The sequence below is a fragment of the Sphaerodactylus townsendi genome, linkage group LG06 (assembly GCF_021028975.2).
Source record: "Sphaerodactylus townsendi isolate TG3544 linkage group LG06, MPM_Stown_v2.3, whole genome shotgun sequence".
Taxonomy (NCBI): Eukaryota; Metazoa; Chordata; class Lepidosauria; order Squamata; family Sphaerodactylidae; genus Sphaerodactylus; species Sphaerodactylus townsendi.
In genome coordinates this window covers 56,243,766-56,315,854 of record NC_059430.1, presented here as the reverse complement: position 1 = coordinate 56,315,854, position 72,089 = coordinate 56,243,766, and the positions used below count along the sequence as shown (strand labels likewise).

General features: G+C 43.2%; 2 protein-coding genes across 7 annotated transcripts; both read right to left on the bottom strand.

Annotated features, from left to right (window-relative positions):
* Positions 1-22,900: 22,900 nt before the first annotated feature.
* On the bottom strand, positions 22,901-28,015 carry PHLDA1 (pleckstrin homology like domain family A member 1). Its single transcript, XM_048502178.1, has 2 exons — positions 27,083-28,015; positions 22,901-25,767 (listed from the first exon to the last, which is right to left on the bottom strand). Exon 1 carries the CDS (start codon positions 27,589-27,591, stop codon positions 27,118-27,120), a length of 474 nt encoding a protein of 157 aa, XP_048358135.1. The 5' UTR covers positions 27,592-28,015; the 3' UTR covers positions 22,901-25,767; positions 27,083-27,117.
* A 5,021-nt stretch (positions 28,016-33,036) lies between these two features.
* On the bottom strand, positions 33,037-71,825 carry NAP1L1 (nucleosome assembly protein 1 like 1). Of its 6 annotated transcripts, XM_048499745.1 has the most exons (15): positions 71,683-71,825; positions 64,238-64,276; positions 61,562-61,650; positions 58,541-58,643; positions 46,203-46,344; positions 45,913-45,993; positions 45,372-45,500; positions 44,807-44,878; positions 43,221-43,360; positions 42,782-42,927; positions 42,679-42,698; positions 41,519-41,641; positions 37,411-37,443; positions 36,290-36,340; positions 33,037-34,719 (listed from the first exon to the last, which is right to left on the bottom strand). In XM_048499745.1, the coding sequence occupies exons 2-15, from the start codon at positions 64,252-64,254 to the stop codon at positions 34,684-34,686; spliced, it is 1,182 nt and encodes a 393-aa protein (XP_048355702.1). In that variant the 5' UTR covers positions 64,255-64,276; positions 71,683-71,825; the 3' UTR covers positions 33,037-34,683. The 6 variants fall into 6 exon arrangements, with proteins under 6 accessions (XP_048355702.1, XP_048355697.1, XP_048355700.1 ...); XM_048499740.1 differs by lacking the exons at positions 58,541-58,643; positions 61,562-61,650; positions 64,238-64,276; positions 71,683-71,825 and adding an exon at positions 53,037-53,136 and having other exon boundaries at positions 33,037-34,807; positions 36,265-36,340; XM_048499743.1 differs by lacking the exons at positions 58,541-58,643; positions 61,562-61,650; positions 64,238-64,276; positions 71,683-71,825 and adding an exon at positions 53,037-53,135.
* Between the last annotated feature and the right edge of the window lie 264 nt (positions 71,826-72,089).

The following is a 72,089-nucleotide window of genomic DNA, read 5'->3' as shown; positions in this document are numbered from 1 at the left end:
AAGGACTTTCAGAGAGATAAATTGATATCAGAAATGCTAATACCATGCCACATTCTAAAACTTACACACTATCAATGGGTATACATTCACCAACCTATTTAAATATACTGAGGAAAAAAAGATATATTAACAGATGTCCAAAATAGATTCACGTAGTGTAAATGGGTGTGTTTTAATAAGAAAAAAATTGTGCAATGATTTCTAGAAACTAGTAATTACCATGTTGATAGTTTGCCATCAGCACTGTAGAATGATGCGCTGGAAAAAGAATGTGATACTGTTTTCAAAATAGCCCATGACAGTTTTTCAAATCAGTGTGTTAACACAATGAGTAGCGTCTGTTCTAATGGTTTTGGTATATGATTCATGTCCCAGTCGCCATTTGAAAAAGAGGAAAGAATGCCAATTCTCCAAGAAATGGGCAGGGACTTTGTACAGAAGAAACTGCTGCCCTTAATGGTGACTGAACTAGATTTGTCATACAGAACAGAACAGTTACACTCTAGGTTGCTCAGCAAGCCCAGTTCTTTCTGCTTATGCCAACCAGGATTACTCTGAGATGAGTTATCCAGGCAGAAGCCCAGTCTTGTGATGGTTTAGGGATGCAAAGGCTCTGTGCATGCAATGGATTTTCCCATTCACTTTGCCTCCTCTTTCATTTCAATGGAGAAAGTTAAGATCAAGTTCTGCCCATGAATATCATTACTTAATTGGAGAAAAAATATTTCTTAGAAATAATGGAGATCATTGCTGTGTTATTTTGTAAAAATAAAAATTACTTCTTAAAGAACAACATATGTAATATGTGGTTTCATTTGGAAACTGAACAGTGTCATTTTGAATTCACACAGTAGTGAAAGGAAACAATGGGCTCATCACAGCCCCAAACACAGACCATGCCTTTGCTAGAAGCGGAGACTTTGCCAGAGAGATTGTCTCCAGGCTATCCAGGCATGTTTTAAGTTCTTTTTTTCCATTCTCTGTGGTTTTGTATATCTGTCTGATAATAGCAAGATGAGGTCATGAATCCATAGAAGGTAATGATTGTGTTCAAATTCAATGTCTTTTAAAAAATATAACAATCTTGGACTCTGATCACTGGGGTGCAGTCTATTCTACTGGGCAAAGAAAGGATAATGTTTCAGGCACTGTGGGTCTGATCAAGCAGCTCCATCAAGGCTTCAGCTGAAGAGGAACTTCAGCTGAAGAGATATGTGTGTGGTGCTGTGTGTGTGTTTTCCATGGATGTTTCAGATGGAAAGCAAAGAAGGAAAGCAGACAAACTCTGTTTTGAGCTGAGGGAAAGAATCTGGGGGTTGGCAGACCTCTTTCTGGGGATCTGATATAGGAATAAAATTCTGCAGCTCTGAGGCAGTGCTTCTGTATCTCTTCTTGTGTTCTACCCACATAATTTGTAAATGGCATAAAAACATCAAAGGTCTCCAACAGGAACCAAATTAGGCAAGTGCTAGCCTCTGGAATTCTCACTTATTGGAGAAATCTGTTGTGCTTACTAATCCTTTATAAATACTGTGAAATGGTTCCAGAATAATAATAATTTGGATGGTAACAGGTCAGCTTGCTCATTTGTCCCTGATCTGGGAGGCTTGGCAGGGCATAAATCAGTGCAATCCACTTATTGCTGCAGTTTAATTTATGTTCAGGGCAGGGCATGGAAGGTTCCACTATTCTCTTGAATTCAATAATTATTTGGAAATGGATGTCTGGATACCTGCTTGAACATTCCCTTGATGGATTAAAACAAAATAGGGTACATGTGCTCTATCTGTTGGCCTGTGACATTTTGTAATTACAACTGGTATCTAGTCCAGACCAGAGAGACTGCAGAGATCAGTTTACTGGAGAAAATAGCTGCTCTGGAGGGTGGACTCTATGGCATTATACCCTGCTGAGGTCCCTTCCCTCCCCAAATCCTGCTGTCTGCATCCCCAAATCTTCAGGAATTTCCCAAACCAGGGTTGTAACCCTACTTGAAGCTCATCTGCATATACTTGCACACAATTTTGCACACCCTGTCTGATGATCCTTCATGCCCATTTATTTATTAGATTAATTTATACTTACTCTTCTACTCAGAGAATGCTGCTAGAACAGGGCCATATAGCCCAGAAACTACACAGCACCCCAGCAGTCAATATTCCTTTTCAACCTAACCTTCTGGATGGAAGCTAACCATGTCAGTTACAATATTTGTTGAGACATCCTTTCCCTTATTGTCCTTCCAGCTCTCCCCTCCCCTCTTCATGCAACAGTGAAAAATAACCAATAAAATACCAAAATAATAGTAATTTCAAATATTTCTGGAGATTACTGATTATCATTATTTTTAGTAATTGGTTCAATTATATTTAAAAAATAGAAGGTATTGAATGCACATTCTCTAGTTCAGTAGTAGCTCTGTCACCATCTTTTTTTGTCCTGATCTTACAGAGGAAATGTAATCAATGGGGGAGTGATTGAAAGAAATAATGTATATATAAAACTGTTAATAATTATTATATAAACTGTACATATTCTTAACAGTTGGGACCTTATCCTGAATGCTGGTTTGCCTAGTTAATGGTCCTGCTGAAACCAGAAGCACTCTGGTGCAGCAGGTGGGAAGGATTTGGCAATGCACAAGGAAATCCTTGTCCATTCTGCCAAAATTCCTTAGCAATTTCTATGGTCACAGCTCATTAAATATTCTCAAGTTGTAACATAATGGATAGGTTAATTAGCATGTCCTGGAATGAACAGGCCAGCTGTCCACTTTCAGAAATGTAAGATCCCTTGGGAAACCTTATAGAATGGCCTGATTTTTTTTCCAGGAACAAATACATATTCTCATTCTAGCCACTGGATTGCAATTCATTTCAGCAAATGAATCTTTGCAAGAAATTTCAGTTGTTAGCTCCTGAATTATCAATTTAGATTTGTCATCTTACACTCTGAAATGTAGATCCAAGAAATTATGATTGAAGGTTGCCATCCTCCAGGTGGATCCCAAACTTCCCCTGGAATTACAACTGATCTTCAGAGATTGGTTCACATCGAAGAAATGACAGTTTCAGAGAGCAGAATCTATGGAATCACATTTCCACTAGCTCCCTCCCTTCCTCAAATTCTGTCCTGTCTAAGCTCTACCCCCAAATCTCCATCATTTCCCAAGCCAGAACTGGCAACCCTATTTAACAGGACATTCTTAAATGTTTATAAACAGCTGTGCAAAGATTTTGTGCTTTGCACAGAAATCCTAATTCACTAACATGCTGTAAATCTGCTCGTACAGTAAGAAACTCACCTGTTCCCTTTTCTATTTCCTATTTGCTGCATTCATATCTTCTGCAACAGCTTGTCCTGTCCTAACTTTGGAAATAAAAACTAACATCGTCATTTTTTTCTTACTGTTAAGCAAATCTAATTGAATACACAGATCTGGATTTGAAATGGCTGAAACTCAAAATATATTTGGCATTTACTACCTGGACAAATAGTTATGGAGATTGGAAGGAAGGCAGTGGTCCCTGTATATGCACCTGTATATCATGCATCTATTTACCTTTCAAACATCAGCTTCTAGGAATCTGGGGCCGTTTCCGCACGGCCACCTCGCGCCCCCACGCCGGCAAGAGTTCTAGCGGCGTGGGGGTGGAAGCCCGCTCGCACGCAAGCGTGCGAGCAGGCCAAGCAGAGGCCGCTGAGAATGTAATGCCTTAATATACCCTCCAAAGCTACCCTTATATTTAGAGGAAGTGATCTCTATTGTCTGGTGATCAGTAGTAATTCTGAGAGATCTCCAGGTTCTGCCTGGAGGTTGACAATGAAATATCTAGTATGTGTGTAACTAGTGCAGATTCACAGCATTTAAAAAAACGTTCCCCAACATCATTCTGTAAAATAGGGACAGTGCTTTATTAGGGTCAGACAACAAAAAAATTGTCCCCGATGAATAGGGACATTTGGAATATATGATACATATGACAAATTTTGACTCCTGTACTGTCATTGTCTTTTCCTTCATTTCACCTCTTAAACCTTAAATGCTCCACACAGCTGTCTGAGCTAGCAGGGTTTCATATGTTTTTTTAAAATAGCTGTCTACCCAACAGATGTTCTCTCCCTGCCTAGAGTACTACCATTTTCTCAGTTCAAGGAAACCATACATTACAAAAGGAGTCCTAGAAAATGAAAATAGAATGAAATGGCTCGGAAGTCATAATAATTTCTCTCAACAGACACTTATTTACTGCAACTGGTTGCATTCCTGGAGAATATTTCTGGGAAAGTCTTTGTTTACAATTTTTTAAAAAACAAAAACAAAAAATGTACGGTATGTTTGTACCATAGTAGAATATTTAATAACAGACTTAACATTTGTTCAGGGCATGTGAGATGCAAAGCAGTGTTTTGTAAACACTGATGTTGTTGATTAGAAATTAAGGTTTATGCTGTCAGAAGCAGGATATATATTTTTAGAAATAAGAAATGAAATGTCTGTCATTCAAAGCAGCTCTGCAAGGTAGAACGTTAAGAGGGTAGGTCTACTCAGAACCCTACCCAGGACTACTCAGTGGGGCTTACTCCCAAGACAGCATCCTTAGGATTGTCCTGTAAGATTTTTAGTTTACTTACAAGAACTGAGGCAGACATTTGATCAAAGTACACTATCTCTCTTCCTATTGTTGACCTACCCCCACTAGCCCTGTTCACATATATATCCTGCATGTACATAAGTACATCAGTTAGCAAGAAAGAGCCAATGCACATTCACTTTGCAACTGAAGCTGGAGACCAATCCATGGCTAAATGTGAGATGTCAATGAAATGTCCAGGTATACCTGTTTTGAATGTAACATGGGAATGCCTCAACTCAGTTGTACATGCATTCATTTTAACATGTCTGTCCCATCCTGCTGTTTGTTTATAACTGTGATCTAGATATTCTTTTAACATACAAAAAGGTATGACCATGATGGTATATCAAGGTTTTGCTACATATGGGTTTTCTGAAGGGCGGGGAGGGTGGGACACATTGTCACAACACAACAACATCTCTTCATACTTCATCAAAAACACCCTTGATGTTTTGTTTTCCCAGTTGTTGCAGGTGGCTTGTTGGGTTGTGAGTCTCTCCTAGAAATCCTTCCAATCCCAGATTTCTGTTTTATCCTGAACCATAAACTTATATCATAGGTAAGGCTCCTTCTTAAAGACAAGAAGAGAAAGAAGGGAAAGAAAGACCCAGACACTACCATATGCACAGCCCTTTGTTTTGGGTTTATGCCTGAAAGAGTGTCCTCCCCACTGTTAAGTCACCTTCCTCTACTTCTCCAGGTTCCTAACCTACATCTTTAGTAAGATCTTTCTGATCTGTTCTGCACCATATTTATCCCTGGCCAACTCTCCCTTTGTCTATCTGTGTTGTTCCTCATCAATCCTTGCATGTTTCAATATGTACATTTGTTACATGCATACGTTAAAACACCTTTATTGCAATAACTATAGCCACAATGATAGCAAGTTGTATCTTGAAAGTTGCCTGTGCAAAGCAATGCCCATCATCATGCTAATAGTTTGTGCACAGAAAGAAATATTACACAGTGGTGAGTTTTAACCACCATGCAGATCTTTACTTCTACCATCCTTACCTGTTTGAGAAACAGGTATATAATAGTTCCTTTACTGTACAATTTCCCAAATGTAGCCTGTCCAAATCAACAGAATTTATTTCATTGCCTCTTGAAGGAGGATACTTTCGATTTCAGAAGGTTAAGGGCATCCTTTTTTATACTGTCTAGGTTTTGGGCCTTGGGGCTTGCCCTTGCAGAAGATCACCTTATGAACCACTGCTTAATGATTCACTTTGTAAACCATCCTCTGGAGATGCAAAAGGAAATGATTTATCATCACTGACCTTCACTCACCCTTGAAAAGCAAGATGAGAAGGAGACGGAAAGAAATGGCTCCATTTGGACTGGGTCTGGTGAAGGTGATTCATTTCATTTTCATGGATAGGGAATACAATTAAAAGAGCAGATTCTTTTCATAATATAGTTCACCAGCATAAGAACCAAATTTTCAAATGACACAAAAATATTCAGGATGATAAAAACCAAGACTGTGAAGAGCTCTAACAGAATTTCCACCTATTTGGATGAGTGAGCAACAATTGGCAGATGAAGTTCAGTGTAGGTAAGAGTATGGAACAAAATAAAACTCCAAACTTTAAGTATGTGCTAAGGGGGACTGAACTTGTTGAGACCAAAACAGAAAGAGACTTTGGAGTCATAGTGGATAGCTTAATGAAAATGTCAACTCACTGGGATTGTGAGAACGGGGGGAAATGCAAACTCTACGCTGAGGATTATTAGAAAAGGGGCTGAAAATGTAACAGCCAATATTATAATTCCCCTATATAAAACTATGATGCTGTCTCTTTAGGAAAGCTGTGTGTAGTTCTAGTTACCATATCTCAAAAAGGATACTACAAAGCTGGAAAAAGTGCAGAAGTGAGTAACCAAAATGGGGTGATGGCAGTGCCAGATTTACCTATAAGCTTGGCAGGCTGAAGCCTAGAGTCTCAAAATCTACGGGGTCTTATTGACACTAATTGACATTGTATTATTGACACTGTCAAAGACCTTTCTTACAAATGCTGTTATAATGGACTGTAGTTTCTAAACAACCTTAAAGTAATTTCCATGCACTTCATTTTTTTCCTTCAATTTTCTTTTGTTGTTTTCCCAGGCACTATTGCCACAATGTGTTTTTCAATCCATTTCCATGAGTATGCAATCATCACATCTCAATCTTTTGACTAAGATCAAGTGTGCAATCATGTTGAAATGGTCTTCATTTCTCTGCCCCATCAAACTCCTGGCCCTTATCTATACCCCTGTGTGTAGTCACCCAACATCCCCTTCAGCCATTTTCTCCTCCTGCTTTGTCCTTTGTTTTTGAAAGGATTTTTTTCTCTTTGACATTTTGCATTAGCAATGCAACATTAACAGATCGAGAACTGATGGAAAGGGGATGCTTCCACTCTGGCGCCACCCCGACCTCTCCAGAGGGCTTTCCTGCAGCTGAGGAAGCCCAGGAAAAAACCAACCTATGCTGACAAGCCTCCATAGGGGAATATGGAGATATGCTACAATAAAACGGCATATCTCCAAGGGCAAAACAACCAAGAAGAGGTGTAGTGGAACAGTAAGCAAAAAATGTCATAAGAAGTTTTCTGCACATGCTTAGCCTTAAATAAATAGGATTCTTTTTACAAGCCATTTTGAATATAGGCTTGATGTGTTTAATCCCAACGTGGGCAAGCATGTGTTAAATGAAAATGGTGTTAAATGAAAATGGTGCTGATAAAGCAGCTTGTTGCCTGAAATGGGCATGAATCCTGAAACCCTGTGCCATCTTGAACAACTCTCATTTAATTGAGTCCATATTGCACTGTTTTGAAGAATTTCTGCTCACCTGGTTCCTCACTGTGTAAGAATCGTTGAGTTTTACCTGATCTTATTCAGTGCAGAAAGAATTAAGGACTTATCTCTAGCATTATTTTTTCTATCAGGGTCTACCTGTTCTTCCATGGTCTTTCTGAGACTTGATTGTACATTTTGTGTATGTATGTCTCATATGTCATTTTATATTTCACTTGACACACTGAATTTATATTTTCACTTATTAAATTTAAGCACTGTATTATTGGTTGGTTTTGTATTGTTTGGAGCCATAGTGCAGTAGGTTTTCATTAATTTTTTTGCGAATCTCTGCTCAGTTGTGAAGAGCAGTAGAAACTGACTAAGAAAAGCTCCGCCCCCTGGCCCACCCCTGAACACCCCCAGGCCCACCAGCACAGCTTTGTGTGCCAGCGAGCCTGGATGAGGACAGCAGCTTCTCAGTCAGGCTCTGCAGAGCAATGTAGCACCCTCCTGGCTATGTTAGTAGCCCCTCTGCTGGCACATTTGCCCATTATGCCAGTGGAATGGACACCCACATTAGCACAGAGCTGTGCCACTTCCAGAGAGGGATTTGCCCCCCCCCCTCCGCACTGAATTGGACTGCTAGGCACAAAAGCCAGGTCAATTGGGTCATCTTTTTCAAATTCACATAGAACTTGCAATCTTAATTTCAGACAGTGATACAAAATAGCATTGTTGATTGAACCAGCTTTGGCAGTTTTACATCAAATTATCAATGTACTGTTATGAAAGAGAGTGATTTTGAGGATGGGGAGATTGAGAAAAGTACTAGGAATAATCATTGCCTGTAATTGGAGTCTATGTGGCAACAATTGTACATCACAGCAGATCAAAATTGGGCTGGAAAATGTGGTAATGATGCCTGCTCCCGGAGTTGTTTTAGCTTCTGTTTTGGGTTGATAGTTCTAGCTACAAATGAAGGCTAAGACATTTTTAATTGCTGCTTCAAAATGGATCTGCACAGTAACACTAGAGCACCAGCTCAAAAGAAAAAAAGGGAGAGGGGGTTGTTCTTCTGGGTCATGGATTACAATACAGCAATAATGTGTAGAATAAATGCAACTGAAGAGATGTGTGGGGGAACCCCAAATGATGGCTGTTTCCGCACAGCACAATAACAGTGCTCTAGGGTCAGTAAAAACACCATCCCTGGGGCGCTGTTCACACATGCTCATGCCACCCAAGTGGCACAAAAACACCACTTTTGAACCTCACCTGGGGAGTGAGGTTTTTCAAAAGCGGCGTCTTCCACCCGCTGCTGTGCAAACAGCAGCAGATGGAAGGCAGTGTTTTCCCTGCACTGGCCCCAAAAGGCTCCTTACCTCCTCCTGGCTTCCGTTGCTCTGTGGAGGCCAGGGGACACGGCTCCTGGCCTCCGTCCCTGCAGCCGTTACTCTAGGGGTATGTCCCCTGACCTCCACAGAGCGACAGAAGCCAGGAGGAGATAAGGAGCCATTTGTGGGGCTGCGTGGCTGTGAGGAGCCTGCTCCACCAGCTGCGCAGCCAGCGGGGCCATTCATGCTAACGGCCCCAGGGCTTGCATCGGCATGAACTATATGAAACTGTATTATGAACTGTATGAAACTGTATTATGAACTGTGTTATGAAAAAGGTGAATAACGTATTGCTGTATCTTCATGGGTGACCTGAATTTTTATTCACCAGTTTTATCATGTATGAAGACTACAAGCCTTTTTTATTACTCAGACTGGGCAATTACATCGATGCTTTTGACGCTTCAAGGCTATAGGCCTATTATGTACCTTTGTATGGAAGAGCCTTTAAAAGCTTTGGAGGATGCTGCTAATGTAGTATGAAGCCAAAAACCTGTAAGTGATAAGTAGTATGTTCTTTTTCAAACATTAAAATGCTAGATGTTATGAACTGTAAGGACTGTACTTTAGATCAGGATAAATGTGGCTTGAAACAGGATTCCCTAGCAGAATTTTATTTTCCTTGTTAATTATATTCATGTTAAAAGACTGATTCTAATCAGCAAAGAAGTTTTGTCAGTCTAACATTTTCATGAGGTGTTTTCATTCGAAGATGGATACTTTCTCTTCACAGTTCTAATTTGGGCTTTGCACTATCAACTATAATCAAGTCTCAGTCCTTCCTTTATCTGTCATTCAAATTGACCCCTAACACAGTGGAGATGAATTTTCAGGATGGCCAATAAAACCATAATTGGAATCACCTCATTAAACAGGCAGAAATGTCACAGATAGTTAACAAACTCAGCTATTCAATTTTATTTCCTATAAACTTCTCTGACCTACTACTGTAGGGAGGAATGGTAAAGTGAAATTACTAGCTCCACTGGAAGTTTTTGCAAAATTGTAACTGGCAAGTGGACAATGTAACGTTTAAAAAAAACAAAAGCAATTAGACTTTGAGAATAAGAGATATTAAAGATGGTGCATTTTTATTGGACTAATTCTAAAAGTGTATGTTGTTCTACAAGCTTTCAAACTGTGCAGTAGTATTAATGCTTTATCAGTCATTTATGTTCAATTGAAAGAAAAGTAGCGTATCTGTAGTTATTATGGTTATCAACTTACAATAATTCATATCCAGGACAAAAATAATAACTGAGCATATGGACAAACTTAAAGTTCATGGACGGATCAAGACATTTCTCATTCCAAAGTAGATAAATGCCTATCTGTTCAGCGGGTATCAACTACTCTCCCTCACCCCTGCTTTCAATGAACACAACTGGAAGTAGATGCTATTCCATGTCTGGGCCTAAAGAGAACTGGAAATTATAATCGAACTTGGTGTTTTCCTGAATCTCCCAGGCCATTTCATTTGATAATGACAAATGCCTCCTCTGAATAATAATAGTTGGCAGTCTAACTGTGACCATGTCATCAGATTCCAGTGAGACAACTCCAAAGTTTTTAGGACTGCAGCCTAAATAATGTGTTTTTAGGACTGCAGCCAAGTTTTCTATTTACATTAATTGCCATTGTACAACAGAAGATCAAAGGTCCTGCATGCTTCAGTCCTGTGAGGCTTTTCCTGCATTAGGATTTTATGGTAAGTAAATGGTGATTTGAGACATGATAAAATACACCTGGCCTATATCATCTGCCCAGGGAATCCTTGAAGGCAATGGCTGCTTGAAGAAAATCCTGTTGTGCTGATTCGTCTGCTTCCATTTCACAAATATGTAAAGGCAACAATGGCTATCTTCACTAACAGAGCATTGCTTTTGTGAAGATGTGATGTGCATATTGGATTGCCGTATGCAGCACAGAGCAATCTACATTCCAGAAATAAATAGAATGCACATTATATATCCATTACAGAAAAAAAGAAATAGTGCATGTGTTATATATCCATTAAAATATATATACAATGCTTAAAACTTCACTACTTTATTATCCAATTGCCATGTTGATTAGGTCTACATTGGGATTGCAAGTGGAAGATGACATTTTAATGCCTCAAACTGTAAGATCTACGTCAAATATTATTTAAAAATCAAATACATCAGAAAGAGAAAGAGATTAACCAGGTCTCTGCTGTGCTGGTTTTCTATTTGGAGGCAGGGTGATGCTGGTTGTTTTGCCTAGAGGAGTATTAAAACATTGCTCCACTTTTAGTCTTAAGTGGTACAATCCATTATACCACCTCAGCCATTTCACCGCTGCATGAAAGCTTATTAAATGAAGACTGAATACTGTGGTCATCCTCTTAGGCAAGATTATTGATTATGGTTATGTGAATGTGAGGGCAATCTGGCTGCTTTTAAGAGCTATGCAATGTAACCCCATTGATTGCCAGGGTTGATTTGGCTTACCTGGCTGGCTAGGTCCCATACCTCTCTCATCACTCCATGTGCATTGTCCTGAAGCAGCACACTCGGTGGAAGAGGATGACCATCCCAGATTATGGCTATGCAGATAAACATTAAATTCATCCTGTACTGAAATACATAAAATGTATTGCTACATACCTCATTTCCTAGAGTGGAGAGGATTTTCAGGGGCAACATTTACCTCTCTTTGGAGGTGAGAGCACTGAAGACTTATGACATTTGGGAGCAGTAATTGCTTAATTTACAAATGTTCAAGTATGGCACAGGTGGAGATACTTCCATAGTCCTATCTACTACCACTGTCAGATCTTCAAAGAGACTAGAAAAAGATCTTGCATCTTGAAGGTGCTTCTTTCACTTCAGGCAGAGTCTATTTGCCTCTTTTTTTAAAACAGTATCAAAACTGTGCTTCCTTCTCACACTCCCACATATAACTTCTGTCTTCCTCCAGCTAGCCATGAAATTCTTCTCTCCCAGCCAGGACTAGTGCTCAAACAAACTCATTTCCTGATACTTAAGCCAGATAAAGAAGGAGGCATTGGTGGCATCAGAATGTGCAGTTGTTGTCACATTACCATTCCTTTTGTTGTGGGCTCTAATTTCCCCTAAAGTGTGCTACTTTTGGCCAAGTCAATAGAACAGACTCATGACAAATTCCAACCTTGTTACACTAGGGAACTATTTGAGCTATTGTAGCTCACATGAATGATAGAACTCTCAGTCATTGTTTCCTATCAAGCTATCTTGCCATGATTCTTCTATCATTCACCTTTTGTTCCAGTTGCTCAAGGCCATTGCGACTTTAAAAAACAGAGAACTCAAGAATATGACAGCTGCAAATTCAAGCCAGATTACACCTTGATTAATACTATTCAGGAAGCAATGTTTGCAGCTGCGAAAGGAACTGACTAATCCAGACTGTCTTCATTCCTCTAATTGCTTTTAAGAGCTATGCAAAGGATGACACTTCTCAAGAACATGAACCATATTTGTCATTCAAGGACCTTTCTCCAATGTCATCTGCTGCACAATTTTTTCATTATTCTTTTTGAAACAGTAACAACAACAAAAAACCCCAAATCTATATATAAGATTGTTTTTTTCCAGAAGAGCTACAAACAAGCAGTTCAAAATTTACTTCTTCCCACACACAAACAAAATGATGCTAAACACATTTGGTTTGTAATACCAGAGTTTATTTATTTTTATTTTATTTTATTCAATTTGGTATACCGCCCCATCCCCGAAGGGCTCTGGGCAGTGTACAACATCAACATAAATACAATAACAAGAGGGCGAGTAAATAGCAACTAATAAATAATACCTAACATTAAGAACTCAGCTCCATAAACTCTAAAATTATTAATTTAATTTAAAACAGCAATTGCTACATTAAATTGGCGTCCTGCAAACACTTACTTAAAAATCTTCCTAACAAGGGAAGAGGGGGGCATGGTGGGTCCCAAAGATGTAAAGGGACCCTCACAGGAGAACAGAGGGGGCACTATTCAGCGACTGGTCTCTCCAAAGGCCCAGTGGAACAACTCAGTCTTACAGGCCAGGCGGAAATCGCCGATTAGAATAGAAAAAATCTCCAACAGTACTGCCAGTTCATGTTCAAGGTCAAACCTATCACTGTTTTGTGTTTGTTTGTTCTAAACTCTAGTTTTACCTTATAACTTTACTATATTCTCTTACACATCTAGCACCAGAGCGGTGCAGAGTCAGTACATGCTGTGGAGGTACATGCTGATGCTCCAAAGGGATGAGGACATGTCTGATATTTTCTAAGCCAATGCACAGAGAAACAGAACAGTTGTCCTTGTGCTCCCTTCTCCCAGACAATGCAGAGAAGGCATGAAAGGCACAATAATTGCAGGCTAGAATCTATTACATTCACTGCAAAGGTATTATTGAAAGGACATGTCCCTGGAGACTGATCCTCCATTGCACATCCTAACAGGGTTGCTAGCATTGCCCCAGCAAATGCTGAAAGATTTAGAGGATAGTGTCTGGAAAGGATGTGATGTCATTGCTAGACAACACTTTAGGAATTTCCCCTAATCTTTATGGAAAAGAGTACAGAGACGTGGGGAAATTCCTACACTATCAATATGGAGAGCATTTTCTCAAGGGTGGGGAACTGGGGCCAAGGGCAAGCATTTACCCTCAGCAGGGAGGCAAATAGTAAGTCCACACCCCAGTCATAATGTATAGACACACATACAGTGTTGTGCTCAGCCACAGACTACTAAGATACTCCACAGAAGAATATTTTCTCATGATCCCCTGTCATGATCCAAATCTAAGCTGCATATAATGTGAAAGAAAATCACATGACTTGCTGCAGAGTGACAATAGCCTATGGTTGCCATTTTGCAGTACACCAGGTAGAGATGCCAGTCTTCAAGTGGGACCTGGGGATCCTCCAGAATTACAGTTCATCTCCAGACTAGAGAGATCAGTTCCCAAGGAGAAAATGGCAGCTTTAGATGGTAGACTGTATGGCATTGTACCCACCGAGCTCCTGCCACTCCACAGGCTCTGTCCCAAAATGTCCAAGAGTTTCCAAATCTGGATCTAGCAACCGTATCCCCTATCCCCCACAGGTTTCCAAGGACACCTGGCAATCCTAGAACCAGGTTTAACTCTGGCGTTTTCCAGATGGACCTAATATCCTGGGATAGATCTGGGATCATACATCTTGGGTTGTTTGTATCTCAGTTTCTCCCTTTGCACGACTGCCCGTTATTGTGTTAAGACCGGGAGGAAGAACTCCAGTTAATTATGCAAGAGTCCCCAGTTTATTTTCATTTTCCACACAAACATTTCTGCGCATATGCAAACATTCCTGTTTTTCCGATGTTCTGATTGGCTGTAGCTGTGGGGTGGGGAGAGCAGGCGATGAGGTGGAAAAAATAAACCAGTCCATCTACCGTGGTGTTTTCTTGGGAGCAGGAGCAGTGCAGGGGTTTTTCAAAAGAACCACCAATTTAGCGAGTTTTGAAAACCCCAGGAGAAGGGAAATCTCACGGGGTGGGCCTGATTTAGGGCCCGAAGCCATGCGGAAGACAGCTCTGAGTCCCATTTTCTCAAAGGGAGAAAGAAGGGGGCAGTCACAGTTACCCTCACAAGAAAGTTTCAAAGCATAGCCATGTTGGTCTGCACTACAAGAGCTAGATTCAAGTCCAATTGTGCCTAAAAACTGTCAAGATTTTCAGGATATGAGCTTTAAACAAGTCAAACTTCCCTTTTGTCATATATAAGGAGGAACCGAGATCTCCAAGTCCTCATACCCTAGTCAAAAAGTGGAAGCAGAGGTACTAAGATTAACATTTTGCTTTCTACATCTTGATTCCATTCTTTGCAACACCCCTTCCACATTCTGACTGGGATATAGGAACTTGGGGATCTTCATTCTTTTGTGGCTAACAGTTTATGCCCCCCAAATCCTGTTGGTTTTTAAGGAATCTAATCTAGCTTCATAAGAAAGATATGCTGCCTCTACGTTTGTTTCTGTTCTAGTTTACTGGACACTAAGAGAAACTAGTTGAGAAATTTGCAGGAAAATGAAATATTGCTACTGTGAAAAGCTTCTGAGTCAATTTTTTTATCTTTTGCATTTTTTCACAATGAAAAGAGACAGATATGCTTTTATTCCAAATGAAAGCATGTGTCCTACCCCTTCTGTCATATTTTAAAGGTCATCATGTCCACAAGGGATCATTTTACATTGTTGAACTTCCACTGAAAAATGGCTTCTGGCTGCTTTCACTTCCTGTAACAGTCCTGTGAAGAATATTGCACCAAATGTTCTACAGGATAATTTTAAGGTGGTAAATATGACTTTGTATTAATAAGAGAAGAGTAATTGGTTCATGATTGTAATGAGGCATTTGCACAATACCACCACAGAAAGCCTGAAGCAACACCAGATAAAAAACTGATATCAGCCTTTCCCTTTGCACTGTGTGAATTGGTCTATATATATCACATGATTCCCTTAGGAAGTGAAAGTTCAAGTCCTGATTTTGTCATGAACCTATTATGTGACTTATGCAAGCTACTATCTCTTCATTGCTATTACTGTTCTATAAAATAGGACAGTTAGACATGAGTGCAGAAGCACCTCAGAGGCCAATGAGGTTTTCAGGGTATAAGCTTTCCAGAGCCAAAGCTCCCTTCACTTTCACTCTTGAAAGTTAATACCCTGAAAATTGTGTTGGTATCTAAGGTGCTTCTGGACACAAATAACAAAATTGCATTTACCTGTATCTGTTATTCATTGGGTGTCTTCTGTGCAGTCACAGACGGAGGACTGCACAGGTGAAGTCTGTCTGTGGAGAACTGACCAGAAGGCTTCTAGAAAATTTTGAGCCCTTGGAGTGGATTATTGATGAAAGAAACATGTCTCCTCAGCCTCAACAATGAGATGTGGAAAAACACAGAACAGTAGGGAGTCAGATACAAGACTGCCTAAGGCCTATGAAAACCTTAATGTGGCCCTGATGTGCCCTCCTAGATTTTTGTAGCCTTGAAACTTCTGGACCACTGTGACTGGCACCTGGGTTACTTACCATCTCCCTTATCTGTCTTTGAAACTACAAGCAGCTTGACCTTTCAGAAAAAGAACACTTTTCTAGGCCTCAGCCTCTAAATCATTATTCGGATTGAACAAGAAACTGCCTAAAGGAACCAGTTTCTTGAGACCAGGTGTGCCTTTGTATCTGTAAGGACAGTGCCACACACATGGAGTTACAGTACAAGGTTTCACTATGAAAATTGCTGGTGTGGCTCTCTTCTTGTTCCAAGTCTTTAAAAACTACTAGGTATTAAAGGTTAGATAGCACATGAGAAAGCAAGCTCATCCTTTTCGTGGCAGAGACAATGAAGGAGAAGGATTCTGAATGTTCTGGCCAGGGTGAGTTCTGTGATCACATCTGAAATGCAATATAAACAACAACAAAAACTCTTTTAACACACTTGTGTGAAAAATGCCTGAAGAAACAAATAATGACATCAGAGTAAACAACCAGCAATTAGTTGAAACAAAATAAGTATGGAGTAAATGATGTAAACATTAATCAGTTCTCTGAAGATCTGTGCTGGACGCATGTTTATCTGTGATTTACAAGTACTGCACAATTGATGAGCTTTAAAATGGCTGTGATTAGTTTTCATTGAAAGGGCTGCTTCTGCTAATGCTTGACTCCCCCCCCCCCCCAACTAAAATTATTACAAGTGGTGCATTATCTTTCTGGCTATTGTTACAGAGGCATATAATGATAATGGGGAAATGTGGCAATCAAATAGCTCTGTGAGTGCTTCATGAGTTACATTTGGCAGAATGACTTCATTGCCTCGAAGTTTGTTATGCGACTACTGTTGATCTGATTCACAGTTATGCCAGTTCCTTTGTAGGGTTGCCTTCTGCGAGCTGAGAAATACCTGGAGATTTGTGGGGGGAGAGATTCTGGGGAGCATGTCATTTGGGAGGGGAAGGGCCTCAATATGGTATAATACCATAGAGTCTACCCTTCAAAGAACCCATTTTCTCCATGGGAACTGATCTCTTTTGTCTGGAGATCAGTTGCAATACCGGAAGATTGCCAGGCCTCACCTGGAGATTGACAACCTTAAGAACATAAGAAAGAGCCTGCTGGATCAGACCAGAGTCTAGTCCAGCACTCTGCTACTCACATCTAGTAAAGCACTCTGCTACTCACAGTGGTCCACCAGATGCCTTTGGGAGCTCACATGCAGGAGGTGAAAGCAATGGCCTTCTGCTGCTGCTGCTGCTCCTGAGCACCTGGTCTCCTAAGGCATTTGCAATCTCAGATCAAGGAGGATCAAGATTGGTAGCCATAGATCGACTTCTCCTCCATAAATCTGTCCAAGCCCCTTTTAAAGCTATCCAGGTTAGTGGCCATCACCACCTCCCGTGGCAGCACATTCCAAACACCAATCACGTGTTGCGTGAAGAAATGTTTCCTTTTATTAGTCCTAATTCTTCCCCCCAGCATTTTCAGTGTATGCCCCCTGGTTCTAGTATTGTGAGAAAGAGAGAAAAATTTCTCTCTGACGACATTTTCTACCCCATGCATAATTTTATAGACTCCAATCATATTCCCCCTCATATGTCTCCTCTCCAAACGAAAGAGTCCCAAACGCTGCAGCCTCTCCTCATAAGGAAGGTGCTCCAATCCCTCAATCATCCTCATTGTCCTTCTCTGCACTTTTTCTATCTCTTCAATATCCTTTTTGAGATGTGGTGACAGAACTGAACACAGTACTCCAAGTGCGGTCGCACCACTGCTTTATATAAGGGTATGGCAATCTTTGCATATTTTCAATTCCTTTCCTAATTATGCCCAGCATAGAGTTTGCCTTTTTCACAGCTGCCATGCATTGAGTTGACATTCCCATGTTGCTATCAACTAAGGTGGAATCCCCACTTGAAATTTGCACGCAGATCCAAACCTGTTTCGTTGTGAAACTGTGTTCTCTTCATCAGAGTTTCTCCCTCCCCACCGCAGCGAGCACACAGCGGACACACCCAGTTGCAGAACTCTTAGCAATCCCCACTACCAGTGAAGCTTCCTTCGCCGATCTCCCCTGATTGGCTGGCATGCCTTGATGGGATGGGACCTTTTCCCACTGCAGAAATGTACATTGTAGGGTCGTGATAAAAAAACAGCGTGTAAAAGTTTAACGTTTAACTGTTTAACTGTGCAAACAGTTAATCGTTACTGGTGTGAACCATTAACGATTCAAAGTTACACATTTGACTGTTTAACGTTTGCATCCCCTTCCGATAGCAAAAGCGGAAACGAAACCAAGGAAAGGTTGCGAGCGCATCACAGCGCTGATTGGTTGCCCAAATTCCGCATCGCACTCCAGGGCAGGAAACGAGTCAGGGTTTCAACCCTCATTCCTCTCCTCGGATCAGCTCTGAACTGTGTTAATGGAGTCTATGCCACTTGCAAGCAGGTCCTGCCGGAATGCGGATTAACGGGGAGAACGAGCACCAGAAATGGAATCTGCCACACAAGCAATGGGGAGGTCGTCCCTCAAACCTGGTTAATTTGTGTTCTGAAACCTGGCTAAGATGGTAGTGGGGATTCGACCTAAGATGCCCAAATCCCTTTCCTGGTCTGTGACTGATAGAACTGACCCCTGTAGCGTGTATGTGAAGTTTGGATTACCTTATCCTTTGGCTATGGGGAGTGCAAAATTAAGGCAGTCTTATTAGGTGAAATCACTTGGGCTATGAATCACAATCACTTAGCCCTCTTTGCCTTAGAACCCTACTGTATAAAACAACTCAAGTCAGCAGGACAGCTCTGGACAATTGGCAGTTGTTTGTATGAGTTAGAATTTGGGCTAAAATCAGTCAGACCACTATTACTGGTGGTATGTCATATATCTATGGTGAGCTATTGATACAGTTTTTAGTAAAATTATCAAGAATTAGTATTTATTTATTTAGTTTACTTCTATAATAACTCTCCACAAAGCCTGCTTGAAGTGACAAGAGCTTGTGAATTGATATAGGCCATATACTTTTATATATAGTATTTATAATTGCATCTAGATAACCCCCAAATAATAAACCATGATTACATGAAGATACTACTACTAGTACATAAGCCTGCTATCAACATACTATTTGACATACCAAAAAAGTTGTATATAACTGCCCTTCTAATTCACTTGTCAAGGGTACAGAGATTGCTGTTTGTTTTCCCCAGAGGCAGAGCTATAACAGGACAAATGCTCCGGGCGAACCGCTGTTGGGTCATTTGGGGGCAGAAAATCGCCCCGCTCAGCCTGGCCTGACCCGGCCCTGCCAGACTGCTCCTTCATACGGTGAAGCAGCCCAGTCAGAAGCCTGCCGTGGGCCCCTGGGCCCCCCTGCCCCCTCCCCCCACTGTTCCTCCTCCTGGACGGCAGGCCAGGGTTGCAGCCCAGCTGGAAGCCTGACACAGCCTCCTAGTCCTACCCCCTGCCCCCCCAGCCCTGCCCCCACCCCTCGCTGCTCCAACTCAGGGCGGCAGGCTGGTACAGCAGAAGTCTGCCACAGTCTCCTGGGCCCATCTCCCGCACACACCCTGCACTGCACCCCTTGCTGCTTCTCCTCCTGGCTAGCTGAGATAAGTGGGGTGGGGTGTGGGGAGGCAAAGCCCGAGCCTGGGTGCACAGCCCAGGCCCAAGGGACATGGCAGAGGCCTTCCCTCTCCCCGCCACGCCACAAGGCCAGAGGCCTTCCCTTCTTCCGCCACGCCAAAAGGCTAGAGGCCTTCCATCCCACCACCTCACCTTCCCCCACCTTCCCTGGCCCAACATTGAAAGGGGGTACAGCAGCCAGATAAGTAGACAGTGGAAGGTGGGGGAGCACACAATGGGGGGCAAGTGCCGGGGGCAGGCGCATGGTGGGGGGAGTGCGCTGCCGGGGAAGCGAACCAGTGGTTGATTCATTAGAATTCCACCACTGCCCTCACCTCACCCTTTGCCTCCCACCCCCCACCCCTATCTCAGCTGGCATTGTTCTGAGAGAAGGTGATTTGGGGGTGACAGTGCAAAATTCATGAGGATCAACAAGGATCCATGTTTTCCAAACATGTTTTTGCGCCGCTGCAGCACCATGTACCATGGAATGCATGATTATTGTGCTCAGCTGTGTGGCCAAGGGCTTCAGCTGTGATGTGCTGGTAATTTTGGGGAGACTTAGTGCAAAAATGATGAGGATCCATGAGGACCTGTGCTTTCCAAGCAGGTTTTTGCACAACTGTGGTGCCATGGAGCATGGAATGTGTGATCATTGTGTTCAGACATGTTGCCAGGGGCATGAGCTGTGATGTGTTGGTGATTTTTGGGTGACCAAGCGCAAAAATCAGGATTCATGAGGATCCGTGTGTTTTAACCACATTTTTGTGCCACTGTGGTGGCATGGAGCATGGGATGCAGGATCATTGTGTTCAGACATGTGTCTAGGGATATGAACTGTGATGTGCAGGTGATTTTGGGGTGACAAAGTGGAAAAATTATGAGGATCCACGCTTTTCAAGCAGGTTTTTGCACTACTGCGGCACCATAAAGGGATGTGTGATTGTTGTGTTCAGACATGTGGCTAATGGCTGATGTTGTGATGTGCTGGTGATTTTGGGATGACAGTGCAAAAATCATGAGGATCCATGTTTTTCAAGCAGGTTTTTGTGTCACTGCGGTACTACAAGAGTGTGGGCTGCATGATCGTTTGGTGCTGCCTGTAGACATGTCCAATAGTTTCATGGTGGTTTCATTTCATTCCAATGCAAAAATCATATGAATTCATGAGAATGTTTAAAATCATCTGGATCCAGCTTTTACCCAGATTTGCGAGTTGGGGCATCTATAATGTGATGGTGACTTTGAGCTGACCTGGTGCAAAAAAACATTGTTTGGTTGTGGTGGGGGAGGGGGGCTGGCCATAGGGGGGATGGAAGACTCAGATTTTGCCATGAGCTCCACTTTTACTAGGTACGCCTCTGGTTTCCCCCCTCCTCCTGCTGCAAACCTCCACTATGCTGTTTTTAAGGGTTCACTGGTGAGCACAGTGCAGTAGTGAAAATCAGCATGAATTGCCACACTTTCTTCAGAAAACATCAGGGCATTCAAGTTTTCTTAACTGAATGTTTGGATTCAGACCATTATTAACTAAACTTCCATTGAAATGGTTAATTTAAAACACTCCCAATTCTCAGCATTTCTTCTTCTAGTTTCTCTCTTCGAAAATGCTCTTGGAAACCACAATGTTTCAATAAGTGTTGGAAGTAGTATGCAAAGAAGGAAACCCAGTAGGGGGATAACCAAATAGTCAGCTTGATAGGGCTTTAAGATTAGTTACCCTTCAGTCCTTTTGTGTTACTTTTCAGTCCTTACACGCATAATCTCAGGTCTAATATTTTGTTTCTTTTTGGAACTTAGAGTACCAGAGTCTCCCTAGCTAGCAAGGCAGCAGCAGGCTTTCTCTCCTCTCTTTCCTGTCCTAAATGTACTGGTAGTTCCCTCCTAAGCATTTACTCTTTAATCCTTTTAATCAGTGTGTTAACCACTTCTCTATGCAGTACACTGCCAACACTAAGTTCCATTAAAACTCAAAACCATTAACTTCTATGACATGACCCTGAAGTTGAGTGAAGTAAAAAACAACAATCTTCCATGGTTGTGAATGAGATTTACAGCAGTGAGCAGTCTATTGATTTCTAAAGTTCAGAAAACTGCTTTCTGAATGTCCCAAGGAATATTATTTTCACTCCATGTCAGCAAAGCATTGCAATAGACACTTCTTTATTTGAAATGGAATGCATATTGAAAAATAAATCACATCTCTCAGAAATCATTTGAATCGTATTTACACACATTTGTTTGAGAACACTCATTTCAGCTCACAATAGGATATGCCAGAAAACATTTGGTACAGCACTGGAGTTAATTTGCAAAAGCCATTATTTGTGTACAATAAACTACATAAGGGTTGTTTCTTCTATAATGTAATGGAGAAAACACTGGATGATTTTTATTCTTCTTCTGAATAACAAAAGTATCTTCTTAAATGCACTCTTGGGTTTATTTTTCCCCACTGAATAATCTTTACCATACAGAGGCAAAGGTTATTTTTCACAAGTACCCATTCACTTCCAAAGCCAATATAAAGTGATTTTTCACTTGTAGTACTTGTGATAAACAGCAATTGCACTCGTCTTCATGTATGTACCAGTCTTCATCATGGTGAATGCTACAAAGAATAAATAAGCTTAAAGGAGTGAATTAATAATGGCTTCAATAGTTTTCAAGTCACCATAGTCTGAATTTCTTTGGCGAATACTGGCCTTTCCTTATGATCAGGTTTGTGTACATGGCACAAGTTTTTCATGGTGACAGACTGAACTACTGTAATCTGTTGACTACAACTTGCACAATTAAGTATTTTCCTGATAGACACAATTAAACAGGAACTTTTCCTGGACAGCAGTAATTATTATTTGATTTCCAAGACACTCTCTCAGCCCTATACCTATATTCCCTTTTAAGGCTCTGGTTACATTGGTTATGAATCTCAAGTGGGATTTATAGTGTAATCCTAGGCATATCTACTTAGAAGTAAATCACATGGGTTCCTAGTAAGTAGACAGAGGGTTGGAAGGTAAATCTGCTGCTCTGTCAGTCCAAGGCTGACCTCTGCTTTATTACCCAGAATGTATTTCAAAGACTTTATATAGCATTAAAGGCTTGTCAGTGTCTTCAGTTATTCCACTGAGAATTGACTTTAAATTCTACAGGTAAAATGAAGCAAAACCCAATAAAACTGTGCAGAAAGAAAAATAGCTATCGGCTATTTTACTTTACATAGGAGAAATATGTTAAAAATGCAAAGGTAGAACACTGTACAAGCACTGGGTCATCACTGACCCATGGGATGATGTCACATCATTTCATTTACTAGACAGACTATGTTTATGGGGTGGCTTGCTATTGTCTTCCCAGTCATCTACACTTTACCCCCAGCAAGCTGGATTCTCATCTTACTGTCCTCAGAAGGATGGAAGGCTGAGTCAACCTTTAACTGACTACCTGAAACTGACTTCCGGCAGGACTGAATTCAGGTTGTGAGCAGCGCTTCTGACTGTAGTACTGCAGCTTACCACTATGCAACATGTGACCAAAAAAATCATGCTCAATGGCAGCAAAGTTTGGCCTTTAGATATCCATTCAGCGAAGACAACAAACAGCAAGGATGGTTATCCCACAGGTCACAGGTACATTATGATTCCCTCATCATAAAGTCCATAATTCCCCTACATCCTGTTCTGGGATTGCCTGCATTATGTTACATATTTCCCCGTAGGTGTTCCCAATAGCCACTTATACACAGTACACAAGAACCTCTTCAGGAGATAACATGACTAGAATTTACAACAAGCTCTGGCGTTTTCCCCACGGCCAATATATCCTGGGATAAGGCAGTGAACCATCTCAGTTGGGCATAAATTCTGCAGGGCTTCTGTGCCTAATCAGGCCCGCCCCACGAGATTTGCCTTATCCTGCGGCTTTCAAAAAACGATAAAATTGGCAGTTCTTTTGAAAAAGCGCGTACCAATCCCACGCCCATGCAAACACCACAGGAGACAGGCCAGTTTATTTTTCCGGCATTGCCACCTGCTCTCCCTGCCCCTTAGCTGCAGCCAATAAGAACATTGGAAAAACAGAATCTATGTAAGCTACGTAAACGTTCATGTGGAAAATGAAAATAAACTGTGGGCTCATGCATAATTCACTGGAGTTCTTCCTCCCGATCTGAACACGCTGACGGGCAGCCACGCGAAGGGAGAAACTGTGATAAAAACACGCTGGGATATATCATCCTGGGTCTATCCCAGAATATTTTGTCTATGGGGAAAACGCAGTGAGCAGGTATCAAAAGTTCTCCATAAAAATGAAGGCAGCCAGTATTATCACAGGAGTTTTCTGCTTCCATCTCTCCCAATATTTTTCATTACAATAGTATGTTGTAATTCAGAAATTCAGAATGGATTTGAAAAGTTTGGTCCAAATCCTGCTTCTGCAACATTAAATTTCATCACAGATGTGGGGGCTCTAGTTAATTTGGCAGAGAGACAAAGGAGAGTAAAAATTATCATGTAAACCCTCTTTCCAACTCCATCTGTGTCTTTGGGTGATTATGGAAGATTTTATTACATTCTGGATAATACCAAAATGAAGCTAGGAACACTCACACCCTTCATCTATAGTCTATATTTGGGGTCACTAAAAGCTACAGCTGGAATCTTAAAAAGAAACTTATTCATAGCCAGCCAGGATTAGGACTCAAAGGACTGCATTCAAATAAGCAATATTTCAAGGTGCACCAGGGCTGTCACTAATCTGATGTTAATCTGGGTAAAATGAGCCTGCTTTTCTGATTCAGACAAGGAAGAAGAAAGGGGGGGGGGACACACATGGTATCCTTTAAAAGAGAACAGCTGGACCAGTGATCATAGCAAGTTTGCCAATCTTTTTCTCTTATGGAGTTAAAACACTGTAGAAACCTTATATACAAACTCCTTGACATTTTTTGAAGAAATAAAGATATTAGAAGCCATACTTGTGCAATATTAAGACTTTAAAAAGTTCAGTCCTGTGCAGACTTACTCCAGTCTAAACTCACTGGAATGAAAGAGCTTAGACTTCTGTAACTTTAAATAGGGTTACGCTGTAAACAACATCAACATAAATATGCCATCCAACACAAGTCCCTCTCCCCCCATGCCTGAAAACTTCTGCGTCCTTAAAGACTTTGTTATATTTTGTGTTTTCATAAACTCATTTCCTAAGGTGTTTTTTTTTTACTTTAATGGACTTAGATGGTATAACTCTGTTTAGGATGGCACTGCAAGATGTTTACCAGATGAGACAATTTGAGTGTGGAATATCAGAAGTTTTATAGCAATCTAAACCAAATCAAGTAAATTTAAGTTGGGATCAGCTTTAAGGTCTATGAAGAAATAAGTCCCATTTTGTTCAATGGAGCTTATCACCGAGAAAATGTTCTCAGGATTTGAAGCTTTTGAGAAACATTTAAAGTGAGTTCCCAATTTAGATAAACAGTACTCAATATTTTGTCGTATGATTAAAAATATTTGAATTCAAATTTATCCTTAATAGCCAATGAAGTTGAATTTCCTTAGCATGGGCATGAAACAGGAACCCAAATAAAGTGGCATGCCCAAGAGTATTGACTATTAAATAAAAAACATAATACTCTCCAGATGGATGTGTAATAAAATTAAAATAACCTAGAGATCAAGTTCCATGTTATTGCTTTCCTTGGAAAAGGGGCTCTTCTTCCGCATTACGATTGCGATAAAGACATTTGATGCACAGGGATATACTTTATATGCTGCTTTCATGAGTATTTCACTTGCAGAAATTAAAACCAGAGAAGTGTATGTGAAAAATTAGTTGGGAAGTTAACTTTTGGGTAGATTTCTTCACTTCACTTGCATCTTCTGCCTTCATTCTCTTCCTGCCTCCAAGCACAGCAATATGCTGCTATTGCAAGTATGCTCTGTGTATTTTTAATTTCTAGATGACATATATTCAGAAATATTTTGAAATCAATTAAAAAACTAATAAATAAATATTTAAAAACCCCAAAACACATTAGAATAAAAATGACAGTGCAGTGTGTGTCCTTTGGGGCCCAGCAAGTCAAGTAATCCTCATGAGTAGCAACAATAACCTAAAGGAGTTGAGATGCTTTCCCAGAGCAGTGATGAACTGTGCCAAAAATGGGAAGGCTCCGGCCACTGAACTGTTGCTCCCCCATGTCGCTGTGCTCCTTCCATTTGTCAAGTTTGCGTTCAACCAATAAAGGGTCCACCTTGGTTGCAGTCGGTGCCTCTTGAATTCAACCTGTAAGAACACAATTCAGACACATCAAGAAGAGTCATCCTTACTGCTTGCTCCTTTAATCCCAGCAGTGACAGTGCAAAGCCCATGGGATTTCGTGAAGTATCTTTGCAAGTGGCAGCAGCCTAAAGCTTCTTGCAGCAGGCAACACAGCTAGGCTTAGCTTCCTTTTCCCAACACAACCCAGGGCTGATTCATCCTCTTCCTGAATGGGCAGACAGTCCCTGCTGTCCTTGGGCACAAGGACAACCATAACATATTAGCCAGGTGATCTCAGATACAACTGGCACCATTTCTGAAATTACAGTCCTGTCCTTTTACAGTCCTTGTAATAACAGGACTGCTACCAGCCACACACATGGGTGTTGGGCTGCCCAGTCAGGTTCCCCTCCTGACAATACCCCCAAGATGGGAACGATTCAGAATCATTGGGTGAGCCAACATCTAGGCTGCCCGATTGATTTATAACCCCTAAGTGGAGGGGTTATAAATCACACCTCTGAACAGTCCTTGCTACCTTGAAAATGCTATGGGGTTGCCATGTCAGCTGCGACTTGAGGGCGCGTGCGCGCACACACACACACACATTTCTGGATGGAACTGGGGGCAGGGAGGAGAAAAATTACTGGACCCAGTGGAAGTGGCATGCGCTGAAAGATACACACACACTGGAAAGGCAGTAAAGTGGGTCAGTGCTTGGAGTGCTCTAGAGACTTGGCTAGTTAAGACAGAGTTCCAGAATTAAGAGACAAACAGGTCACTGTCCAACCTGCCTGTCAAACTACATGAAGCCCATCCCACGGAAACAGAGCTGATACTGTGTAGACAGTAAACAGTTCAGTACCGTTTGTACAACAAATAAGGGGAAATGGATGGTCAACTGTAAAGAGGTAAAGATTATTATTTTAAAGAGGTACATTTCCCAGGTTACCCTGAACAACGCAGCAATTCAGTGCAGAAAGCCCCCAGATCATCCAGTGTATCCATCACCCAAAGATCTATGGACAACACAGCATGTGCGCTGAAACACACGTGCGATGGGCTTCACTAGTTTTTCTAGCCTTGTTCCCCAAAACGAAAAACACATTTAAAAAAGCATAACCTGTGAAGTGACCACTAAGCAGATTTGGAAAGCACAGCTTTCCCGAGGTGACCCTTCCTGCCACTGCAAAGGTCCTGGAGGGAGCATTTTTTTAACCTCATTTTGAGCTTCCCGCTGAAGGCGGGAGGGCAAGCTCTAAAGAGGGACCAAACGGCCCCCTCGACGGCTCCCTACGCACACTTGGCTACCGCCTGCTACCCTCATGGTCCCCTATACCTGAAGGCGGCGAGGGGCTGCCTGCCGGGAAGTAACTAGGCGGAGTTGGAGGCGCTGCGGAGGCGGGGCCCGAGCTGCTGGACGAGGTGCTGCTGCTTCTGCCGGGTGGACTTGACGGCCAGGATGGCCTGGCGGTTCTTGTACTGCACCAGCCGCAGCGTGATCTCCGCGTTCCAGCCCTGCTCCTGCGGACACCGAAAGTCGATCTCCTTGCCCTCGGCCATCACCACCGTGAAGTAGACGTACTTGCCCTTCCGCTCCACGCAGTCCACCGTCTTCATGGTGGAGAAGGGCAGCTCCTTGATCTTCGCCGCCGCCTCCACGCCCGGAGGCGCCGCCGCCGCCGCCAGCACCACCGGCGGATCCTGCTGGGGCTGCTGCTTGGGTGGGATGAGAAGCAGCCCTTCCTCGGTGAGGATGCAGCGCTTCTTCTTCCACAGCTGCAGCAAGCCGTCGCTGCGCTTCTCCAGCACGCCTTCCTTCACCGGCGTCCAGCCGCCCTCCAGCATCCTCCCGCCGCCGGCAAAGTGCCCGCAAGACGCACGCCGACCAGCAGACGCGGCGCGAACAAGGCACCGGCAGTCCAAGGGAGCGACGGCGGAACCTTCACCCGCCCGGCTTCCCCGAGCGCCACTGAAAGACGCTGCCTTCCTTGCGCCGCTTTTGAGCGCGGCTTTCCCACGGAAAGTGACACCCGGCCGGGCGCGGGGGTGGAGAGGAGGCGGGCCCGCTGACCCAAAAGGGGCTGTCCCAGGAAAGCCCCGCGCTCTGCTCTACCCTCGTGCACGGAGGGGTGGGGACTCGGAGCCCGCCCCGCCTCCCCAGACCTGGGTCGTGTCGCTCAGACCTCTATAGCAACAAAGAACATCGCGCTTCGTAAGCACTGCTCGTCGTTTTACACCCGAAAGCCGCAGGAAGCTTCCCGCCGCTGCCTGTGGCTTGGAGCTCACTTTTTAAACACACACAACCAGCCAGGATGGATGCTTGGCGCCTTACCCGCAACCGTTCCCCATAAAAGCAATGCTGTTCTTCTCACCTCCTTGTCAGAGGTATGTGGAAGTTGTCTGATATGCAACAAAAATTAAAGGGGGGGGGGGCTGCTTACAGTTATCAGGCACTTCAGACGTGAACGTCGCCCATACGGGTCACTCATCAGAAACAAGATAATTTTAGTGACATGGGGATTGTTCTACCTTGGGTTACTGACTTGATGCTCTCCAAAAGACAATGTGTATATGGATGCATTTTTTAAAAACCAAATGTACCTTAAACATTCCCTCACACTAATCCATTCTGTGCTTTAACACAGAGGTAAAACCCATCATGCAAATACTGTTATCTGACATAGGGATGGAGACACAGAGTACAATGGAAAATGTCTGATACAGTAGAATGGGGTGTATCGTTTAAGCCTACACGTGCCAGCACTGGAAGTCTTTTCCCAATAAACACCCCTGGTAGTAAGTAGGAAGGCTCTTTTAAAAAACCCAAAAAAACCCCACTTGTATCATAAACCAACAAAGTTATTTATCTGGAACTACGTGGGGTGGTGCAACTCACCATTCCAGAGCTGAGCTAACCATTTTTATCCTCCCCTTGTTTCAGATGCTGATCAAAAGGCAGTGAGAGAAGTGAATCTTGAAGTTAGATATAAGGGTGGAAGAGGGATGAGATGTCCATGTGGTAAACTATAAGGAAGTTCCATTAATGGGACATTTTAGAACTAAGTTCAGACACTTGAATGTGACCTTTTTTTTTTTACATATCACATCTAATATTTAATACATCAATACACTTTAGAGCCATACACAAGAACAGGAGTCTACAATTTAAAATTCAACAGAAGAAAAGAGATCTGCAAGGATAACGGGAAGAATAAGGATTCAATTCAGTGACCTGTTCTTAAGCTAAGGGGCAAACAAACATGAGATGGATCAGTCAGTGGTCTCCCACAGAGTTTCAAGGGGGTATCCATGCTGGTCTGCAATAAAAGAGCAATATTCAAAAGTCCTAATTCTGATGGATTTGAGAGGACCTTGGATGGTCAAACAAAGGACAGGGGAAGGATGGCAAACAAAACCTTTGGATCTTGTCCAAGGCTGCAGTGGGTCTAGTTGTTTCATGTTGTATAGGGAAAAGGTTTCCTTCCTGTAGCCACCCTGAACCAAGTGGCAAAGCAGGATATAAATGGTTGAATAAATAAATAGTTGTAGCTGAATTAATGTTGTTGCACAAAAAAAAAGCTAATAGACCTGTTAACCTTTGAAGCACTCTTAGAGGTGCCTGATACTGAACAAATCTTACTACATGGCTACATACTTCATTGTAACGATTGGTACAACATTGTATTCACAATAGGCTCTTATGCCATTTAAATGTATGTACCCAAGGTGCAGTATACAATGAGCCAGCCCTTTATGCTTCCTTAAAATGTGAAAGACACTTAGACTTATTGATGTCTTAAATTCATTTCTATATAAACTTCTACTCCTAACAGTAGAACTGCATTCGTAGTTCCTTCTGAACCAATTAGATGTTCTTTCACAAAATCTGAGTAGCATAGAATACCAGTTTCAGTAATCCTGGCTGTACCTGCAGTCACATCTAGACACCAACCAGATTGTGTACTACTGTAAATTGTAGCACTCAGATGCCCTCTAGTGTCAAGCCTAAACTCTGGCTCCACTTGTACTTTTAATAGTAATATAACACACTGCCTCTCACATGGCTAATTCCGCCTCACAGACACTTTCTCCAACCCTTCCTCTATTTTTAGCATATACACATTTAGGTAAAATATTTCATAAATCTGATAATCAGGATGTAGCCCACAAAATAACACAACACGAAAAAATGTTCAATTTAAAAGCATGGTTCTATAGGAAAGAAACAGCAGTATGGGAAAACAAGAAGCACCTATATATACTGCATCCGTAAGTGTAAGAAAAATTCAGAGCACTTCAGTAATTAGGACATCAGTTTTCATGAACTGAGAGGAGTTCATACATTCATGCAATGTACAATCTCCTGCACTTGCTGCCTCCTCTCCCCCAATTGAATATCATCAATAGCTCCCTTGAGCAAGGAGTTTTTCCGGATGGGTTGAAAGAGGCAGTGGTCCGCCCACTCTTGAAAAGACCATCGTTAGATCCAGGGGATCTGGCCAATTATCGCCCCGTCTCGAATCTTTCGTTTCTGGGGAAGGTAATTGAGAGAGTGGTGTTGGAGCAGCTTCAGGGCTTCCTGGATGACACATCGGCCTTTGACCCCTTCCAGTCCGGCTTCCGTGCTTTGGAAGCGCGGGGCGGAGACAGTTCAAATCGCCGTCACAGATACACCTCCATTATGCGAAAGCTTGACCAAAGTCGGTCGAGCTGCTGGTTTTATTAGATCTTACATGGCGTTTGATATGGTCGATCCGCGACCTTTTGACCCACCGCCTACAGCGTTTCCGGGGATCACAGGAGGGCACTGTCAGCTTCAATGGATTGCCTGCGTTTTCTCGGGACCGTTGCTCCAACAAGAATTAATGTGTCGCGGGGATAGCAAGCCTCCCGGAGGAATTGCCCACTGGTCAATGTGGGGTGCCTCAGGGGAGCGCTACTGTCCCAGCTATCTATCCGTTCTTTATCTATATCGACCACTTGCTCAGCACAATGAGTACGGAGCTTTGGGCTGATTGTCACCAGTGCAGCTGATGACACTCCAGCTCATTCTGTTGATGGAGGGAGCTATCACGGCCCCCTGCAGCTCTACAGCATTGTTTGGAAGCCGATTAAACTTCCGTTTGGTTACAGCAGAGCAGGCTGGAAACTGAATCCATCCGAAGGCCGGAGATCCTTTGGCTGGGCCGCGGGGGGGGGGGAGGCGGGGATTTCCAGCCACCGGAGGTGGGAGGGGACCATTTTGGGCGCCGGCCCCCTCTGTCCGCCCAGTCCTGAGGGGGTCCACCTGGATTCATCTCTTTCCAATGGAGACCCAGGTGGCCCTTGTAACCCGGACTGCATTTTTTTTCCCATCTTCGGCAGGCCAGGCAGGCTGGCCCCTTCCTCTCAGGCAGACCTGGCCACTGCTTGATTACATGCACAGCGGTCACCTCCAGGCTTGACCTATTGTAACTTTCGCTCTCACGCAGAGCGCTTCCCTTAAGCCTGGTCCGGAAACTGAAACCTGGTCCAACATGCAGCGGCGATCTCTGCTCACAGAGGCGCCTTCTGTGATCATATCAAGCCTGGCTGCTTGCACCAGCTGCATTTGGCTCCCAGTGGAATTCCAAATCATCTTCAAAGGTGTGGGTTTTAACCTTTAAAGGCCTTGCGGACCTGGGGGACCCTCATATCTGAGAGACTGCATTACCCCATATGCCCCTACTCGGCCTCTGCGATCAGCAGCGGCCAATTTGCTGGCGGTTCCTGGCCCCTCTATAATGCGGCTGGCCTCCACACGGGCCAGGGACGCTTCTGACGGCCCCTGGCCCCAGCCTGGTGGAACACTCTCCCTCCAAAGCTGTCCGGGCCCTCACCCGGGACAGCTTGGTGAGATTCCACAGGGCCTGTAAGACCCGAGTTGTTCCACCGGGCCTTTGGAGTGTCCAGAATTGGCTGAGTGGCGGCCCCTCCCCTCTCCTTCCTCCCCTGCTTTTTTGCACATACCATCTGATGCACTTTACCACCTTATTATCTTCCCAGAGAGGAACCTGACCTCTCCCTTTTCTTTTTACTGGGGTGATCTTAATTGAATTGGTCATAATAGGGCACCTATTATGATATTAACCGCTGTTTTTAAGTAGCTTTTAATGGATTTTAGTATTATATTGTTGTTATCGATTTAATTAATTGTATATGTGAATGTTGTACACCGCCCAGAGCCCCCAGGGGATGAGGCGGTTTATAAATCGAAACAATAAATAAATAAATAAATAAATCTTAGTGGTTAATATGTGAAAACATGTTGTTTTTAAATCCACAAGTTAAATTATCATAGTATTTATTACATAGTAAGCACATTTCAAGGCTTAAGAATTCATATTAATTTGGGATATGAAGTGTATTGGAATGGCCCTGGTAGGAACAAGAATTCAGAGTGGATACAGTTACCAAACTAAGAGTTAAGAAATGCTGATGGGCATGAACTGAATTCCAATTTCTAATGGTTTCACTTCATCTTGCCCAGACACTTCCTGCAAAAGACCATTATAAAGACTATGCTAACTGTTCACATTATACAATATTTACTGACCTCAGGCAAAGTCTCAAGGAATGTGTTCCTGCATATAGAAATGTTGTCAGAACAATATAAAAGCTACTTTGAGGAATTATTGTTGAACTAGAGTGATCATGTACCTAGAATGGCACCTTAATTTCTTGAATTTCTCATCCCACTTCTTCCCTCCAAAAACATTACAGCCTTCCCAACTAGTTTGTCTGGTTCAACTGAAATGGTTTCTGCAGCCATGTCTGTCTTGTATGTCTCTAATTCTGGAAGCTTTACTCTTGCTGTACATAGTTCAGATAATATCACTGAGTACCTCAAAAAAGGTAGAGAATTCCAGGAGAAAAAAATTATTCATCACAGCAACATCCAAAAATCTAATGACCATTTCCTGAATGTTTACAGAGATTACTAATTTAAAGACAACACCCACCCCCCCACCCCCCGCGCACGCACGCACGCACACACTCAACTGTTAGGAGAAACAAGACAGTTGTTACCAGCTAGCTAAAATTATGTTTGATGTTGCGTTAGTGCTTTCAGTATATATTAAAAGAAAATCTGACTCAGCAGTTAAATAAGAGGGAAAGTTCTAAAGGCTGCATAAAAACAGCCAAGACCCAACAAACTCTTTTGTATGCACCCAAACAACTGAGTACAACCCCCTGGGACTTCTATAAGGCTTCTCTACAACCCTTTGGATTGTAACCAACATGGTTTAAAAATAATTCTCTGAAGAAGTATTTGATTATTGTATTTATTTCAACAAAATTATATAACAAAAATCACTTTCCATGGCATAAAAATGGGTAAATCTCTAGTTTTTACAATGAGTTAGACTCGTTTTGAAACTGTTGCCAGATTTTTTTAATAAGTAGTATCCTTAATTTTGAAAATGTCAATGCCTCTTCCACGTCTGGTTGGAATTTTAGCAAGCCCCTGGGTAACTGGGAGACATCTGAGTTTGTCCAATACCAAAATGGATGTTCTAATAAAGGATGGGCAACAACATCAACTAATTTTTCCTTGTTCCATCGTCTTAAGCTGAACAGTTCTAAAAATGTTCAAAGCTGGCTATGCCAAAATCAGAAGATAAAAACAAGTTCTGCTTTTGTTTGTCACTTTATTGCTGGCTGAGGCACTTCTGGGGATTTGACTGAAATGGCCCTTAAGATTTATACATACACCTCTGTGTAAATGTAAAGTAAAGACTAGGAATGTATTTTAAAGAGTTACTCTAGACCGTTACCATCTGCTCAACATGCCAGACAGAACCCTGCCCATATAAAGCCTCCTTCTAGTAAATGAAACCAGAGGCTCTGAAAAGGACAAGTAATGATCTTCAAAGGAAACTTGTTTGATAAGTTTCTCAGCAATACACAGCTATGTTCCTCTAAGGCTATAAAAATGTCAAACATTATTTTAATCAAGCTGTAAGAAGTTGACAATGAACTTAAAAAATCAGGAGCAGAAAAGACAAATGGGGGCAGCAACACTAGAAATCTATTGGAAAGCCCTCTGAAATACAAGCATCCAGATGAATCGTGCAAGAACATAGCCACTGCAGGCATTTCCACAGTTTAGCCAGGTACTCCTGATGGACTGGATGCCTATTTGGCAACTGCTTACTACAACTCTTAAGCTTGTTACAGGGGGTTTTGTGGTTAAAAGAAGAAGAATATATTAACCCAGGGACACAACTAATTTCTGAAAATACTAGGTTTATTCACACCCCAGTGATAAACAACCTTATTATAATGTCTCTAGTGCTGTTATTTTTTTTCTGATTTTCTTTGTAGGTCACTGTCACAAAATACAAAACCTAGAGCATAAACAAGCAGACAATTATGAATGTTCTGTGTGGTCTTGAAGGAAATTAACAGATTATATGGATGTCATGAAATTCCAAAAAAAATGCATCCATCTCCTAATTAGTACGAGTCACTGCCATTTCTATAACAAAGTAATGAAGGCACAGCTAGTGCAAGCAGACTTACACCCATTTCATCTACTGGGCTGAAAAATACTTTGGTTGGTTCTTCAGGAAAGGATCTTCTCTAAACAAATATTGGTCTCCATCAACAGTTCTGATATCTTCACAGCTGCAGTCTAATAACTACATGACAACAGACTTCACAAGAACCAAACTATACATAGCAATGAATTAACTATTCATGCTTTAGGGACTTACTGCATTCTACATATTGGCAGAAAAGTACTATTAAAATGCTAGGTACAAGGAACCTACATTTTGAACTGGTTCTGTCAGTTTGTTTTAACAAAATGTTCACTTAATTCTACCAAGATACAAAACATAAGGCTGTAAGTAACTAATAGTTGTGTTTAGGCTATTACAGTGCAGATAATCCTCAAGGCCACATACACACTGTTCACTGCTGCTTACATTCTGCTGGGTTTTGATCCTTCTGTTAGAAAAAAAAGGACATGTCAGTGGAACACAGCAGATGTGATAATGGGAGCCTGTATATTTCAAGTTTTTAAATGGTACTGTCAGGGACGTAGGTATAGATTTTTTAGGGGGGGTTGGGGCCACACCCCCACCCGCCCCTAGCGCATGGCCACGCCTCCCCAAGCCCCGCCCCTGGCCTAGCGCTTATAAAAGCAGCTCTCCGAGGTTGGGGATGGCAGACTCCCCTGCCCTGCCCTTTCCTGCCCCTCCCCTCTGGGCAGAGGCATAGAGGGAAAATGGAGCCTGGTGCAAAATCTGAGTTTTGCGGGCCCCCCCCTCCCCCGGGCAGCTGCTGTGATGCTGGAATCCACCCCCAAACAGCATCACTTTCAATGGCATTTAAACTAGAGAGCCCAAATTCTCCTTTTAAATCCACCTTAAAGGGAGAATCTGGGGCCCCTAGTTAAACAACATTGAAAGTGATGCTGTTTTGGGGTGGATTATCCCCCACCCTGAAACAGCATCACTTTCAATGTAGGCGTAGTGGTTGGAAGAGCAGGGTGCATTCTAATCTGGAGGAACCGGGTTTTCCTGCTCTGCCACTTGAACTGTGAAGACTTATCTGGGGAATTCAGATTAGCCTGTGCACTCCCACACATGCCAGCTGGGTGACCTTGGGCTAGTCACAGCTTTTCGGAGCTCTCAACCCCACCCACCTCACAGGGTGTTTGTTGTGAGGGAGCAAGGGCAAGGAGATTGTAAGCCCCTTTGAGTCTCCTACAGGAGAGAAAGGGAGGATATAAATCCAAACTCTTCAACGCTTCTAAACTGAGGGACCTCTGATTCTCCCTTTAAATCCATGCTGAAGAGGGTGGATTTAAAGCGAGAATCTGGAAAAATTTAGAGGGGTGCCTGCTGTCAAGGTTGTGCAATTGTTAAGCTAGAAGCACCAAACTTTCAGGGGTATCTTTTGGGAGTCTCTCCTAATGAGTACCACCCAGGTTTGGTGAAGTTTGGTTCAGGGGGTCCAAAGTTATGGACCCTCAAAGGTGTAGCCCCCATCTTCTATTAGCTCCCATTGAAAACAATGGAGGATGGGCATTCCCTTTGGGAGTCCATAGCTTTGGACCCCCTGGACCAAACTTCACAAAACCTGGGTGGTATCAGTAAGAGACTCTTCTGATAATACATCCCAGGTTTGGTGAAGTTTGGTTCCGGGGGTTCAAAGTTATGGACCCTCAAAGGTGTAGCCCCCATCTTCTATTAGCTCCCATTGGAAACAATGGAGGATGGGGGCACCCCCTTTGGGAGTCCATAACTTTGGACCCCCTGAACCAAACCTCACCAAACCTGGCAGGTATCATCAGGAGAGTCTCCCAAACAATCCCTGAAAGTTTGGTGCTGCTAGCCCAAACAATGCGCCCCCTGCATGCCAAACACCGAAAAAGCACTGAAATGTTTTTAAAACCCACAAACGGGTGGGCGGAGCTTCCGACATGAATTGGGGGGGGGGTTCAAACCCGAGACACCCCCCCCTTACCTACGTGCATGGGTACTGTCAAGGCATGTTCCCAATAATCACTTACTTTAGGGTCATAATCGGGATCATTTTCTTCATCTGCTTCCTCTTCCCCTTCCTGAAAAATAAAAGTTATTGTAGCAAGAGTACTTTTATTTGAGCTTTGTGTTGTGTGGAGATTTAGAGGGCATTCCATAATTCATAGATATATTTGATTCCCATTTTGCCATGAAGTGTATGAATGCTACACTTAAGCTAACTAACAAACTGAAATTTACACGTTTATAAGTCACAGCTACCTGGCTCGGAATATGGGTAATGGTTAAATGTGTGCCAAGCATCACCATACCTTTGAAAATGTCTAAACTGACTCAGCATATAGCATTATCATGTTGCATGTGCACAGAACACACAGCAAGGTGAAGCCTATTTTTGTCTCAGACACCAGCTGCAGCTCCCTGTTGTTGCTCCCATAGTCAGTCCCTCCCACAAAAAAACCCCAAACCTCCAGGTGGTTTTTCAAGAATCCAAATGTAAGCCAGGCCAAGGAGTTCTGCAGCTTTAAAGTAAAAAAAAATGCAATTCTTGAACTTCCCTGAGCAACAGTGTTTTTTTAAAATCCTTTTTATTATTTTCTTCATTGTGTCTATTGAACTTCTTAGCTTATGATGAATTAAAGAAGTGGTTCCTGGAAGTCTAAGCACATTTCATGCTGGAACAGTGTTTTATTTCTCAGCAAAAAGGGTAAAGAAAATATGGGAGGGGGGTAATTGAAAATCTTTGCATAAGTCATTGGCTATAAGGTCAAGAAGTTTTCTAGAGCCTAGGTTAATATTCTAAGATCACATACATATTTTCTCCATCTCCTCCCAAAGCTTCTCTGAAATCACCCATTTGTGGAGCTTTAAAGATTATCCTCCAGAGGCTTTTTGCTTAGCTGTGTGAATGGCAACCATTATGTGTAGGATTAGGTCAAAAAAGAGGCTTAAGCCAGCAGCATATTCTGGATTTCTGCAGAATACTAGCTTACGTTGTACTTAAGCTTTCAGAATTCTCCATATAAAGAGCCTTTAAAAATATTGGTAATGGCATTGCAACTTGCAAGTCAATTGCAATTAAAGACTGGAGGCAGGGGACAGCAGTGTTTGTTCACTGCTGATGTTTAAAATGGACAAGTTTGCAACTTACCTCATCATCAGCCTCCTCACCTTCTTCATCATACTGAAAAAGAAAGAAAAAGGGAGGAGTAAGTACAACAGAATACAAGAAGTCACAAACAAACCAGTCTTGAAGCTGCAGCTACTTCTGTATGTCTAATGCTAATCTTCACACAATTAATATTGGGAGAGAATATTGGGAGCTTCTACATTTTTAAAGCATATCTCTGGATACTTTACAACTGCAATTTCTCTTTTCCATCAGGGCTACAAGCCTAGTTCAAATTTGGACAGAACACTGGATCTCTAGTTAAAAAAAATCACATCAGGCAGAAGATTACAGGAGGGATGGGAAGAACTGAACAGTTGGACAGCTGCTACAACATACTTAAGCTGTTTTATGTAAACAACAGGATTCTGGGCCTAGGGCAGCTCACATGACCTCATGTCAACTCAAGCAAAATTGGCACCATATTTATCAAGGGAAAGTTTCATCAGTCACAGAAAGAGCAGTCTGTCTTAATGGAAGGATTAAACTTTCTATCTTAGAACTGTTATAAAAATAAATACCACAACATAGCGAATTACACTTAATTCAATTTTATGCAATCACAATATGAACATGTAATAAAGATTCACAGACTTGACATCTTTACAGTTTATCACCAGGTGAAACTATGATCTATATTGTTTTGTAAACACTGGTAAACATAAGGCAACAGACTGAAGGGAAAATCAGCCATTCAGATGAGCCAACAGGAGCGCTGCTCCAGTATCCAATCACCTTCAACAAGGGGGATGCTGGAGGGAATAAAGGAGAAAGGAGTTTGAGTTGAGCCCAGGTTTGGCTCAGGAAAAAGAGCAGACAATGTGAAGGGTAGCTCTGCTTGGCAGTGTGGCAGAGCAATTTAGCTCTAACTCTGGGAGAGAAGAGACTGCTGAATTGTTAGGCCTATCTCTGGTGATGAGAAGACCTTGTACAATTTAGTCACTCTAGGGAATTGGCAGGCTAGTGTGGATGGAATTCTTTGTGTGAGAGAGGATCCAATGGAGTGGCTGGTCATTAAAAATCTGGGCCTGAAAATAGTGAAGAAAAGTCTAACTATTCTCTGAAGTCATAACCTGTTTAATTTTTTGTGCCTCAGCCAGTTCCTATTTTGTCTATCTGGAGACCTGTTCAGCTGGTTTGATACTTTAAAACCAATCTGTAAATCAATAAATCTTTTTAGTTATATATATATTAATCCAGCCTAAGTGATCTCAATAATCTCTATGTGCACCATGAAACGTATCTCATAGCAGCAAAAAGCTTAAAAACTCGCCATGGGCACCAAGTACAAAGTATCTCACATATACAGTCTGTCTGACTTCTCAAAATACCTATGTCCAAGGAACAGTTAAGGTTTCTCTTTTTGTTCAAGCAGAAAACATAAGCCTTTATTCATTAAGTTCAGCTACCCAAGTTACATTACAAGTACCTATTCCATGAGAAAAAAAACACAAAACATGATGCTTTAACTAAAAACATCCAAAATTTGATTTATGTATGGAAAGTCTCTTTATTTGATTACTTAACTTGCAGCACTAAAAGAAGATTCAGAAGTTAATTTTTAGTTTGAAGTAGCAGTAAATCTCCTAACTAGTTCAAATTATGCAGACTTTATACTGACACCAAGTTGTTCTAGTAAAGGCATCCATTCTAGTACATAATCCTTATATAACTGGAATAATTGGTAGTTACTAGTTTCCTATCCAAAATTATTCTCCCTACCCTCTAAAAATATTGATAGTCTGAAATCTAAGGCACAGTACATAGAATGCTAGAGAATCCTTTTAACTGTTTCATTCCTCCATTTGCCATTTAAAATACTTTAAACTGAAATGCCTAAACCAGGGGTCTGCAACCTGCGGCTCCAGAGCCGCATGCGGCTCTTTTGTCCTTGTACTGCGGCTCTGCATAGCTTGGGTCCTCTCATCCTCCTTAGGAGAGTCAGCCTAAGGATTAATTCCTAGCAAGGCACAGCCCGAGACAGCTAACTCAAGCCACTTCCGGCTTCCCTGTCCCAGCTGCCTGGTTGGCTGATGCCGATGATGACAGCACGGGGTGGGGGCGGAGCACCGCTGGTGGATCCTCTTGAACAGGTGAAGCGTGCCGAAAGAGCAGGGAAATGGGAAGGAGGTTGCAGGGAGGCATGAGATTTTCAAGCATGCAATCCCTAACCTCCAGTCCAGCCCCCCCTTGAATGGGGGGTCAGGGGTCAACCCTGCTTTGGGTGGCCTCATTTCCCCATCCCCCTGGTCCTTCTTGGGGGACAGGACCACATGGGGGACCCCAGGAGCACCACCTTGGGTTGCAGACCCTCCCTGCAGCTCTGCTGAGCTCCAGGGGCTTTCCTGACGGATGGCAGCCTGGCTAAGTCCAGGTGAGAGGTTTTAAAGGAGTTATTACCTGCAGCCCTGCAAGGTTGCACTTATCAGGGCTGTTTGATGGGGAGGCGGGTGGTGGGTGGGAATTGTTTGTTTCTGCATTGCCAAGGAGGGCAGGAGCGCATGGGGAAAGCCTTGCACGTGGATCTTGGAAGGTTCACTACAGAGTAAGCCAGTGGAGGGTAAGCTTATAGATCGTGGAAGGGAGGGTGGCCAGGATCATCTTCAGCCATGGTTGTTGCGGGTTGCCAACTCCCGGCGGGCAAATCCCAGCACATTTGGGGGTAGATTCTCAGAAGCTGTGGCTTTTGGGACCAGGGCAGTAAGGAATATGGCTGTCGAATCTACCCTCCATGGCAGACATGGAGGTCTGTTATTTTTTAAGAGTTCAAAATGTTCAAAATGTGATATTTACATAAATAAAATATAATTTTCTCTGCAGCACTTCATGGATTTCATAAGCAAAACACTATAATTGTTTATACAAAGCATAAAGGTAAAACAATATACAGTGCTATCTTCATTTTAAATGTCAAAAAGTATTTGCAGGTCCAAGTGTTTTCTTTTCCGTGGAAAAAGGGTCCAAATGGCTCTTTGGGTGTTAAAGGTTGCTGACCCCTGGCCCAAACTGACTTGAGAATCTGTAGACACATGTTTGTGGAGTCCTGAGGTTTATGAACTGAGTTCTAGGCAAAACTTTAGATGTGATTACATGTGAGTGGAAGAGGTGTGTGTGCATGTCAGACTCCAAATCTGTCCCCAAATTTCCAATTCTGAAGATGTTTGTGACAGACTGCACAGAATTAGTGAGTTTAAAAAGTGCAAGGTCTGTCAGAAGTCATTGCTGTTTACAAGTCAGAGTTGAGAATAAGCCTTCGAAAACAGGGAAGCTCCCTGACTGGACCAGCAGTCCTGTACTCTGACTGGCCTAACAACTTGATCACACAAGGAGAAGGAGGATAACTCCCTGACAAGAACAATTTGAGGGGCTTATGGATCTTAGATGATCTTTGTGTCAACATCTAACAGCCTAACTGTGCTAAAAAGTTCTCCGAGTAGTTCAGTCAGATTGTGAGAATCTGACTTGTTCTACTGATGACAGTGTTGAGCTGTGTGAAAACAATATATAATACTCAGACTAGAGAACTAGTGAAGGTTTACTGAGGGTCCTTATCTGAGGGGTGGCCATCTACATAATCCAGTGAGAGAGAGGGAGATCCTCTAGAGAGAAAATAATACCTGGGACCAGTACACTGAAGTATTGGGGTTTTTGCTTTTTTCTTCCGGAGAGAGAGAGAGAGTTTTATGTTTATTTAGGGTTTCTAACTGTGTGAGGGCTGAAAAAATAACAGGCTCCTTTTCACCTTCTGTGATAGTTAAAGGGCTGAGGAAGCTTTTATATCACCACATGCAGCTCAGTTCTGTTAAAAGGTGGGAAATCCTGATCAGAGAGTGGTTATCCTGCCTCAGTGAGTTGCAAGGTGAGGGGTCCATCTCAATGTTTTATGGCTAATAGTGCAATGGACACATGTTGAAATTCAGTCAAGGTCAAATTCAGCATTGGTTACAACATGCAGAATCCAATGCTTTCACATTCTGATGTCTCATTAATTATAAATGCAAGTTAACTACATGCTGAACTGTGGTTCAGTTGAGGGCCAACACCACCAGTCAAAGTAATTTTCAAAAAGCTAAGAAGAAGCATAACTTACATCATCATCATCATCTTCAATGGCTTCTCCTGTGAAATACAATATGGATCGTGGAACTATGCGCTCCCGTAGAAAGTGACCAATTTCAAAATCAGCAGCAAGAATTGCTTCAGCATCATCATCCTGTGCAAATATGAATTTCTAGTTCCATAAATTTGTAATCACTATGTTTACATAGAGTTCAGTTTCCCAGTTAGTCTGTACAGTCGGCTGCACAACTAATGCACTGTCTGATGCCTTCAGAACTCATCTGGAAGTTCAATAGCTTGAATTTAGTCTGAAGCTGAACTGAATTCATGTAATACAAACCCACAGATGAAAACTGTACATCTCTAGGACGGCTTAATTTGCATGTGATTCAGTGCAATTTTCCACTGCCTCAAGGAGTCTTGTCCAGAAAACTCATTTGCTCTTTCGGTCTGGCCACCAACTACTGCTTCTTGTTCACTAGCAATCATTTCCTTAGCCACTACTGCATTCTACATTCATTAAAAACTTAAACTATCAAATGATATACAGTTTTTCAATTTTTCATTCCTGTGGCACAGGCTGGTTTTATTCTAAATTTGACCAATCTATTCTTCTGAAGAGTTGTCAAGTCACAGTTGACTTTTGGTGATGCCAAAAGGTTTTCAAGGCAAGAGATGTTTAGGGGTGGTTTGCTGTTTTCTGTCTCTGAGGAATAACTGAATTTCCACAGTGGTCTCTCACAGAAATACTAACCAGGGCTCACCCTGCTTAGCTAGTCTAGGCTGACCCAGACTACTTACTGATATTCAATTTATCCAAATACATATATGTAACCTAAGCAATTCTATTAATTTTATTCACACAAGTGACCTTAAGCTATCCTAACAGGCTCACATAAAGGGCAAACATCATATTATTGCTCAGGGGTGGCTTCTTTGACACAAAGCATGTTTCCATGAAAGCCCAAGAAAGACAGCTACAGCAACTCATATGAACCCTCTTGACTGGACTTGTTTTGATAAGATCAGTGAACCCATGATCTTTGATACATAACATTTAATGTTCCTCATTTTATCACTGAATTCTACTGCATCTCAAGGTAAGCCAAAATGTATTACTTGCTATTGCAATTGTTCATGTTTCCCCCAAATTATAATTTTCAAGAGGAAAATAAACTAAAAGGGACTTACCAAGTCTCCACTTTCGGGAACTGTAAGAACAGAAATAAATAGTAGCATTAAAGTTTTGTTTTTAATGGGCATCACACTACAATTAAAACGAAACACTATTTACCTTCAGGAGGACAGAAAAAGTTGAAGAAAGAGTCATTAGAAACTGTTTTTGTCACTGTTCTAACTGTTCCACGCCCCTTGTGCTTCTGCTTCTTTTTGATGGTTTTCAAAGTAACATTCTTCCCCTTTTTCCAGTCTATTTGGCACCTGAGAGAAAATTCTATTATTGAACTACATAGATATATTCTCACACTCAAATATATATGCTTACATGGTCATCTTAGCTAGCTCATTACATACTAGGTAGAAAGTAAAATCAGAATGAAAAGTATCAAATGAAATCAATACAATGTTTTTATTGACATGACGTGAGCGGTTTCTCTCCATCTAAAATCTTCAAACCAGACAGTCAAATCAAGGTTTTCAGGAGACCCAAATAACCATCCTTCCAAACAGACATTACCACAGACTAACAATTTTTAAGGTAACAGTATACTTACCCAGTACACCCCATAATTTCTGGTCCATCGAAGGAGAAAGGATCAGAATCATCAGGTTCTGATCTCATTCTGTACGTTTTTGTCAGCACTTCATTTGTGAAATATTCATTAGGTTCAAAGTGGAATTCTAATGTAAATGTCTTTAAAAAAAACAGAATGTCAGAAACAACTCAATGACTTCAATCCAAAAATCCAAGTTAATTTAAATGAATCAAATATATTGTTTTGCCAGTAATGCACATAGCAGTGTTGTTCTGCACTTTTAAAGGATGTTTTATTTATTAACTATCTGAACATAATGGATTGGTTTATCAAAATGAAACCACAACAGATTTGAAAAAACAAAAACTGGTAGATCCTACCAGTTTGTCTGCTAGCATAAGAGGGAAGAAAGGAGATCTCCTTTTCACTGTAGTCTCACGATTCCCTGTGGTGCCTTTTTGACAATTTCTACATTAGATTTCCACATCAGATCAACCCACTATATCTTTTTCAGCTCAACTGAAGCTCAATCCACAGTGTCCTCCTGGCCCTTCTTTGTAGCTGAATACTCCACAGGGTCCTAGTGCTGGTAAGTGGCACTGAAGCTTGATGTTTGGGGAGGGTTGGAGGAGGTTTGGGGGTGGCAAAAGCATCAGCGGCAGAGAGGACCGGGGGCAGTGCAGCCGTGGGCAGTTCAGGGCCTTCCCAGTCATCTGAAGACCTCCAGAGCCAACGGGTTAACATGATGTGGTGTCAGAAGCTCAGGCCTCTTTTGGCTGCTCCGGGGGCTGTCAGGAGGCAGCTGCATGAGCTGTGGGGCCCTGGGCCTGCTGGGGTGGCCAAACCAGCAACAGGCAGGGGATGGCAAAAGCGGCAGTGTTGTGTTCTGGGAGGGAAGAGGGTTGGAGGGGGACTACTTTTGACGAAGTAGAAGCATGCTCCTGCCTGCTGCACCACTACAACCGCACTCTCTTCTTTATGCTGAGAAAGGCATAGTATCAGACTCCCTACCTTTCCTTCTTTAAAGAACCTGCACTCTAACATCAGTATGGTTCAATTCCTGTTCAACTTTATAAAGCAGTTCTTAGGGATAGGTCCACCCCTGCATGTTTATTATTCAAGAACAAAAGCAGATTATATACTGCAGTTTGGGAAAGGGTCTCAGGATTACATGAGCTCTGCTGCATCAGACCGCAGGTCCATCTAATGCAGAATCATCAGTTGGCACCAGTAACCAAGTGCTGTGGGGGAGGGGGGGACAAACAAGGATTGCATGGTTTGAAGCAGGTTAAGAACCTTGTTTAAGGAAGGAACCTAGTTAGCCTTAATAAACTTAATGCTGGTGCCAACTGATGATCTGAGTAGAAGGCCACTCTACAGACTTTAGAAGTAACACCTCAAATGATGCTTTTCAGTGGAGGCAATTCACATACTGAGTTTAAGTGAAAATAGACTGCAATATAAATTTTAGGAATACAGCAAGCTTAGAACAGACTATGTCATTTAGATGTGTCCCACGGGACTACTGCATTCAAATGATACACAAAGAGCACCTAGTTGTGTCCAAATTAAAAAATATATACATTCTAACCAAAACAGCTTACCATTGGCTGCCCAGCCTCTGAAAACTTCACTTTGATATCTTTCAAGTGTTTCAGAATAGTTTCATCATGTTCCTTTAAAGTAAAATTACAGTTAATGCTTTCTAGAATTTATTCTTTTTCTACAGCTCTGTATTTTTTTGTAACTGCTTTAAATAATTTGGAATGAACATTGGAAATTAAATTAAAATACTCCTGTAGCTAGTTCACCAGGTAATGGCAACATGATCAGAAGCACCGTTCCTCCAAATACTAGATGATGAGAACACAAAGAAGAGTTGTTGCCTTCAGACCTCCTTGTCGGGTGGCTGACAAGAGACATCACCCAGATGGCCACTATTAGACAACTGTTTCCAAATGAGCAGAGTTCTTATATTCCTTCAGAATACAATTCTGTTTTGGAGGTTTTACGGTCTTAAGAAAATGATGCACTATTGCAACAATTACAGAAATTAACCGCAGAAATTAAAGCTGACTTACAGCAAAAACAAAACCTTGCCCAAGATTTTAGAAAGTTGAAACCAGTTAATCAGACCAGTTTTGAAGTGTTACTCAGTTTTCCCCTCACCTGAACCATATCACTGAGCAAATCAACGTTCTTGAATACAGTCAACCAAAATTCCGGAATTCCTTTAGGATCATCTTTTTCTTCATCCTTTTTCTCTTCTTCAAGCTTGGCCTTCTCTTTCATTTCCTCCTTGTTAAAATTAAGAAGTTAATCTTTCTAAAATTTGAGTGTTGCAAGTTAGAATTAAGATATAGTTTCATTCCAATTGCCACTGTGTTCACCTATGTCCTACAAGGTCAACTGCTCGACAGTTCTAGTTTTCCAAAAGGCATCTTAACACTGAGGACTGTTTTCTTGGCATTCAAAATAGACAAACAACTAACAAAGCCATATTACATTTCTCTCTCAAGTGTCTTCTATCATGAAACTCAAGGCAATGTATATAATACTCTCACAAACTCACCCAACTCAGGCACGGACTAGACCAAGAACTGCTTGACTGCAGCAGAGGCTGAATTATGTGCGTTCTAACCACTCTCTGCTTCTGACTATTAAGGCATGATCTTTGCAAGATTTTTAAAAATCACATTCAGGTACTCACTGAAATCTCCTCCTCAACATCTGTTTTCCATTCACATTCTTCCTCCGTAGGTTCATAAACTGCATTGATGATTTCACTCCTCTGGAAGATTAATGGTTTAATCTTTCAGGTGAACATGATTTTAAGTTTTACCTGAAACATGCAAAACCCATCACAGGACAAAAGAGTACCAAATTACATTTTAACACAATACAAGTAGCAGGTGAACTGACCCAATAGGAATTCTGTCTTATCTGCCACTTACACGTACCTAGCTTTCAAAATTAAGTTTTCAAACCTTAAGCACATACCTTGTCAAACAAAGGCTGATAAAGAGCAGCATATTTTCTTTCCAATTCATGAACTTCTTCATAGAATTTTGCTTCTATCTGTGCACATTTCACTTGAAGATTTTTGAGTGCATTCACACGTCTCTTTACTACTTTAGGTAAGCTAGAGGGGGAAATTATACTGCATTATTACACTAGCAATAATACATCATGTCCTGTTCAGAATGGAAAGCTTAGTCTAAATAAGTTGGGTTGAGTTGTTTACCATTTCTTTTTTATCTCCAAATTAACAGCACAACCTAGACCAGTGGTGGCGAACCTTTGGCACTCCAGATGTTATGGACTACAATTCCCATCAGCCCCTGCCAGCACGGTCAATTGGCCATGCTGGCAGGGGCTAATGGGAATTGTAGTCCATAACATCTGGAGTGCCAAAAGTTCGCCACCACGGTTCTAGACTGACGTAACAGCCTGAGTTTTTTTATTACTTTAGGATCTAAAAAAGCAAGAATCAATGGCTTATAATCGTCATGCAAGTAATATATTAAGTGCATTCCACACAGATCAACAGTTAACAGCTGGCACCCTCTCATTCAATTTTAATGAAAGATGACAGATTAAAATACATTATTCCAAACATCCTCATCCTCATAAATCTGTGAACTAACCAAGCATCCAACTATTAGCAGTTTAAGTGCTCTCCCACATCTAAAACCTCTGTTTTCTTAATACAATGCATCCCACAGTGAGAAAGCATTCTGGTGAAAAAAGTGTTTGGAACTGTAATCAGTTAAAGTGAATTGAGCTGCTTTATTTCAGTCAGTGAAACAAGAATGACTACAAAGCAGAGCCAATAATAGGTTGGGGCATCCTGAATGTGCCCCATTTATCCCCTTTTACTACACTGTCTGACATTATAGACATCCATTAAACAATTGCAGATCTGCTTGCTGCATATCCCTTGTCAAAACTAGTTGGAGCTGAAGTATAGTTGATAGCAGCACCACATCATATACAGGAAGCAAGGGGGGGGGTGTTCTGCAATCAGCTCCTTAGCTATTTCAGACTGATACCCTATCAACAGTGGCATACTGAACCTAATTTCACACAACTACAGAATTGCTGTTTAGGACAAGATTTTCAATTTATCCAATGGATATGATGACCTGACTGAAATACACAGAGCACACCACTCAAAAAAATCAAACTTACTTACACATACTACAACACATTGGCCCTGGTAGAACAATGTTCTCACACCAACATTTTACTTGACATATTGACACTAACCATCAAATCCACTTTACTCTCCTGTACCTTCATTTCCTTGCTCCTTCTCATTTAGATATTTACCTAGGATGGAACTGAGGGCAGGTTTATGTAGAAAGCTGTATGTTTACAATTTAATCTGAATTTACCTATATACACAATTGTTAGACATCCTGAACTAAGAAGTGATCATTCTGCAGCCCTCACATAAATAGCACAGAAACTGCAGAATATCCATTATCACCAGAATTATTATAGTTACACCTTTGTTCTCTTAAACATCATCATTACTTAAGAAGTGACATGCAAGCATAAAAGTGCCTTGGAACATAAGCTACAATGGTGACGGGTCACAAAATCTATAATATTGCTACTGAACAAATGGAACTATCAGACAGATGTAAGGGATTTTAAAAAACTGAATAACAGCTGAGATACTTTGACATCATAAAACTGACAGCTGGTTTCATTTTATATTTATTAATTTTGTTTAAAAGCAGGCCACGTTAACTTTATTCCAACAAAAGGGTGCAAATGTGTTGAAGCCTAACCAAGCCATAGAAAAAGAAATACAAACTACAGCACTTAGGGGTATGATTAAAAGCTGCAAGCCTGAAATTGTCACAAAGTTAGATTACATTTTTGTTACAAAGACTATTTACAGCTGGGATGACCAATATTTGAGGAAATCCAGCTGAAAAGCAAGGCATGAATGCCTGTCTATAAACCAAGATTTTTAAAAAATGCTTCTTATCCACAACGGTATCAGTGAACATACTGAAAGACACTGACAATAATCATAAGCATACCAGTTGGAAATAAACCTCATTGAAGTCGAAACATACCAAATTAAACAACTTCGGACTGGACTGACGCTGAGTCAGAATTTGGTGAGCAAAGTCCAAATTAATGCAGAGAGGAACTACCAGTAATATCAAATGAGAACAGCTTACCAACCAGCACAAACACACATACACACACAAGAAAGAGAATACCCATTCTTCACTATGCCACAAATATACTTAGGCCCCTTCCGCACACGCAAAAGAATGCGTTTTCAAACCACTTTCACAACTGTTTGCAAATGGATTTTGCTATTCCGCACAGCTTCAAAGAGCACTGAAAGCAGTTTGAAAGTGCATTATTCTAGATGTGCGGAATGAGCCTAAGACTCTAAAATTCATTATCTATCATTTTTAGCTCTTGAAGCACTATGGAATAGCATAATGTGCATCACAAAGAGTACAGAAAGGCCAACAAGGAGAAAAGCAAGGCCAATCAAACCAAGGCACCAAACTCAGTACATAGATTTCTCTTAAAATACAAAGGAAGTAAATTTTACACAATTCTTTAAGAAAAGTTCATGTTGTTCAACCAGTTACAGAATGGTGGTTCATTAGAGCTATGTGTAAAATATTAGTATTATCAGAAATATCAGTGTTATTCATAAACAAATTGCTACATTTTCAGGCTTAGTAGGAGGGTTTTCAGACTTTTTTTTAAAAAGTCCAGAGGGTGCCATCAAACCATTTTTAAAAATTGAGAAACTGCCTGACAACAATGCAAAACTGAATTACTTAAACGTACGCTATCCATTCATGAGCTGAGAACCAGAAAAAATAGTACAACAGCCTGAAAATTAGTTTAACAAGGATTAGCTATAAAAGGTGCAGGTAAACTAGTCAACTAACCAAAACCTTTAGAATAACTCAATGTTGATAAAACATGCATATTTTATTTAGAACTCTAATAATGACATATACTCAAACAAAACTTTCAGTTTCTCAAAGTATTTGTAATTTCAGTCCAGTCCATGCCAGTTAATCAGAAAATGTATGCTTCCTTCAAAATAAAGGATTTATGCATTCAACAGTTCATTCAAAGAAATGTGTTCCCACACTAACACACATTACACTATGTGTCACACTAAACTTCCAGTGTTTTACAGTCAGTCAGATACTTCTTGTCTAATTTGCAATACACTTCTCTTTGCTTCTCTTACACCGAGCTATCCCAGAATATTGGGATAAAGCCCCTAGGCTTTTATTTCTGCTCTAGCAACCACGTGATTAGGCCATGGACTACCAGACAGCAGTGAAGTACAGCTGGCTAGGGACATTTACAGGTTTTAAGTAGGCAGGAAGTTATATAGCTAAGCAGCACTATTTTAACTTGATGACAACACACAGGGGCGCTCTCATAAGAGGTTCCATGACCCAACAGTATCAGCATATAAACACCTAAGTTATTTCATTTAAAGTAAACTAATGCACATGAAATTGGAGATTGACAGAAAAGTAATGTAATCTTAAGCAATCTTAAATATGAGATTTTGCTAAACTCTGTGAAGCAGCAAAAGAAGTGAATTTATCTAGTTTCTAGAAGCAAGCAAGCATGGGCGGGGTGTGTGTCTCTCATGAGGAGTATCTGCAAATTCCATGCGCAAATAGTCCTGCACCAAGGCCTCCTTACTGTTTTGTCATCTGTAGGTGTATCAGTTAAGAGAAGCAAAGGGTACCTGAAAGATGCCTCAAGCAAGCATGCAAGTATTAAAACCAAGTTTTGAAAAATTACACCTGGTAATTTAATTCATTTAGCAATGCTTTAGCTGACATGCTATACAAGCTGTAGGGTGAGTGTACTGGAAGCAATGACAGACTGGCTTTCTGACAATTTTCTTTAAATGTATAGCATCTCAGTGGAAGTAGAATCATGAAACTCAGTAAGGACTTACTGATGTTGATCAAGGACCTTGCAGATTAGCAGAGGTTACTTAAATATGCTGCGAGAGAAGAAAAAGGAAATTCGATCTTTTCTCCAATGTTATTTAATATCTATATGTGCCCTCTAGTATGTGCCCTCTAGTGGAGCTCATCAGGAGGTTTGGGGTGGGTGCTATTAGAATGTTGATGATACCTAGCCTTCCCTCTTGCTGGATAAGCAGCCCAAGGTTGCTGCCTTGGCCCGGACTCAATGCCTGGATACTGCAGTTGTGTGGTTGAGGCAGAGATGGATGAAATAAATCCAACCAAGACTGAAGTCCTGTGGCTGGAAAAAGCTGGGTCGAGTTGCAGTTCCTGCACTATGGATAGAGGTTCCCAGCTTACATCAGTGAACACTGCAAGGAGCTTGGCAGACACTTTGCTTACCTTGGACAAACAAGTTTCCTCAGTGGCAAAACTTGCATTTTTCTCTATCTGTCAGGCTTGTCAGCTGTCCCCCTCTATTATCAGCCCTGGCTAATTCATGTGATGGTCACCTCTAGAGTAGACTATTATAATTTGTTCTGCATAGGGCTGCCCTGAAGATGCTTCAGAAACTTCAGACTGCTCAGAATGCAGCTGCCAGGCTGCGGACTGATCCATCATGATCTGCACATATCAACCCTATTTTGAAGCAGCTGCACTGGCTTCTGAGTCAAAGTCAGGGTGCTGGTTCTAACCATTAAAGCCCTGAATGGTCTGGGACCAGCATACCTTAAGGACTGCCTCTCCTGCTATGCCCCCCCCCCCTCCCAGTGCTTGTGGTCTGCTTCATGAAGACTTCTAACAGTGCCTGGCCCATGGGTAGCTCATTTAACTGCAACAGGACAAGGGCTTTATCGATTTGTGGCCCAAACCTGGTAGAATCGCTGCCACAGAGATACTCATGCCCTGTGGGCCCTGTCTGTTCTACAGGCCTCCCAGGACTTGGAAGATGGATTTATTCCTCTAAGAATTCCATCGGCAGTCTTACTAGGCCTTCTATCAACTTCTCTAATCCTCGTACCAGTATCTCTATTTTTTTTTAAATTAAGTATCCCAAACCCAATTACTGGGGAAGGGGTGAGATTAAAATTTGAAAGTAATATAAATCAATAAAGCTCACAGCACACCTGAGGTCAACTGTGGTCAGTAATCAGACTGAGGGGGACAAGGGGCAAGCTACACATTACTGCATGATGCCATGTTTTGTTCAAAAAAGCAGCTTCTGGAGGCTGTGATTTTTTAACAGCAACATTGAAAACAGGAGTACTAAACCCTTTTCTTGCATGCCATTTCTATTCCAAATCATACTGTCTCCTATCCAGACCAGACCTTCTTTCAACCCCCCCCCCCCATGGTACTCCTAAGCTCACACTGGCTGAAACAAACATACAATTGGCTCCAACCTGTGGGTTGCCAACTGCCCCAATAACTCCTCCAGCTCTCTACATGCTGCCACCAGCCAGAGGTACAGCATCATCACTTTGCAAAGTGGCCCCTTTAGAGAGCCACTGCCAGCACTGTGGAAAAGTTAGGCAATCAGGCAAAAGAGGGACAGGTGCAGAAGGGTTGGACTTGTACATGATTAAACAAGGCCCATATACATGGTGCAGTGACAGGCCAAGGAGGAAGCTCCAGGTTCTCTCCAGGCCATGGAGGAGAGGCTTGTGAAGAGAACTGGAACAAGGTGGAGTCAACCCCTTCCCTCTCAGCATTGGAAGCCTTTTGTAGGGCCCAGAGGCTCAGCTGGGATTGTGGGGCAACATTATAACATGAACATCAACACCCTGGATCACTACACCATGAGGTTTGGTAGGTGTTTGTGTGGCATGCACTCTAGCTAGCACCTATGTATCAAAAGATGGTAAATTTTAGCGCTGCCAAGATAAACCTTTTTTCTAACCTTGCAAAGCTACTACAGTTTAAGCCTACTGCTATCAATGGGATTATACTGGGGCATTCTGCATACAACTGCACTACAAATTCCTTACTTTCAGTTGAGGATAGTTCTGTAGAAGGGTCCTCATAAACTCCTCAGGCCATGTTACTGACAGAGGGAAGCTGTGGCACAGCAGTGAGAATAAACACAGGTCAGGATCCACACCTTGTACTGTTGCCAGGGCCTGAACTCATGGCTCTGTACCAATTGAGGGGAGCCTCATTCCTGGTCATAGAATGCACTGACATGAGATTCAGCAATATATTTAGAAAGTGATATACTACAGATAAAGTACACTTCCAGAAATATGACAATCATGGTGTCCTTTTTTAAAAAAGATTCTAGCCTCAAATTATTTATTTTCTTGTAATAAGTTTTCTTGGTATGAATTTTCTCTCCCACATTTTTTTATGAATGCCCTTGTTTTCCTTAGAGTGCAGCTGTCTGTAAAAAATAAACAGTTAAACAAAGAAAGGTAATTGCTCTGTAGGGGATAACGGTATGTACCATAAAGCTCACAGCAAGAAGGGAACAAGTACTGGGTGAAATTACATGCTTCAATCATAGGACCAAAAATTTGCCTGGAAACCCAGTACCAAGCAACCATACTATGCTTTTACTGTTCAACAGAGCAATCCTAAGGTCAACTCGGATCTATTCAGTGGAGCTTACTCCCAGGAAAGTGTTCTTGGGAGTTATACTGTATATATCTTAGTTTTCTGAAATAACAGTCATTAATTCTCAGAAACCAATTGCTTTTCTCTTGACTTAAGTCTGCCATCTAACATTTGAATGTCTTTTTATCCTATAGAAGACAAGAACATAATGCAGACTTTTTTCTCTAGCAACAGAAAAAGTCAGCAAGAAAACTACAATACAACTAAAGATGTAGAAATACTTTACCTTTCTATGTATCCTGTAGGTGTTCCAACCAGGCCATCAAGTCTTTCCTGAAGAGCTGCAAGAATCTGTGGATTCTGCATCATTTGTACAGTCAACTGACGAGCTAAATAAATCAAAAAAGAAAATTTAAAAACATCATACCAGTGTAATTGGTCCAGTCTACACTGAAAAGGCAGGTTTTTGTTAATAAAGCAACATAAAATGCTAATAGATATTTCTTTGTTATCTAAAAATTAAACTAGAAATCACATTGATTGCTGAGAGTTCTCTAGGCTGTGTGGCCATGAGCTGGTGGTTTTAGCTGTTAATGTTTTGCCAACATCTACTGCTGGCATCTTCAGAGGCATGCTATAGTAAGATGTGTTCCTCTCTATGGCACAGTGTGAAGGGAAACGTCTTACCATGACATGCCTTCAAAGATGCCAGTCATAGATGTGGATTGTAGTCGACCGTGGTCAGGCGTGGAGAGCAGAGAGCCCAGAGGCGGAGATAACATCTGGTGGAGATGCATGTGAGATGTGAGCTCGATGTTCCTAAGCTTGAGTCTCCGCATGCTGGTTCCTGGCACCTTTTATTATGATTCTAATGAGGAAGTGTAGAGGCGGAGACCCGGGAGAGTCGGAGGCGGAGGCGGGAGATCATCATGTGATACATGATCTCACCCTGGCTATACGTCGCGGAGAAAGGCGTGGCGTCTGGGCCTAATCCTCACCTGGGGGGCAGATCATTGTCCCTTTGTCTAGGGCAGCCGGTGGCCCCAGGCCAGATGGTTCACTGACGTGACTCATGCGGGGGGGGGTTGAGGAGTGGGGAGTGCGGTCACGACCAGAGGCCCGATAGGTCCGTTGGTGTTCAACGTTCTACCCGCAGTGCTGCTGGGTCAGCAGTGCATCACTACATCTCCTCCTTTTTTACATTTTAGAAGGGGACGAGAAATGCTGGGGGGGGGGGTGATTTAAAGGAGTTCGTCCTCCCTCCATACGTCTGGGTCAAGCTGACGGCCAGAGCTGCTTGTATGGCGCATTTAGAACTTGGATTTTAGCGGGGTAAGGGGAAATTGAGGGGCTTCTTACACACGCATTCTAGGCAATATTGAGACACACACTGGAGCGAAACAAGATCAGATAGCTTGAGGCGCATACAATTGAAGCCAATGCCAGAGCTGTACAATAGCACTCAACCATCCTCCCGGCAGCCAGCTCCAGAGGGCTGACCACCAATGAGAGACAAAACATCATACTTCAGATTAGATTACAACTTCTTGCAGCTCCATGATACTTTCATTATGAATCCAATTGGGAATTGTCAGAGAGGGTTAAAGCAACACACATATTATAGTACATTTTCACAACCTTGGTGATGCAACAACAGCAAGTAATCAATATGCATGTACGATTATCTAAGATTAAGCTTAGCGAGAAGTTCCTGCTGCTTTCAGGAGGCCAGGGCATCCAGAAGGCGGTGGAGAGTAGAAGTTGATAGACTTTGCAGAAGCAGGCATGAACCCGACCCCGATAGTCTTGCAAAAGCGTTGTGGGAGGCGGAGTCCGGGGGACTCCCCACTAAGAGGAAGTCATAGGAGAAGTGAAACTCCACGCTTTGGAGAGAGGCCGACAGTCAGGCTCCGACAGGAGGAGGGATCCCGAAAGGCAGAAGCCGGAGGCTTGGCAGCCGGCGATCCAGGCTCCCTGGGGTGGAGCCTAGAGGTGGGAGCCGATGAGTTGTTGAGGCGACTGGAGGCAACAAAAAGAGTCCGGCAGAGAGTTAGGAGGCGGGAATGTAATTAAAGCGTTCTCTCCCACTTGGGTCCAGAACCAGCCCCTGGGGGGGGCAGGATGTTTCGAACTACGGGGGATATGTCCTCCATGTGTGTGCAGTTCCAATTGGCCGAATCGGTGGAATGGGCGGGTTGAGTTCCCCGTTTGGCCTGCGCCCGGCGATGCGAAGGCGCGGGTGTTCAGATAGAAGTGGTTTGGCGACAGTGCTTGGTGACAAGGGAGAGAAGCGCCCGGCCGGGAGGGTTTGGTGAGCCGAGGTCCCCAGTCAGGCGCTCATAGAGAGTGCAGATGGGCCGAGCATTCATAAAGGGAGCTTAAACCAGACTCCGCTACGAGGAAGTCTCAGGGGGGAGCTTTACCAAGCGAGGGGAGCAGGCAGGAGCTTAGCAGGCTCCCGACCCCTAGGTACTGGCCCAGGCAGAAAAGATGAAGGCGTTGGCAAGCTTGACAACAAACTGCTCCCAGATGTTGGTCTGGTGAAAGCTACCGTGGGGGGTGGCCGATTACTGCCATCGGTAGGAGGCAGCAGAGCGAAGGCAAAGGATGGTGGCGCTTGAGTTGGCGGTGATGATGTCGCAAAGAAGGCGGCACAGAGGGTTCTCGGAGTGTCTCGGGGTAGCCTTGCTGGCGCCCATGGCGGCTCACCCAGCTTGTCTGGCCGGTCGCTTTGGCGATCTCCCAGGTCATTTGGGTCTTTAGAAGTTGGCGGCTGGCTGTTCCCTGTTGAGGCCGCTGGGGCGGGATCGCTTTAGAAGATGTGTTCCATCTCCGGGATGGGAGTTAGTTTCCTCCTGGCGCCATTCCATGGGCTGTGCCCTGTCATGGCGAGTTCCCGGTAGTCCCACAGGGGACCTGTAGGAAGAAGGACTGAAACACACCCCCCTTCCCCAGGTTATGGGAGGGGCGGGTCCCACTGAGGCTTTCGGTTCTAAGCCGGATGGCGGGAGAGATGGAGACTCCGAGTTTTTGTGTTGAGATTTGGGTTTATAGTTTAATATAAGAAGGCTTGTTTTGCAGCCTGCATTGAAGGTTGCTTTAATGCAATCCTACTGGGGGCGCCTTCTCTCCTCTTTCTTTAATTGTTTGACAGGAGGGCAGGAGGTAGAAGCGACCCTGGTGAAGAATTAGCTTCAAGAAGCGTCATCAGAAGTGCGCGTCAAGGTCGAGGAAACCTCCCGAGGGGAAGGGGGGGGGGGGGGGGGGGGGGGGTTGCAGTTCCCTGCTATGGATAGGGTTTAGCTTACATCAGTGAACACTGCAAGGAGCTTGGCAGACACTTTGCTTACCTTGGACAAACAAGTTTCCTCAGTGGCAAAACTTGCATTTTTCTCTATCTGTCAGGCTTGTCAGCTGTCCCCCTCTATTATCAGCCCTGGCTAATTCATGTGATGGTCACCTCTAGAGTAGACTATTATAATTTGTTCTGCATAGGGCTGCCCTGAAGATGCTTCAGAAACTTCAGACTGCTCAGAATGCAGCTGCCAGGCTGCGGACTGATCCATCATGATCTGCACATATCAACCCTATTTTGAAGCAGCTGCACTGGCTTCTGAGTCAAAGTCAGGGTGCTGGTTCTAACCATTAAAGTCCTGAATGGTCTGGGACCAGCATACCTTAAGGACTGCCTCTCCTGCTATGCCCCCCCCCCCTCTCCCAGTGCTTGTGGTCTGCTTCATGAAGACTTCTAACAGTGCCTGGCCCATGGGTAGCTCATTTAACTGCAACAGGACAAGGGCTTTATCGATTTGTGGCCCAAACCTGGTAGAATGCGCTGCCTGAAGATACTCATGCCCTGTGGGCCCTGTCTGTTCTACAGGCCTCCCAGGACTTGGAAGATGGATTTATTCCTCTAAGAATTCCATCGGCAGTCTTACTAGGCCTTCTATCAACTTCTCTAATCCTCGTACCAGTATCTCTATTTTTTTTTAAATTAAGTATCCCAAACCCAATTACTGGGGAAGGGGTGAGATTAAAATTTGAAAGTAATATAAATCAATAAAGCTCACAGCACACCTGAGGTCAACTGTGGTCAGTAATCAGACTGAGGGGGACAAGGGGCAAGCTACACATTACACGCAAATATGCATGTTTTGTTCAAAAAAGCAGCTTCTGGAGGCTGTGATTTTTTAAAAGCAACATTGAAAACAGGAGTACTAAACCCTTTTCTTGCATGCCATTTCTATTCCAAATCATACTGTCTCCTATCCAGACCAGACCTTCTTTCAACCCCCCCCCCCATGGTACTCCTAAGCTCACACTGGCTGAAACAAACATACAATTGGCTCCAACCTGTGGGTTGCCAACTGCCCCAATAACTCCTCCAGCTCTCTACATGCTGCCACCAGCCAGAGGTACAGCATCATCACTTTGCAAAGTGGCCCCTTTAGAGAGCCACTGCCAGCACTGTGGAAAAGTTAGGCAATCAGGCAAAAGAGGGACAGGTGCAGAAGGGTTGGACTTGTACATGATTAAACAAGGCCCATATACATGGTGCAGTGACAGGCCAAGGAGGAAGCTCCAGGTTCTCTCCAGGCCATGGAGGAGAGGCTTGTGAAGAGAACTGGAACAAGGTGGAGTCAACCCCTTCCCTCTCAGCATTGGAAGCCTTTTGTAGGGCCCAGAGGCTCAGCTGGGATTGTGGGGCAACATTATAACATGAACATCAACACCCTGGATCACTTACACCATGAGGGTTTGGTAGGTGTTTGTGTGGCATGCACTCTAGCTAGCACCCTATGTATCAAAGAGATGGTAAAAAATTTTAGCTGCCAAGAATAAACCTTTTTTCTAACCTTGCAAAGCTACTACAGTTTAAGCCTACTGCTATCAATGGGATTATACTGGGGCATTCTGCATACAACTGCACTACAAATTCCTTACTTTCAGTTGAGGATAGTTCTGTAGAAGGGTCCTCATAAACTCCTCAGGCCATGTTACTGACAGAGGGAAGCTGTGGCACAGCAGTGAGAATAAACACAGGTCAGGATCCACACCTTGTACTGTTGCCAGGGCCTGAACTCATGGCTCTGTACCAATTGAGGGGAGCCTCATTCCTGGTCATAGAATGCACTGACATGAGATTCAGCAATATATTTAGAAAGTGATATACTACAGATAAAGTACACTTCCAGAAATATGACAATCATGGTGTCCTTTTTTAAAAAAGATTCTAGCCTCAAATTATTTATTTTCTTGTAATAAGTTTTCTTGGTATGAATTTTCTCTCCCACATTTTTTTATGAATGCCCTTGTTTCATAAGAGTGCAGCTGTCTGTAAAAAATAAACAGTTAAACAAAAGGGGTAACACGGCAGGGATAACCGGTATGTACCATAAAGCTCACAGCAAGAAGGGAACAAGTACTGGGTGAAATTACATGCTTCAATCATAGGACCAAAAATTTGCCTGGAAACCCAGTACCAAGCAACCATACTATGCTTTTACTGTTCAACAGAGCAATCCTAAGGTCAACTCGGATCTATTCAGTGGAGCTTACTCCCAGGAAAGTGTTCTTGGGAGTTATACTGTATATATCTTAGTTTTCTGAAATAACAGTCATTAATTCTCAGAAACCAATTGCTTTTCTCTTGACTTAAGTCTGCCATCTAACATTTGAATGTCTTTTTATCCTATAGAAGACAAGAACATAATGCAGACTTTTTTCTCTAGCAACAGAAAAAGTCAGCAAGAAAACTACAATACAACTAAAGATGTAGAAATACTTTACCTTTCTATGTATCCTGTAGGTGTTCCAACCAGGCCATCAAGTCTTTCCTGAAGAGCTGCAAGAATCTGTGGATTCTGCATCATTTGTACAGTCAACTGACGAGCTAAATAAATCAAAAAAGAAAATTTAAAAACATCATACCAGTGTAATTGGTCCAGTCTACACTGAAAAGGCAGGTTTTTGTTAATAAAGCAACATAAAATGCTAATAGATATTTCTTTGTTATCTAAAAATTAAACTAGAAATCACATTGATTGCTGAGAGTTCTCTAGGCTGTGTGGCCATGAGCTGGTGGTTTTAGCTGTTAATGTTTTGCCAACATCTACTGCTGGCATCTTCAGAGGCATGCTATAGTAAGATGTGTTCCTCTCTATGGCACAGTGTGAAGGGAAACGTCTTACCATGACATGCCTTCAAAGATGCCAGTCATAGATGTGGATTGTAGTCGACCCACGTGGTCAGCGTAAGAACGAGACGAGACGCGGAGATAACATCTGGTGGAGATCGCCAGCAGCGGGAGCGCGGAGCTCCGTGTTCCTAGCGAGTCTCCCGCATGCTGGTTCCTGGCACCTTTTATTATGATTCTAATGGGGGCGTGTAGAGGGGCGGGACGGGAGGAGGAGTCCGAGAAGCCGAGGCCCGAGGAGGCGGGGAGGCGGGGAGATCATCATGTGATGCATGATCTCACCTGGCTGCTGCACGTCGCGGAGAAGAAGCGTAAGCGTCTGGGGCCTAAGCTCCTCACCTGGGGGGCAGAATCATTGTCCCTTTGTCTGGGACGCCCGGTGACTGAGCCAGATAGTTCATGACCCGGTGACCTCATCACGGAAGGGATTTGAGAGTGTAAGAGGGAGTGCTTGAAGATCGCGACCAGAAGGCCGTAGGTCCGTTGGTGTTCCAACGTTCTACCACGGTGCTGCTGGGTCAGCAGTGCATCACTACAGTGGATGAAATGTTAGGAGCAAAGGCCAAAAAACCCACACAGCCCAGAAAACCCACAATTGCCCGTTAATTCCAGCCATGAAAGCCTTCAACAATACAAAGTAACCAAGCTATCCAAACAAATCTAATAGCCAAATTAACATAAAATCAAGCATTAAACATTTTAATTAGACTGGATAGCTCAGTATAAGGATATATAAGGGCCGAAAACTTACAACTCAGTCACAAAACTTTTCCCAACAAATTAAAAAATTACAGCTAGTTTTGTTGGAAAACTTAAAAATTGGCTGTAGATTTGTGGAGAATATTATATTTATGCTGTAGGAAGAGTCCTGCTGGACTGGGCAAACACCTAAACAGTTAACGAGGATGACCAACAAACAAGGTTTCATCCCCTGATTTTGCTTCCTGCCACTGATGTTTAAAGGTTTGATGTCTCATAATACCTCTGTAGTCATCACAGTCACCATATTAGCCATTATGCTTTATGAATCTGCCTAATCCCTTTCTGAACCTATCCATACTATTAACCAGAATACCATCAACTAGCAATAAATTCCACAATTTAATGACTCATTGAGTAAAGAAGCATTTCATTTTATTTGTCCTGAAGCTATTGCTCATAAATTCATTGGATGCCCAAGTTCTATTATTTTGGGAGAGGGAGAAAAAGCTCTCTGTCTATTTTCTCTATCCTTTGCATTATTTTATAAACCTCTATCATGCCTCCCTTAGTCATCTCTTTTCTAAAAAGAGCCCTTCAGGTGCTCCGACAGCTTAATCATCCTGATTGCTTTTTTCTGCGGTTTTCCAACTTTGCAGCACCGTTTTTGAGATATGTGGACAGTACTCCAGCTAACGCCACACCATACAAGAGCTATTTTAAGCTTCTTTCCTGATAATTCGCAGCACAGAAATTGTGTGTGTGTGTGTGTGTGTGTGTGTGTGTGTGAGAGAGAGAGAGAGAGAGGGAGGGAGGGAGGGAGGGAGGGAGAGGGAGAGGGAGAGAGGGAGGGAGAGGGAGAGGGAGGGAGGGAGGGAGAGGGAGAGAGAGAGGGAGAGAGAGAGGGAGGGAGGGAGGGAGAGAGAGAGAGAGAGAGAGAGAGAGAGCCAGCCAAATGGGCTCAGAACAGTGTAAGGACTCCTTCCTCACCAAGCAGTTCTCCTGTGCAAAAACCATGTTGCGGAGCTATTTCCCCAATTCTGCTGTTCCATATGCACAGAAACTCTGTGTAGAACTGCAAAATCAGGGAAATAACTCCCCCACCCCACCCCAGAATAGTTTTCACACAGGAAAACAGTTGGGCGGGGGGAGGCAAGAGGCATTCCAAGCCCATTAAGGCTCTTTTCCCCCTGCAGAAGCTGTTTCCTACAGCTGCCAGGAACATGAACTGTGGTCTGTATGGGCTGCAGGGAACATAAGTTGGGTCCACGTTCCTCAGCTCTTTAAAAACAATAACATAGTTTGGTCCAAAGTAACCATCCATAAGCTTCTGAGCTCTCCAGAACTCAAGATTCTTGCCTTAGCCACTTTGTCTTTCACTGAAGTGGACTTCTACCTAGTTTATCATCCAAGTGAATGCTCCATTTTGTTAGTATGATGACCATTGTATCTTTCTTCTGCTTTCAGTCTTTTAAGCAATCCACATGTTACATTTGATGCAAGGGACACATCTGATAAACTGCTGGTTTTTTATTTTCTGTTTGAGAGTATTACTTTTCCTTCTATCTAGAAAGCTAAGGTGCAAACTGATACTACCCCATCTAATCTATTCTGATCTGCAGGGCATTCAGAACAAGAAGCAGACAAGAAGCCTTAAAATCAGAATCCCAGAATGCCTCTCTTTCTTTAAATACACATCCAGGTTGATGAACTGTGGGACACTGAGAAGCCAGAACACTTCACTGTGTCATTCTGGCAGGTCCTAATAAAAGGTGTTAACAGGATAATCAATTGTTTTACCTTTGCAACAACAGGCAAAGGTGAACATTTTTCCAACCAGTTTCACATTATGCTAAAGCATCCCCTGAATAATCAACACAATACAACTAAATACACTCAGCCTTTTTTGCCATTACCTTTGCTGTTGGCATCCTCTCCAGTTTCCTCTTCTTCTACTTCTTCAACATCTTCCATATCTTGCTGGTCAAGGTCAGCCTGTTCTTTGCTATTAAAATCCAAGTAAAACCAGAAGGTTAAATTTCTTCAAAGGATTTGAACATGTGGGTTTCTTTAACAAGTTACCAGCTTAGTCACAACCTGGCAACACTGCAGTCAATAATTTACTCAGAAGATAAAAATCTTTGAAAAGGCTACTCTAATACACAGCCTTTGGGTACCCCTGTAGCAGGGGTATTGTTATGAATTCTGAAGTTCTAGCACAAACACCTACACTTACAAAAAGTGACCACAACTAAGGACAAATGCTTTCATACTTCCTATCTATGAAACAAGAATAGCATTACAAGGTATCACTATGGATTCGTTCTTCATCCCTGCTAGCTCCCTTTCTCCCATTTTTGCTTAAACACAGTCTGAGACCTCTCTGAGAGATGTGGATGGTGCCGATGAAGGAGCGCGCCAACATCTCCAAAGAGCTTCTCTGTGGTATGGGATGCCCCCTCACCCACCCAAAGGAAGGCACCAGCCAGCTAAAATATCCCTTGGGAGGTAATTGACTTATACCATGAAAACCGTGGCATATGTTCAAGGCCAGATCCTTCAGCACACTGGGCTGGGGGAGGGCAGTGGAAGCAGACTACAGCCAGCTTCATCCTTTCGAACACCGTGGAAAGCTCCTAACTGGCCGAGGCACCTTTCTGCATCAGCAGGGCTGCGGAATGGCAGTGACTTCTAGGATCAGGGGCCATGGAGCCATGTAGCACCCACCCACGTATCTCCCCCCTTCTGCTGGAGCATTTGCCCCTTGCGCCAGCAGGGTAGGCACCTGCATCAAGGCAAGACTGCACCAACACCTGAGGTGAGTCTGCCCCTCCCCCTCGGATTAGGCTGTAAGTATCATTGTTGGTATCAAGTGAGTACAACCACTTCCAGTGTTATGTTTTCAAAGGTGGTTTTAACAGCCAGCATATCTAAAGGACTACATACTATCATATGAACTGTCTACTCTATTCCTCTTTGGAGGCTCTGCTTTCAGACATTAAAACAATAGCTAAAATATACTTTATTTTAAATGTACATAAATATTTTAAATAAATAAAACTGAGTATAGTTCAATAGGTGCTTGTGCAGACTTCCACTTTTTTGAAAAGGTACACTTAGTTAATACATGAATGAGATCTTAACAATAACTTATCACTTTCCATAACACAAATCAATTAAAAGCTGTAGGAAGTAGGGAAATGTCAGATTGCTCTGAATCAGAATCAAAACTGCAGAACACATACATATGTGTGTGTGCATGTGTATAGATACAAAACCCACCACATTACAGAAGTTCAACGTAAAGGTTCAAAGGACACACTCCAAGAATAGTAAATTATACTGGGATCTGACTTCTGTAAGCTGACAATTTGAATTTTATCTACTTAATATCTTTAAAAACCCTGGGAACAGTGTGCTCCTTTCAATTAATACTGATATAGGAAGTTTTCCTTTTACATTTTCCCAAATATATACTACCTTACTTTCAGCAGCAAAAGCAACTGTAATTGACATTGGGAGAAAAAGGTAAGACAACACTGTCTCTCTGATTTAACATTACTGAACAAAATGAAAAGGAAAGAGAAGTACAAATATAACACTACTGAATTTAGATACATTTAACTATATCACAAATATTCACCAGAACTAGAGTCTGAGTCACTTCCTGTACTCACTGTGACAGGCCTTCAAGGGCATGTAATGTTCTCTGGTTTGTACTTTGTATGCAAGGGGAAAAACATGTTTGTATGTAACATGTACATTTTTCTGTAACCATATGTGGCCAGAAGTCAGGATTTTCTGCCTCCTGTGAAACCCATTCTTATTAGCAGCACTTAAGGGATAACACTAAACACAAATACATAAAATTACTTCAGCTGCCCTTAACTTTCAGAATAGAATAGGGCAGAAATCTGAATACAATTTATCCATATTACTTGTAGAGTATACTATTTAATATTTGTTTACTTGAAATTAGCTATGTGGAAAAAAGAGAAATATTGCTATTTTTAAAGTCAGACATCAAAAATAAAACTCAATAAACTAGTCAATTAAACAGATTCACATATACCTATTTAGTAAATTTTATTCTGCATTTGATAGTCCTAACAATTAGTTGGGCTAGGCAATGAAGCCATGTCCTGACCACCAGAAATCCTACTTTGGCCCACTCCGCATCGGCCAGGAAAGTGAATGCACACTGGGGTAAATGACCCCGGTGCAGCCTCAGGGCTATTCGCACGCTTTCATGCAGACAGCCCCAGAGATGCCGCAGCTTACAGAAGCGCTTTCACACAGAGGCACGTCCTTTTTTAAAAAAAACTTACCTTCTCTTTCCTATGCAGCTCCATGGGGACGAGGGGACACGCCCCTGTGGCCATGGCAACGCCTAGGGGGTCAAAGGGCAGGAGGCGTGTTCCTTCGTCCCTGCGGAGCTTCATGGGGAGAGAAGGTAAGCTGAGAAGAAAAAAGGACACACCTAAAAGTAGCACCTTCTACTCAGTGCCATTCGCTCGGCACTTAGCGAGTTTCAAAAACTCCATTTCCCCACCAGGAATAGTTATTTATCCTAAATTAGAAAGTGTACTTACTTGTCAATGTCTGCCATTTTTCTGGATCTTGGAAAAACTCTTGATGAAATGGAGAAAGGGGGGGGGGGGAGAGAATGTTATTTCATTTTTAACTGAAGAAATACTCTTTATTGACCTGAGACAAATTTCTACATATTTTTTAAAAATGCTAACAAACAAATACTCCCTCATTTTGATTATGCTGTGTACTTCCCCAAAGGAAAAATATAAAAATATAAATAATACTAGCGGGGGCCGGCCATGCGTTGCTGTGGCTTATTGTGAAATGGGAAAGGAACAGTAGCAGCAAATCAATTGCAGAGGCCAGTAGTACGTGCTCATGCAAACACACAGCCTGATACTGTGCGGTCAGTGATGTGTGTGCCCGCATTCCTGGGGGGGGGGGGGATGGAAAGGCATCCCTCCCACACATCTAGGCTGGCTGGTCATGATCCTTTACCTGGGAGTGAGTTTGGTTGGTGGCAATGGGTGTCACTTCTGAGGAAACCCTCTGAGGGGTGCGATGCAGCCATTCAAAGTATGCCACGGTTGCTGTACCAAGCTTACTCTTGAGTAATGCTTGCCTGGTTTTCTTAACTGTAACCGCAGTATTCAGGGAATCTAGGGTGCCGGGCCCCTCCCTCCCGTCCCTTGCATGTCGCCCCTCACTCTCTTTCCTCCCTCACTTCTCTTCGCTTGCATGCCACCCCTCCCCCTCCCTTCCCCTCCGCTAGGGTGAGTGGGTCATATCAAGATGCTGGAGCCCCTGCCTCCCCTCCCTTGAATGCCACCCCTCCCTCTCTCCCCTCTCACTTCTCTTCCCTTGCATGCCACCCCTCCCTCCCTCCCCCTTCCCTCTCCCTCGTGTGTATGTGTGTGTATGTGTTTCACTTCCACTCGAGTTACTGCCTATGTACTGTTTTCACTGCTCATATCTGGCCATTCTAAGCAGCACGAACATTCTAAGGGTGACAGTTACACAAAGCCGGCTGCATGTCCTTCACCATGGAGCGCCAGGAAAAAGGTGTTTTACCTGGGCCAGGTGTGAAATTTCAGGTATGTGAACATCTAAAAACACTCTCGCCTGGCTGACTATAGTGGCTGGGAATTTTCAGAGGAATTGGCCCAGCAGTTACTGAGGTATACTATCATCAACAAAAACACTGTTAGCTTTTTATATATATAGATAATTTATAAATTCCATCTATGATGACACAATGCCAAAACTTGTGCTGATATGTATAAAATGCCTAGGGAAGGGTTTGTATCAACAGAAAGTTGGGACATTATTATTTTTGTGAATGACATAAGAGCTTTCTATATCACATTGGCCTAAAAATTAATTCTTTTATTACATTAGAATTAAAGGAAAGTCTAGAAACGTAGAAAACTGAGGCTCACATCCACAAATCAGCACTACTTCTACAGCACCAGTTAAGTTTCTGTCAAGGATTGAACATATTTCACGTCTGTACCATGAGATTTGAAAGAATCTTTTAACACCTGTATTTACACCTCTAGGAGAGTTAATAGTTATTAACATCTACTGATCAAATTAACCCCCTTTGTGCCCAATTTCAGAGAGATACTAAAAATGCTTAAAAAAATAAATCCCCTACTGGTGAGTAAATACATGAAGAGAACTTGAGGCCCCTTGGCCGTTTTCTGGTGCTATATTGGACCACATGCTTCCTAGATCCATCCCCCCTCCCCCCCGCTTTTGAAAGCCAGTTTTGATAAGGTGCCAACTGGGGCATACTGCCCACAGGGACAGAGGGGTCAAATGACCCCTAGCGCAACAGTGGGGGGGGGGTGCGTGCAAAATCGCCCCTACCCCCCTCCTCGGAAGAGCTGCACAGAGAAGACGCCTAAAGGCAGAGCCGGCCTGTTGCCAGAAGCTGGCCTGCTACCACAGTGCCCATCTGAACTGCCTCCTTCCCTCCCCAGGCCCTCAAGGACGGGACTCCAGACTCGAACAGGCACCGTGGTGGCAGGCCAGTTCCTGGGCTACCTGCCGCAGCACCCTCCCCCCGCCCCGTCTCCCTGCAGGTCGCCTCCTGCCCTTCCCAGACCCTGGGAAGGGCAGAAGCTGACCTTCAGGAAGGCGGGGGGGGGTTTTGCTAGGACGGGCACTGCACCCAGGAGCCAGCCTGCCGCTGTGGTGCCTGTCCCAGCTGCCCCCACCCCAAGCATGGGGGGCGCCCAGAACAGGTGTTGTCCTTGGGTGCCATCCCCCCCCCCCGATACGCCTCTAGGTGCCAGGCTCCCTGGAAGATATTATCGATTCATTTCTCAATCTGGGGACCTTACAGGAGTTACTGAAGAAGACAGTAGTAATATCTTTGCTCAAAAAGCCATCCCTAGATCAAACTCATATGGACACTACTATTTAGTTTCAAATTTATTTTCCTGGGTAAGGAAATTTAAAGACCAGGAACTAAGCAGCTCCAGATGTTCCTGGAAGACGCAGAGGTCCTTGAATTATTCCAGTCTGGCTTCCAAACAGGCCATGGGTGTGAAACTCTGTTGAATGACCTCACAGATGACCTCTGACAACAGCTACACTGAGGCACATTAGCAACCCTACTCTTGTAGGATTTATTGGCAGTGCTTGACATGCTCGATCATGGTCTTTTGACCCACCTCACCAACTTGGTGGGACAGCTTTACAGTGGCTGACATTTTTCCAAGGTTGGAGACAAGTAAAGGTACTAGGGGGATGCGTTAGTGGGATGTGCAGAGCTGCCTTAAATTAAATCCTTCAAAAATGAAGGTCCTGCGGCTGGGCCAGGTTGGAACTCATCCAGTGAACTCACTGGCAACCCTTGACAGAATAGTTCACTATCTGCTTCCATCAGAAATCTGGGGGTAGTTCTGGATGCCTACCTCTCTTTTTGGACATGTCACCAATGTTGCTAGCTCAGCTTCCCTCCAACTCTAACGGGCCTGGCAATTTATGCTCTACCTGTCTCGCTCTGATCAAGCCAGAGTGATGAATGTAATGGTCACCGTCAGACTGGACTACTGTAATTCACTCTATGCAGAGCTACTCTTGAAGCTACTCCAGAGATTAAAGTTGGTTCAGATTGCAGCTGCTAGGATCCTAACAGGAACTCTTTGGAGGGCACCCATTCAGCCTGTGCTTTGCTGTGGTTTGACTTCAAAACGGAATTCTGTATCAGGTTCAAGGTACTGATGCTTACCTCAAAGCCCTAAACAGTCTAAGACCCTCACATTTGTGGGATCACATCTTCCATTATACTCCCTGGAGAGCTTTGTGTTCTGCCTCGGACAGTCTTCTGGTGATCCCTGGCCTAAAGACGACCCAGCTGTCCTTGATCAGGGCCACAGCATTTTCAGCTGTGGCTCCTGCCTGTCCTGCCTGTCCCAGAAGACCCAGCCATAACAGACCTTTCCCAGTTCAGAAGGGCCTGTAAGATAAAGATGTTACACCAGTCCTATGGTTGAAGACAGTGACACTTTTACATCTATGGCAATATCATTGGCTGGCTTGGAACCTGCACTCCCACCCCCCACCCCCTCAACTTGCTCTTCTTGTTCTAGTTCCTTTCCCTGCCAGCCCCTTATTCATTTTAATCAGATCATATATATTTATTTATCTTCCCAACTTACTGTTTCTAACATCATGCATATGCTATTTGGTGGTGTAAATGGATTTAGCCCAAGGAGACTATAACCAAGGACTATGTCAAAAGAATGTTACCATTTCTTCCAGTTTTGTGATCCTGAACAACTGCATGCTTTTGCAAGTCACAATCCACTTGAGCAGAAGTGGCCTCTAGTTCTTATGTCACAATGAAGTCTTGTAGTACTACAAGGCTCATTTTGGCTAAAGCAGGGGTCCCCAAACTACGGCCCGGGGGCCAAATGTGGCCCCCTGAAGGCATTTATCCGGCCCGCCAGGCATGACGGCGATGGCTCCATTCATGTGCAGTGGGGGCTCGAAGGAGAGGAGGAACCAGCCCCAACGGCTGTTGATTGCAATTACATGATGGCACCCCCAAATCTCCATGAATTTTCTGACCCAGAGTTGGAAACCTTACATGTGGCAACGCGTGCTCCGCCCTTCCCTCTCAGCTACTCCATGTGTTGCTCTCAGGCTTTCTGTTCCGCCTCACTCCCACTGGCATCAGCCAGGCTGGCAAATCGCTCGCTGGCTGCTAGGGAGGAAAGAACCCAGGAAGATACCTGATCCTGGGTTAGATGGAATGCTTCATTGGGAAAGTTCTGGTTTTTTTTTTTACAGGGGAAGGTATTCCACAGCCTCCCCAACAATATTTGGAGCCCACTCTGTACTTGACATACTTTGGTCACTGTTCTAAAAACAGACCATGATAAAAAGGCTGAAAGGTGAAATCAAACATTTTACACTCATTTGTGCATAGGAATTTGTTCATAGTTTTTTTTAGTCCGGCCCTCCAACAGTCTGAGGGACAGTGAGCTGGCCCCCTGTTTAAAAAGTTTGGGGACCCCTGGGCTAAAGCAAACTAATTAACTACTAATGTGAAATGTATAGAATGCTTCCTGAACTTGGAACAATACCGGTAGTTAACCTTTAAGGCCCTCAGCGGCTTGGGGCCCTCATACCTGCAAGACAGTCTAACCCCATATGTCCCAAATAGGCCTCTGCGTTCTGCAGAGGCCAATTTGCTGGTAGTCCCCTGCCCCTCGTCGATACGGCTGGCCTCTACCCGGGCCAGGGCCTTTACAGCCCTGGCCCTGTCCTGGTGGAATGCTTTACCATCTGCTGTCCGGGCCCTGCGGGACCTTGGTGAGTTCCGCAGGGCCTGTAAGACCAAGTTATTCCACCGGTCCTTTGGGGATGCCAGCCGCAGACTGCCTGCCCCCTCTGTAGCCCCCACGACAGTTTTGCCATCTTCAACATTGCCTGATCGCTGATACCATCCATTTTGGGGCAATGCTGGCCTTCCTGGCCTTTGGGTTGGGCGCCATCTGTGCATGCATCTGGGCATGTATTTTATTTGCAATCTCTGGAATTGCTGCTATAATGTATTTTAATGAATTTTAATGTTTTATCGTTATATTGTATTTATGAGACCTTATATTGTATTTGTTTTATGTCTCATTGTACACCGCCCAGAGCCCTTCGGGGGTTGGGCAGTCTATTAAGCTGAATAAAATAATAACAACAACAACAACAACAACAACAACAACAACAACAATAGTTAAGAGATAAATCTTCAATGATTCTATTCAACTAGTCATTAAAGATCTGAAAAAGGTAATCTCTCCCAGCTAAGGGGATGATGCAAGTGGGGCAGAGAGAAATAGCAGTTTTGAGTTTTAGAAGAGACAGGCAAAAAAGCAGCAGACGCTGCAGTGAGTTGAAGGAGAACTTCGTTGTGCAGGATCTGCATTGTGGGATCTACAGCCTTACACAAGTACTTCTTTTTCTCGACATGCGCTCTTATTGTCCTTTTATAAATAAAGCAATTTTTTAAAAACTATCAGACTCCTATGTCTTCTTCTCCAGAGGGAACAAATCAACTCAGATAAAGAGTTGCCCTCGCAACTTCCCACGGCTTAGAGAAAAGGAAAGGATGTACAATAGAACTGCACTGCTGCAGATATTGCAACAATTGAGCTTTAGGCCTAAATATTTAAGTCTCGACAGCATCAGTTATTTAGTAAGCGGCCTGGAAGATCATCAGCATTTCTCAAATATTTTCCATCATTACATCTGTAAAGGATCCCTGAACAAATGGATCATCAAAAGGATAAGACATAATATTTTGAAACCCACTGCTGAGAGTGGTAAGCAAGTTGCTAGAAATTTGAGAACTGTGGGGATGGGGAGAGAGAAAGAACAGAGTACTACTGATTCCAGCTCATTTTGGTAGAGATCTTGGAACTGCTAAGCACTGTTTTCTGACCATGTGCATCTTTGCTGGATATTAAGTAACATGGGCAGAAAACAACCATAATTTGAAGTGTTTAACCACTCAAAAAGACCCTTCTCTACTATAGAAATCAATAACCTTTTGTACACCACAGACACAAGGTTCACCTTTAACAAAACCTGCAATAGAATTACATTGTTTGTTCTTACATTGCATGTATCCTGATTCCTGGCCCTCACTTCTGACTCCACAAATATGAGGAAAAATGTATTGTCGAAGGCTTTCACGGCCAGAATCACTGGGGTGCTGTGTGGTTTCTGGGCTGTATGGCCATGTTCTAGAAGCATTCTCTCCTGACGTTTCGCCTGCATCTGTGGCTGGCATCTTCAGATCCTCTGAAGATGCCAGCCACAATGTCGAAATGTCAGGAAGAATACTGCTCGCAACTACGGCCATACAGCCAATCCACACAGCACTCGAAAAAAAAAATAGTAGCAGCCGTCTCTGGCTGGATTCAACCCAGCGATGCAGAAAACTGTACATCAACACATTATACTTTGCCTTAAACTGCCTGTTTCAAAAGCCTCTGCCTAGTATCAAGTGCACTACCACATTTAAAGCACGGATTTAACCTGATGTCAGAAGTTCATTTGTCATGACTTATAAATTACCCAACGAATCATAAGCTGTAGGGACTTGTGCTTGGTGAATTCTGGCCCAAAAGGGCATGAAACGCTAGGTTCTTCCCTCCGTTTTAATGGCCCTTCATTGGTACTCTTAAAATCTGGGAAGAAACACATGGCCGGAAATGGAGAGCCATGAGGGCGAATTAGCTGGAGAAGGCGACCTGACGCAGAACCACAAGAGGAGGGGGGGGGTCATAAGGAAGCTCGAAGTCCTATCAGAACCGGCTGAGTGGATCTTGCCGCTGAAGCGGGGCATACACAGCGAACAAGGAGCCGGGAAACGCTACGAACCTTCCCGCCACAATATGTGGCCTCCGGGCCCTGCCCAGATACGCTGCCTCCTAGTCGTGGGGCCCACCACAGCCGAGGTCGGATTTCTATCTCAGAGGGCTCCCATTACTCCTTCCCCCCTCCCCCAATCCACAGCTACGTTAATGTGTGATTTGCTTCCATAGTTACGTGCCAGCGGGCATTTCCTGAATACCTCTAACGCTGTTTACATTATACTGAACCCGAAGAGAGGAGGGAGCTGAGGCCGCCCAGCCCCGGACCCACGTGCTTGCTTGCTTGCCAGCAAGACTAGGCCAAGCTGAACCAGGGTGGACCGTCCGGCCGTTGCCCCGAAATAGGGTGACCCCAACCCCCCATTCCAGATCCTCTGCCTTCCCCTCACACAGCGCCAACATGGGGCGCGCTTTCCGCCGCCGCCGCCGGCACCGGGAAGGCTCCGCCTCTGCTCGCCCGTCTCTCTTCTTCGTTCCCCGATGCTGACCCAGCGCGGGGCTTTCCAACGGAGAGTCAGGGCCGGAGCCTTCTTCCGAACATCCCCACCGCCCGCGCCCCCACTACCTGCACACAGCCCCTCCCCGGCTCCCGCCCGAGCTACGCGCCACAGTACCTGCGGGCGGCCGGGTCTCGCAGTGACTCAGGAGCAGAGACGCGCCGCGCGGCTGGCGGTAAAAAGACCCGGGCTCCCGCCGCTCGCGCTCATATAGAATTAACGTCACCACGTAACACTCCCCCCCTCCTCCTCCTCGCGCGCCCCTGTCTCCAGGCAACACCGTGCGCGCGCCCCATGGAAAGGCCAGCTGGCTGCCTAGTGACAGGCAACGGTCTTTCCTTGCGCCCGCCCATCATCCCACCAACCAAACTCTGGCCCTACTCAAGCCAGGAGCGTTACGGGAGGACCACGTGCACCCGGAGGCCGCGGGGGAGGGAGCGACTCCCTAGCGACTCTGGCAATGGAGGAAATGAGCCAGAACGAGCAAAGAACCCCCCCCCCCCGAGCTTCCTGAGTTGTGCCGC

Coding starts and splice junctions, on each gene's coding strand:
- PHLDA1 (XM_048502178.1), bottom strand. CDS start 27,591: ATGCTGGAGGGCGGCTGGACGCCGGTGAAGGAAGGCGTGCTGGAGAAG.
- NAP1L1 (XM_048499740.1), bottom strand. CDS start 53,119: ATGATGCAGAATCCACAGATTCTTGCAGCTCTTCAGGAAAGACTTGAT. Junction 37,444..41,518: donor TTGAAGATGATGATGATGAT/GTAAGTTATGCT, acceptor TTTCTTTTTCAG/TATGATGAAGAAGGTGAGGA. Junction 34,808..36,264: donor TGATTATTGGGAACATGCCT/TGACAGTACCCA, acceptor TACCTACGTCCC/TGACAGTACCATTTAAAAAC.